This window comes from Panthera uncia (assembly GCF_023721935.1).
Source record: "Panthera uncia isolate 11264 chromosome B3 unlocalized genomic scaffold, Puncia_PCG_1.0 HiC_scaffold_1, whole genome shotgun sequence".
Classification (NCBI taxonomy): Eukaryota; Metazoa; Chordata; class Mammalia; order Carnivora; family Felidae; genus Panthera; species Panthera uncia.
In genome coordinates this window covers 60,355,525-60,427,613 of record NW_026057582.1, presented here as the reverse complement: position 1 = coordinate 60,427,613, position 72,089 = coordinate 60,355,525, and the positions used below count along the sequence as shown (strand labels likewise).

Genomic DNA, 72,089 nt, shown 5'->3' with positions numbered 1-72,089 from the left:
TAAACAATTAATTAATGTTTGTCATGAATTATCATTTTTACTTCCTTCTCAAGAGGCTCAAAGGGAATAAAAAGGCATTTTTGCAGGTGGTGGCATTCAAAGTAAGGGCAATCAAAGGTTTGAGAGCTGAGGCACAGCACTCTGAGTCTCTAAGGGTGAATGGTGCCAGGATTAGAGCACAGCGGGGGGCTGAGGGCTTCAGGTGTGAAGCTTAATGTTTGTGATCAGCAAAAAAAGTCTTGAATTTATCTAAACTGCTCTTCTGCTAACAGTACTTCTAGCACATAAATGTTCTGAAACTGACAAGTGTTCTCATTGCTCTTCTAATGCAAACATGATCTGCATTTGAAAGATTCATCCCTTTTGCCTAATTTAGAATGTGCATCACAAAGAGCGTTAGATGATGACCCCACAAAGAGATAACACGCACGCGCGCGCGCGCACACACACGTACACTTCAGACGTGCATGCCTCATGCGTATACACACATGCAAACCGCTTCTTTCTTGCCTGGATCTTCTCTGAAGCTCCCAGCAAGGATCTTGCAGGATTTTCGGTAGATTCCCAAACCAGAGTTTGAAAACTAAGAGACTCAGTACCCACCTGACCAGTGAGTTTCTCTGAATACTCTACAGGAATAAGTTCTTTTCATTTGGTTTGGATAATTGCCTAGAATTTATCATGCTGTATTTTAATTTGCAGTCCTTCTCCTGCCTTCCTCCCCACTCTTTCTGTCAGTAGGAAGACATACAAAGGTATCCAGTATGTAAACATTTTAAACACACAAACCACAGTAATATAAAAATCTGCTAAAGAATTGTAAGTAATATTTGCAACCCCTAGAACCAGTAACCAAGGCAGGCATCCTTGATGGTTAGAAGGTTGCTAATGTCCATGCAAGTGCATCTGATTGCTTAAGGAATCCTCTCTGTAACTGCTGCTGAACTAATTAAATACCCATTTTCTCTCTATGTGTCATTGATAGATGCCACCTACTTGAAGAGCTCCAAAAAGAAATACTAAGTTGAAGGTTGATAAGACATGACTTAGTGAAAATCAGTCATAGGCAAAACTTGGAAGGACTAAGATGAATTTGAGATTCTTGAGTTAATTTTAGCCAACCTTTCAAACTTCACTATCCCATGTACCCACCCATTTTCTCTTCTGCATTTATACTTGGTGCTGCTTACCATCATCCAGTAAACACAGGCTCTTCAGTCATCAAGTCTCCTCTTTCTTCCTGGGGGAAGACTGAGGTGTCTAAGATAACAAAGGAAATGTGTGCACATTCTTGCTTTGGTTCCTCTGGAGCTAACGAAGCCTAGTGCCACTCTGAGCCATGTGGCCACCACCCTAGACTGTGTCATGGTGTTTTGCCTTGAATTCAAGCATTTGATACAAACCTGTGGGCTTAAATTTAGGAAAGGTCCCAAGAAACTGTAGTAGAGTTTGGGCAGAAAGGGTCAGTCTGGAATATCATCAGGGAAGGGACATGAAAGGAGTTTAAGAAGGTTTAGAAGAGAAAGAGACCTAGAAGAAAAGAAAACCAGAACAAGCTCTGAGACAGAATGAAAGTGAAGGAGCCCTTTTCCCGAAATTTCTGGGAATTTCTGCTTTAACTTTGAAGGGTGGATAAAATGACTTACCAGAAAAGGTAAATTAATTTATCGTAATTATCACAGTTCTTCAAACCTAGAAGTCTACCAAAGTATTTAGTTTGGTTCTACACTTTTTGTAAAGACATTAAAATATCATTAAAAGCCTAACACTAGGGGTGCCTGGGTGGCTCAGTTGGTTAAGCATCCAAGACTTTTGATTTTGGCTTGGGTCATGATCTCATGGTTTCATGAGTTCAAGACCTGCATCTGGCTCTGTGCTGACAGTGCTGAGCTTGCTTGGGATTCTCTCTCACTCACTATTCCTCCCCCACTAGCTTGCACATTCATGCACACTCTTTCTCTCTCTCAAATAAATGAACTTAAAAAAAAAAGCCTAATGCCAACTACTTTAGAATCACCTATAAAAATAGTGCAAATAGGAGTACCTGGCTGGTTCAGTCAGTGCAACTCTTGAGTTGTCATGTGACTCTTGATCTCAGGGTCGTGACATTGATCCCCACATTGGGTGTGGAGTTTACTTTCAAAAAAGTAGTGCAAATAAACTAGGAATGATTATGCTTAAACTGAAGGAAGAGAGTTCATGACACCCGGTACCCGGTATGGAAAGGAACACCTCAGACTGTCAGGTACATTGGGGTTGTTCCAAAGTCCCAGGATCCTGGACCTTCATCAGGGTTTGTGGCTCTGCCTAGTGGCCTGCCTCATGCCCACATATTCTCTCTGAACCTATCTAATCTCCCCTAACTCCTTGCTGAACAATGCTCTACATGTGGCACTATCTCCAAGACAGACCATTTGTTTGAGGAGAGGAAGCCCACCTTTATTCCATGCCTGCCTCACGTGAGGCTCGATATCACATGCTACCATTATTTCTGACTATTTTGTATGGTTGAGGTGGCACTCACAAGGGCTTGGTTGGAGAGGGTGGTGCGGCTGAAAAGAGTGAAAAATTTAAAGTCTGTGTGGCTTTTCTTGGTTTTGGATCAAGTAGTCTAGATCTAACTGGAAACTGTTTTACTGCAGGATGTTTTCACAAAATTAAGAACATCCAGCTTTATAATAAATAGCATTGACTAATCCAGCCATTAAAAAAATGTGTAAAGAAGTATCAGTCTGAAGCCCTCTCCCTACCAGGAATGATACAGACTGAAAAATAGATAGCAGTGGGTTTTTTTATATTTTTTTTCTCCAAAGTAAACAAATAGGTTCCCCCAGGTGTTTAGCTGCAAGTTGCATTAACCCAAAGCAACATAGTTTGAAGGAGTATTACTAGGAGTATATCTGCTTCCCTCTATAGCAGAAAAACAGGGTTTTTGAAATAAAGCCTTCCTTTAAATTGCTAATAAATGCCACCCCCAATCACCCAAGAATAGGTTGATGGTGAAAGAATTAAAAATTATCACTTGAACAGCTCTCCTGGTTGGATCTGTCCTTTTCAAAGGGATTGACCTTTCTAGGACTACTGCCTTCCTGAGAGGTCCCACCTACCCTGTTACTATTTTAAGGGGATCTGTGAAAGCCTCCTTCTTTTGCTTCCCTACCCCCACCCCCATTATGCCACCACTGTGTGCTAGTGCTTGAAATTAATCAAGGGCCCCTTCTGGGAAAGAGATTCCTCTTTGAGAGAAACAGAACTGGACACTTCTCTGCCTTCTCGCGTCCCCTCGCCTTGCCAGTTCCTGCTCCCCAAAGCTCCCCAGACAAAGCCCCAGAATTCTGGGGGAAGCTGCTAGAAGCACAGACCTGTCTTTGCCAGACAGCTGCTGTTTGAACCCAGCTCTGACCGTAAAATCAAAAGTGGGTCCGAGGGAAGCGGTAAACACTGTGCAATGAGCCTTTTGAAGGCAGCTGATGCCTCATTTGGGGTGACATGTTGTGGCTGATGAGTGTGGATGATGTGGGGTTTTCGATAAGTGCCTCATCAGTATCCTCATCATGCTCGTGTTGCTCCGCCGCGGCGTGTGCCCTGACTTGATTGTAATTGCCCGAATCTGCTCCCGCTGCTCAGGCGCGCACAGTAATATGCAATAAAACAGCAAGAAGTGAATGTTAACCATCTGAGTTCTGACACGGCGGCTCTGCAGTTCAAGATCTCCATTAAGGACCAAAAAAAAAAAAAAAAGCCTGCAAGAAAAGATGGAATGGAGACATTCCCAGAGTCTGCTTCTGTGATCAAAGGGAAAGTACAGAAATTGAGGTGTTTAGCTTTCCTAGTCCTCACAGGTAGAGACTAACAAATAGCTTGCTGGTATTTATAATTTAATTATTTTTACATCCCAGCTGCCTCTGCTTTGGCACATTAGCTCTAAGAGCATTCAGTGCTGTTGCCTTTCCTGAGTATGGACATGGTCTACTTTCTTCAGGGCAGGGGAGCCCTAGTCTGTCAGTGCCTGGGTGTGCAGTGGGTTGTTTCAGCTGCTGAATTCCTAAGACCCAATTTTCACCCACTAGGAAAGACAGACACCTGAAACAGTGCTTAATCAAATCACCTGTGGCTGACCAGCTTGGTTGTCAACGTCACTGAGATGTAGACTCTGACCTGAGTTGTCCTTTCCATTCTTGCTAGCATCTCCATACACCAATGGAGGCCTCGTTCAGTATTTTGAAATTAAACCTTGATAGTGTCCCAGGCACTTGGAAAACCCAAGTCTTAGAGTTTTCGATGGTCCCCAGGGCTGTGCATTTAGTCTCCACTTGTAAGAAAGCCTCTGTCTGGGAAAGGAGACATTGGTCAAGTGTGTGCAGAGGGAGAGCCTATCCTTTCTCCAGTGAAAGGGGTGGTGGTTGTATTTATTTTTAAAGAAAGAAGTAATTCTCATAGCTAAGAAAGGTTACACTTTGGCCAAACATACCATTTTCAGTCTGAATTTTAGCATAGGTCTAATGATATATATTCTCACTTGAAAATGTAATTGTCATAATTATAAACCTACTCTTCTTAGCCTTTTCTTCTACCCTGGAATGAACTACAATTGCTTATCATTTGGACAGAAAAGCTACTATCTACCCTCTTGCCTACTTAGGAGTATTTCTTAAAGCATCTCAAAGAAGATATCATATTCTTCTCAGTTTCCCCTTAATTGAGTCCTTTGGGAGCCAGTGGCAGTGGTAACTTCAGAATGAGATTTTAATTACATATGGAAACCTTTACCATTGTTTTTCATTTTAAACACAGTAGGGTTTTCTCGAAAGCATTTTTTTTCCTCCGCATTTCCAGCGGCAAGGTCTTTTCAGAACTTTACGAATATGTTTGTTCGAATTGTGGGTTTTCTCCTTGCTTAAAAAAAGAAAGAAAAAAAACCCCTCACATCTGAGATTAATGAATTCAGCCTGCACTCTCCCTTGCAAGCTCCTGTACAGATGGAGTTTCATTAACTGTTTGAATATCTGTATCAGTAATCGCTCAAGAGAAACAATTTCTGCCCACATGGATAATTAACAGAGCACTTCACAGAAAAAGACCATCCCTTACTGAAACTACCTGGCCCTTGCTTAGCAAACCTGTCAGCTTTCACTTCTTTCTGCCTATGCCAATCCTTCCTAAAAGCAGCCAGAAAGCTCCTCTTCATTTGGAGTGACTAACCGACTCCCTAGAACTGCTGCAGCCTGCCAGGTCTTGCCTCTGTTTCTGGTAGCTTCTGTATGGTCTGCACAGGGAGAACGCAATTACCTTTCAGCTGGTACCCTCAGTAATGCTGTAGGAGGCAGGCTTTTCTCCACCGGAAGAACATGCCTTGGTCTAGTGCTTGGCAGACCCTCTCTCTGATAAGGGCCTTATCCATCTTTTATTATAGGGCAAGATTTAATCCTGAGTTTTTGGTTCATATTCTCACGTAGGGTCATTGCATTCCAGCTTTAAACATCCCCTTTCCCCAATCCTGCCCTTCACATTCAGGTAGAGAATTTCCATTTATTTCCTGCTTTACCCAGGTATACAGTGTTAGCAGCGCTAAACTTCCTCACAGCTACTGCTCTTCATCCAAGGAGGGCTGAACTTCAGAGGTGGGTGATTCACAGATAGAGTTTGGCTTTTCTGACTAACTTGGCATTCTGTTGCAGTTTATAAAAGATACTCCCTTAACAGGTGACATACAAATATAGGAGCTTTAGGATTTTTAAACTATTAAAGACAGACACATTAAATGAATACAGTTTTGGGGCGCCTGGGTGGCTCAGTCGGTTAAGCGTCTGACTTCAGCTCAGGTCACGATCTCGCAGTCCGTGAGTTCAAGCCCCGCGTTGGGCTCTGCACTGATGGCTCAGAGCCTGGAGCCTGCTTCCGATTCTGTGTCTCCTTCTCTCTCTGCCCCTCCCCCATTCATGCTGTGTCTCTGTCTCAAAAATAAATAAAGGTTAAAAAAAATTTTTTTAAAAATGAATACAGTTTTAAAACAAGGCTTTTAAAAGCTAAAAGGAAAAAAAAGCTAAAAGAATAATAATTGTATTAGAGAAGCAAGAATGGATAAATGGAGTAAATATATAATTTCCAGTGAGAGTAAGAGTACCCCTAAAGCAGGGTGCTACGGAGAGGAAAGAAGTTAAAGCAGGAAACGTTGTCAAATATTCAAGTATATCAGATGTTACTTGAACATTAGCAAATTTCCTTAAAGAAACTGATGTTTGTGTCATTTTTTTCAGAAACTGATAATAATTTGCAAATAAGCAATTTATTAAATATTTTGATGCAAAGGGGGGTTTAATAAGGTTCTGTCCTTAACCAATATCAATTGGTTAATATGATAGTGCAAAGAAATGGTAAATTGAAAAGAAACTACATGGAACTTTCTAGATATAGAATACATGTGACCTTTAAAGTGCTGATTCCTTCAAGTATTGCATGTATGTGTGCATGCATGCACGTGCACACAGACTACACACACAGACACACACACACACACACACACACACACACATTTACTATGGGTGTGGTTCGCATAAATCTAAAGTAAGGCTGTGCAAGAGAGTTTGCTCCCAAGAGTAGTTTTCTACTATAACAATTAAGAAAAAATAGTGAAAGGAAGAAAATGAATTTTGAAATGCAAAAACGTTTTGTTAAATGGCAGGTTTAATCAGTAAGAATGCATAAGTCAGCTTTTAGATGGTGTGTCTTAGAGAACTTGATTGGATTCAGGCTAGTAAGTTCCGGCTGTGAATTCTGCATAAGTTGAAGGATGTGCAAAAACTGCAGCATCAACAGTTCATTTCAAAACTGTTCTAGGAAAAAAAAAAACCTGCGGTAACATTTCAGCATTAATAGATGGGGTTGCCATGGGCACCAGAGAGAAGCTCAGGATCAGGACTGCTGCCTGAGGTTACTTGTGGGGGATGGGCATAAGCAGGAGACACAATATATGGGGTCTGGCATCATCAGCTGAGTGGTTTGTTCATTCCATGGGGCCTCAACAAATGCTGTGTACTGTTGGTCAGTGGGAGAGAATAGGTCTGTATACTTGTGATATGCTTGTAAAGTGAGAAATAACCTTGAATTTATAAGGAGATAAACTGAAGTTCCTTGCCCCAAGTAATATGAGAGTCAGTTGGTGACCTGATCCTGTTGTCCAGGCCTGAGTTCTTCTCCCAATTGCTATAGGTTAGGGAAGTGACTGGCCAGGTGTTCTTCCTGCTTGCAGGTCAACTCAGGTCAGAATTAACCCCAAACTGTAAATATGGGCAGAATTTAATAAGCTTATGTGGCCCTGGGCCAAAACCAGCAAAAGAGGGAAGCATTTAGATTCTTCCAGAGTCAAATCTGGAATTTGAGTTTATTCGAGAAGAGGCTCAAGGTAGCCTGAATAAATCACCCTTCCTGATGGTTGGGACTTCCCACAGCAGCCTTGACCGACCCCAAAAGGCCAGGCATGTAATGTATCCTCAGATTAGAACCACAACACTGGGGTTGAAAAGAGCAGTTCAACTTATTCTATTCTATCCCATGAATATACAGAAGGAGCTTTATTGATTAATGGTAAATTCGTAATATAGAGTCTGCTAGTATTAGCATGATAAGGAGAGTGTCTTAAAGATAATGAAAATGGTGACTGTTATGTGTACAGCAGAGAAAATGAGCAAATATTGAAATGTTGATGACTAAGGCATTCCCATCTTTGGGTCAAAAGAAACTAGGGAAGGATCTGATTTTTATTCCTTTCTTTTAGCCAGTAAGGAGAATTTTTAAAGAAAAAGAAATCCATGGAATAAACTAGAAATGTGCCTCTAGACAGACAAAGGGGATGCAAAATTAAATTCTTGATGTGAAAGGAAAGGCACAATGAAGCCTTCTAGATGAGATACCTTTGTAGGAAATTTCAATTTCACTGTTTCTTTTCTTGTTTGCTTGCTTGATTTTTTTCACAGATATGCTCTGTGGAACTCCTGAAAGCCTTTTTATTATTTCTTATTTTCTTTTTCTTTTACTGTGTGGTATACATTCATTTTTAAAATCTCCCTTCCAATGTTGAAGCAGTTCCCATTTTTCTAGTTTTGTTTCTGACACCTAGCTGTGACCAAGAATACCTCCCATTGAATCTTTCTTTCACCTGCTCAGTTTTTCTTATTTCTTTCATCTCTCCTTCCCCTTCACCTCCTCCTTACTTCTTATTAACCCTTGAAGTTCCAGGTATAGTGCAACTCTAGTAAAGATACACTCCTCTTTTTTTCCCAAGACCAACCTCTTTTTCTACATAAACTCAAGTTTCTATCCATGATTCTAATTAACTAGATTCATGGACTCAGTCTTACTAGGAAATGGAATTCTTATATTAATTTGTTATATATTATATACTTTTGTATTTGTTTTGAGGGTGTTTGTAAGATATTATTTTCCTTAGGAAAATAGAGCATATTGTAGTCTGGGCATAGAACAGCTTCACAAAATATTGTCTAACCTTGCTAAGCCACTGACTTCCAGTTATACTGACTTCTAATAACACTGGATTATGACATGATTTGACCATGACATGATGGCCTCTGTCATTTTTTCATGTGGTTTTTCTTATGGAAGGGTGATGAATATCTCATTGAGTGTCACTTATGTCAGGAAAACAGATCTTTAGGAAGCTAAACTTATAAGAGATGAACTGAAATTTTAAATTGCCAAATAATTTTAATATCTTAAGCTCTTCTTCCAGACACATACATGGCCATGACATATGTGTGCATGTATAATTTCTCATCTCTGAAATCCCAAATTTATGAAGGAGAGTTATTTGTGAATACTTGCTGTTTGTTGTATTCTTCCACAAGTTTATATTTTGATATTTATTTCTCTACACAAGACTCTGAAGTGTAAGGGAAAAAATAATGTTCTTAAAAGCCAGGGATTATGTTTGCTTGTGGGTATGGAAGATGTAAGTTTTTCTTTAAATAATATGATATAAAATAAAAAATATTAACATAAATAAAAATAAAAGTCAGAGAAGATATAAAATCCCAGTGTGATTATTTATCAGAAAAAAAGTTTTCCTTTAAATCTACCCCAAGAGGAATTTTTTTTTTAACTTACACTTTGAGTAAATATTCTGAGTTTGGATCACAGAAGAGTCTCCATAAGTTGAGGAACTTATTGTAGCATTGGTTAATGTGGCAATATATTTTGTATGAATCAACAATGAGGGGTGCCTGGGTGGCTCAGTCGGTTAAGCATTCGACTTTGGCTCAGGTCATGATCTCACGGTTTGTGAGTTTGAGCCCCACATCAGGCTCTATACTGACAGCTCAGAGTCTGGAGCCTGCTTCAGATTCTGTGTCTCCCTTTCTCTCTGCCCCTCCCCTGCTCACGTTCTCTCTCTCTCTCTCTCTCTCTCTCTCTTTCAAAAATAAATAAACATTAAACAAAAATTTAAAAAAAAACAATGAAATTTTTTATAAACTTAACTTGGAAATTTCTTTTTTGGTGGTCCTTTCCACTTGGAAATAAGGCTTAAGGAAAGCACTTTTATTTTTTTCTCTTCCAAGGCAAGATTTGCTTCTAATACAACATAGAAGTGAATCTTTATTTTTTAAAACACTTTTAGAATTAAAGCCTTCAGTGAATGGAGTCTTAGAAAAACTTGGGGAAAAACTCTTTGGATGGATCTCCGTGACAAAGGAATGTTATTTTTGTGACAATACAATCATTAATTCCACCCAACTTATTTTAGGTCATTAAATACAGCAAATTTAACATAAATGAAATAATTCATCTTGAGGAAGACAGTATAATCAGAATTAAGTTGAAATGTGAAATATTTAGGAAATCCTAGAAACTATTTAATGTGATATTTTAAAAAACATTTTGAAAGCTATATTTACGAAATTCGGAAAATGCATTTGCTCTGCAGGCTCATGTACCCCAAAAACTCATGGAATACAGAACCGATCTTCAGCACACTATTACAAAGTACTCACAGAGCTGAAAATAGAGCCATCCCCCCAAACCATTTGTTTATGCACCTCATATGATTTTTTTGATACAAGTGTCGTATTTAGTGTCAAAATATGTATTTTTTTAAAACCTATTGGAAAGTTACAACAAATTATCCTTTTTTCCTAGGAACAGTTTCTTTTTTCATTTTCATTTCATTTTAGTATTCTCTTCCTGTATTTTCTTAGTTGTCCTTTACAGCATAAACTTTCATTTTCATCAATTGGACCTCAACAATAATGTTTTTATTTCCACCACGTTCTAGGAGGGATTTTTAGCATAAATGAATTGCAAGCCTGTGAGTTTGGGACATGGCTTTTCTTTTATTCATGCATTCGGAGGTATTGTTCCAATAAAATATGCTTTCAGGATTGCTGAGGATATCATATTCTCTTAATAGGCAGCAGTCATTTTCTCCATCTACATTATGTCTCTCTGTGTCAGTCTAATAATTATATGCTATCAGTTTTGTGTCATTTCCTCCGGGATTCCCTGTCTACTCTGTACCACTTTTGACTGTTTCACTTCATTCAGCACACTCTCTAATTGCCATATCAAAGGTTTACTTGAACTCATTTTTAAGTATAATGCATCTGACCATAAAATCATGCGTTTGCAGTTGAGTATGCATTTATATCAAACTTATAGTTTAAATTTCACTTAGGAGAAAAGCCTCATATTTTAATGCAGGTTTTGAATGCAGATTTACTATAAAATAAGTGAATAATAATGCCAGGTTATTTTGGAAAGTGTTCTTTTATGCAATCACTGCATTTAATACAATCACAAAATGGCTGCCCAACAGGTGGTCTTTTCAGAATGTTAAGCCACAACAATCAGAACAAAAAGGACACCAGAATCTAATGTTCTTCAGAATTTAAAAAGCTGTTCACTTTCTTTTGTTAATTTTCAGATTTAGCCATGTTCATTATTGTTGAGCTCCAAATGCAGGACATTCTTTTTTGACATTTTGCCCTAAATAGACACTGACCGAGGCTGACTCTCCAACTAGCTGTTTTGTCACAAGCAAGCGGAAACTAGTTGTGAACAATGAGTGTGCATTCTTGGTACTTAAATGGCTAAGGAAAGGACCAGTTTTGACATGCTGCAAATCTGGCAAAGTCTGGGTTAACAAAAGTGTGTTTGACAAAAGATAAAGTTTCTTTTCCTATATTTTCCCCAGAAGTAAGTATTTAATTATGTCCTAACACATTTTCTTCTTCTTTGCCTGGAGGATTATATGCCCTAGTGACAAGCTCATTCACTCTCTGAGGTTACCGTGTGGCATTATGGACCATACCATTCAAAAACCTTCTTAGGAAGAAACTATTCTTTAACCAGTAATTATTCACTTAAGAGAAAAGGATTGCAAAAATATATGATTTCATTGTAGAGTTACCATTACACGGTGGTTTTAGCATTTTATAAGCTAAAGTTGTTGGAACTTTTCAGAAAATTGATAAATATTGAATTTATTTTTCTAAGTAAAAGATGAAGCTATATTAAATACAAGAAGAAGAACATTTCACAGGTTTTGAATTTGTAAATACTCAAGTGAATAAAAGAAAATAATCTTTATACTTCAATCCAAGACTTAAAGTACACCTTAGAGTAAGTTGTTGAACATCTTATCTTTCACTGTAAAATCTGTAGCCTTTTAAATTGAGGTTTTAAATATTAATATGTACAAAACATGGCATTGTGTATATTTCCATAAAGCTAAATAACCCTTCACTTAGAGAAAGAGGCTAGTGTCAGGTGTTTGTGAGAAGGATATAAATATAGATTTTATGATATGAATAAATTGAATTAATGTATGTTTAATAAATCCCCATTCATTTGCAATAAATACATAAGTTAAAATCACTGGAGTGTTTTTGTCTTGGTAGTGGCATGGAAAGAAAGAAGCATTAAAAAATCTTGCCTTTCAAGGTGTTGTTTAAAAATACAACCTATTCACTCTTATGTGGATCCTGAGAAACATAACAGAAACCCATGGGGGAGGGGAAGGAAAGAAAAAAAAAAAAAAAAAAAAAAAAGAGGTTAGAGTGGGAGAGAGCCAAAGCATAAGAGACTGTTAAAAACTGAGAACAAACTGAGGGGTGATGGGGGGTGGGAGGGAGGGCAGGGTGGGAGGGAGGGCAGGGTGGGTGATGGGTATTGAGGAGGGCACCTTTTGGGATGAGCACTGGGTGTTGTATGGAAACCAATTTGACAGTAAATTTCATATATTAAAAAATAAAAAAAATAAAAAAAAATAAATGCAAAAAAAAAAATAATAAACTAAAATAAAATAAAAATACAACCTAGAAAATATCATGGGCTTCTCCAGAGTCAGCCAAGTCACCCTTACCTTCTCAATCGATCATACTTTTCACAGAACACTGATGTTCAGAATGGTGAACAGCATTTAGAATTCTGACTTGTCTTCACAGTCATCAAAAAAAGATTTCATTACATCTGGTAGAGTTTTTAAAAACCTCTTTACATTATTGTATATTAATCCGTGACACTCAGTAATGCATTATAAGTAGAACTTTCAATTTTCAAGACATGCGGTCTTTAAAAAACAAGTTTATTGTGATGCTCGTAGCTTTTATTAGACTGGCCCAAATAACTTTAACTCTTGAAGGATTCCATAGCTTTCTGGGTTAGGGAAATTTTAGCCTAAAATTCTATCTGATTTTTAAAGTAGACCTAAGTTAGGGGAAGAAAACAAAACAAAACAGAAGAGGTTAGAGAGGGAGAGAGCCAAAGCATAAGAGACTCTCAAAAACTGAGAACAAACTGAGGGTTGATGGGGGGGTAGGAGGGAGAGGAGGGTGGGTAATGGGTATTGAGGAGGGCACCTTTTGGGATGAGCACTGGGTGTTGTATGGAAACCAATTTGACAATAAATTTCATATTAAAAAAATAATAAATAAATAAATAAAAGAAAAAAATTGTAAAAATAAAATAAAATAAAGTAGACCTAAGTTTCCCCAGAGGAACTGACCTCAGAGACAATCTGGTAAGAGGGTTATGCCAGCACAGAAAATGACTCACATCACATCCATGGCTTATGTCACTTCTACCCACATTTCATTACCCAGAATTTATTTGCATGGTCCCTATCTAACTGCAAGGAATCTGAAAAGTGTAGTCTTCCCTTATGCCCAGAGAAATAAAATAGTATTGGTGAATCTCTAACAGATCTCAGACACAATGATCTTTACCAAAAGATTAGAGGTCATTTACTTTTTCTCCCAGTCTCTTAGCTTGGCCTTTTTATGCACACATCTTAAGTGTCTTGACATCTCTGGTCTCTTTCATAGACTGAGTTATTACCACTTGAGGTGAAAAATTAAAACACTCTTCCAGTTCTTCCAAAGCATTTTTTTTAATGTTTATTTACTTTTGAGACAGAGCAAGAGACAGAGTGCAAGAGGGGAGGGGCAGACAGAGGGAGACACAGAATCCAAAGCAGGCTCCAGGCTCTGAGCTGTCAGCACAGAGCCTGACGTGGGGCTCGAACCCACAAACCGTGAGATCATGACCTGAGTCAAAGTCAGACACTCAACTGACTGAGCCACACAGGCACCCCTTAAATTTGTTTAAATGTATCCAGATGTCATAGAAAAATATCTATATAAATTTATATAGTTTATTTCCAGAAAAAAAAAAACAACACAGTGAAATGTTCTGAATAGACATTGTGGTATTTCAGTGGTACTAATTATAATGCAAAGCAGGACTATAAAGTTGCGAGGTTCAACATTACTAAAGTAAGGAAAAATCCATTCATTGAAAAAAATTGGAATCAGTACTATCTGTGAATTACTTAAGTAGACTATGGCTCTCTGGATTAACAAGCATGTATCTATTTACTTGTTTGTAACAGATGATTATAATTTTTTATCTTCTGGTTCGAAGGTGTGAGGAGAAATGTAAGTCTTCAGTGTGAAATTTAATATCATGTAGCATTGGTAATGACCTTTTATTATGCTCTTGGAAAGTTTGAAGTATATTATAGAACTAGAGAACTGTGCCACAATTAATTTGGGGAGCTAGTCCAGGAACACAGACGGAAGTAATTCACTTGCACTTATGAAACTGATTGGTAGAATCTATTTTACTGCTGAGACCAAATAGATTTTTCATGATATTGTTATGCTAAGTTGAACATCACACCTTTTATGTTCTCTCCATTTGGCCTTGAATAAACATCAGTACAAAATTAATCTAAATGGTTTGCAAGTGGTCATGAGCAGTTGCCCATCTGCTTTGGACAGAATTATACAAATCAATTACATGGACATAAAAGCCAAACAACTGTAGGTGAATCAACAACAAAAATAAAATGGATGAACTCTTAAGTTTTGTTCATCATATATGGCCCCTTTAGTAACCAAAGATGGGTAAATTACTCTCCTTAACCTTGAAAAATTACGTGATTTGTACATAATAGATTTGAAACAATACCTTTCTATTTCCGGTTATGAGTATTTTGTCTGTGACACGGCATAGTTTAATAGGAGGTCTACAAAGGGGATTGTTCTGATATGGTTTGTTCCTTCCCAGAAAGGTTGTTCCATAAAATTAGCTTGTATTTGTTTTTCACTTTATAACTCAAACTAAAAATCCAGTTGCTTAGATGAAAGTGAACATTGGCTATCAAGAGTAAAGTATGTATTTCACTTAAAGAAGTCAGCACTGAACCTTTGGGCAGGGGCTTACCTTGAAAGAGGTCAAAGGAAACACCGTGTAACCTTTCTATTGGTTATTTGTCAAGAAAGTCTTAAATTATATATCGTTGCTATGAAAAACCCATCGATGAAGAACATTTGCATGTTGGGCTAAAGTTAGGCAAAATCTGAAACATTTAGCTTTCTTGAGGCGTTCTTCTCCCATAAAAGTAAAATTTACTGAGAGTACTTTTCTAGCCACGAGACTGTTCAGGAGATCATTACCAGGAAGCCCTGAGGGACAGATTTTGTGTCCTGGCTCTCTGTTTATGGAAAGATGAGACACTTCAATATCACTACATGTTGCTTGCCCCCTCCCCTGTCAGGGAAGCCTCCAGTTTACTGGATCTGGACTGAAAATTCCAGTGGCCATCCTTTCAGAATTCTTTTGGAGGAAGCTGTTGGCTACAAGTTCTCCAAACTGAGAAAAGCCTATACACGAAGAAGCAGGGCTGTATTACAGAAAGAGAAGATTACGTTGGCATGAAAATGATTTGATTGCTTGACTGATTAAACTGAAATTGGCGATGTAAGTTGATAGTTATACTGTGATGGTTAATTCTGTGTCAACTTGACTGGGCTAAGGTATGCCCAGATAACTGGTAAATCATTTCTTTTTTTCTTTTTTTTTTTTAATGTTTATTTTTATTTTTGACAGAGAGAGAGAGACAGAGCATGAGCGGGGGAGGGGCAGAGAGAGAGGGAGACACAGAATCAGAAGTAGGCTCCAGGCTCTGAGCTGTCAGCACAGAGCCCAACGCGGGGCTTGAACTCACAGACTGCGAGATCATGATCTGAGCCGGAAGTCGGACTGAGCCACCCAGGCACCCCAGTGGTAAATCATTTCTGGGTGTATCTGTGAGGGTGTTTCTCAAAGAGATTAGCATTTAAATTGGTAGACAGTAGAGATCATCTTTATCATTGCACGGTGGCCTCATCCTTTCTATTGAGTTAAATATAATAAAAGATAGAGGAAAGGCAAATTTATTTTTTTTGGGGCTGGGAAATCCATCTTCTGCCATTGGACTTCACAGCTCGTGAGTTTCAGTGTTTTAGGTTTGGAATGGAACTATACCACCGACTTTCCTAAGTCTCTAGCTTGCAGATGTCAGATCACTGGACTTCTGTCTCCATAATCATGTGAGCCAGTCCCTCATAATAAGTCCCTACCTGTCTGTCTATTTATCCTATTGGCTCTGTTTCTCTGGAGAACCCTGACTAATACACATGCCTAAGATACCTCATCAGATGTCACCGGCTTGGACAAAAAAAAAAAAAAAAAAAAAAAAAAGCCTTTTTGTGCTGCAAACCTACTTAAAATCACTACAGAAATATTATTCTCTTTCCATCCCTATCTTTGGGCACTATTTTTCATTTGTTTCATGGTAACTTGTTTTGAGTATTTACTCTATCTTAAAAGCTTTGCATCCTTCATATTTTTCATACCCTTCTCCCTTTCACACTTTCTTCTAAAGTGAGATGTGATATAAATCTAGCATATTCAAAGCCTTAAATTTTTAGTATGTTCTCACAATATGTCTGGCAATCTTTCTAATTTCCATTTGCCATCTTTCTGTATTCTTTTTTACCAGCATCTGCACACATCTTGATTTCCTAAGCACCCTGGGTTATTGCTTACCATTGTTATGTTTTCAAAACTCTTCATACATCAGGAATAATCCGGAGGGCTTAAACTTGGCACTGGGGGAGTTAAAACACTTGAGTAGTGTACGTTCTTAATTAATACAGAAAGAAGAATCACTTATAATTTATTAAAAAATATCCAGTGCTGATCCAAATAATATTTTGGAGTAAATGGGTATGAAGTGAACAGTCTTCCATGGTTCCTCATTCACTGATTCTTCCTGCTGGTGTGAGGGCTGTTCAAAATAGCACTTCACTTTTTGGTTTATTTATTAAGATCCTGCACTCAACTGTAAGAAATTAGCCTCCTAGAGGTGAATCACTTCCTACACAGCAAAAAAGAAATCTGTTCCTATAGCAAAGAAGAAAATCCTGCATCTATTCCTAAGACAGACAATAAAGAAAAGATCAAATAGATTTATTGCATAGCCTATTCTAGGTGTGAAATAGGGCAGCCTAATGTTTAAGTAATGTGGACTATAGTATCTGAAAAGGGTGATCTCGTTACTACCCATTAGACAAGGGGTATGTCCGAGATGGGAACATGATGGGTTTTTTGGTGAACTTTTAAACTCGAAGCTCTTTAGTAATTGAAAAATGGAATAGCTCAAGGAAAAGTGTTTTCCCCACATATGATATTCTCAAAGCTAATAGCATAACTGCACTGGAAGAGACACTGAGAGAGCTCTAGTCAAGCCCTGTGTCAGGTATGTTAAAATCATCCTGCTGCGATTCAGTCTTTGCTTTAATTATCTGCAAAATACTCTGGCAGTGGGAATGTTTCTCTTCCCTCCTGTTCTTATTCAGGGTACTGGCTGTTGGTTTATTGAATCAGAATTTTCAAAGACTTTCCACTTCCATTTTCAGGTGACTAATGCCAGTTAGACTTCAAGTTTCTCAGGAAAAAAAAAGAATATATTCCTCAATAAAGTCCACCCCAGGGACAAAGGCCAGACAGGGGCTAAGAGAATTACTAAATTTCGTCTTGTCTTTCTCCCCCTCCTTCTTTTCCATCTTTTTTCTTTGCTTCTTTGTTAGTAAGAAGTAGGAAGGCACAAACATATCTAGGAGTATTTAGAAGAGTATTAAAAAATTTCAAATGAGTAAAGTTGAAGATCTAATTGGCTTTATTCAATGACTCATGAATTGGGCAGCATATCATCTGGCAAAGAGAAAGGAGCCTGAGGAACTGCACAAAATGGAAGCCTTTTATAGGCAGAAGTGAGGAAAGAGTGGCTTATTTCAGACAAGTTCATTCACTTTTAGGAGGTGAAAGGGGTCTATCAGACAAATTACCTTACTAGTGCTGACCAGGAAATCCAGTCTGACCAGTTAAGATTTCATTCCTGGGAAGGACTGATACTGCAATTAAGTTAGGTATTAAGTCTTGGTTTGCTGATGTGGAGCTTAGCACAATTCATTCCATTTTGGACCTGTTGTTTCTTTTTAACAAGAGAAAAGCTCACACATCGTTCACACCATGCCCCATGGAGAGGGTATACACACATAAATACATATACTATATGTATATATGTATACATACATATGTATATGTAACTTTCACTGTACCATCACTTTATTCAACTAAGCAGTGTTCTGCCTGTTCAGATATAGGCAGTGGAAAACTTGTTAAATAGGTATTAGTGTGAGGGCTGACCCCTCATCCCTACTTCCCATAACACTGTAACAATTATTCAAGAACCAATGAATAGTGACTGTGGACACTGATGTGGGGAACAAAGGCAAATGGAAAAAAAAATTCCTTACAACTTACAGACTATTGACAAGTCCTTGAAACAGGCAGAGTGACCTTCCTCTGGGAGCTCAGCTGCCTCCATGTTGACACTTTGCCAAGGGCAAAAGGCAATTGTAGCTTAACATTATCCTGAACCCCCCAGGATCCTGTGAGTCTACTTTTAACATAGAAATTCCTTTGGAAACTTCCTTTATCTCTATCCTCCCAAGATATGTGTTAGCAATCATCCTCCAAGCTTATGGCCCACTGATATACATGTGAAGGGTCTCATGACTGTTTAAGCAGTAATAAATGACCTATTCCTAACAACAGCTAGCCCCCTCAGGGTTCTGGAAACCTGTTTCTAAAATATCTTGGGTTGTGCTGTCCCCAACTCCCTTCCAACTTGAAAGTGTAGAATTAGTCACCTGTCAACCCCAGTATAGCTCTTTCTGCCCACGGATCCTGTCCCCCTGCTTTAATAAAACCACCCTTTGCACCAAAGACCTCTCAAGAATTCATTCTTGACCATTTTCTCTGAACCCCAATATTTCCACATCAGACATAACAACCCACTATATGTCAGATATACAGATCCTGTCCTCCTTACCTCAACAGATTCATCTGTTTCCTGGCTAGCTAGCCTTCTCTTTGAGATATATTACCTGGGCCAACATTCTCTCCTTGTATCCTGCCTGTCGAATTGTGCCAAATCTGTGTTCCACTCCCTGTAGTTTTTGGTAGGTGTTTGGCTGATTAATCCAATGACCATGCACATTAATCCGAGATCTCTACCGGTAGAGAGGCTAGTTTCAGAAAGGAGACATTGCTCGTGTCCCTCAAATCTCACTATGTGAGTGACCATTGACTGTCCAACTGGCCCTGGATAGCCCTGTGTCTTTGAAAAGGCATGAAGCGATGCTTCAGAGTGACTGGATCTCTCTCCAAAAACAGTTTGTATTCTAGAATTTTTGGCACAGACCTGGATGAAAGTTTCTTTTGGGGACAGGAGACCCCCTGTTCCCTTCAGCAAGGAACGTTACTCTGCCAGAGGACCAAATCTACTGAAAGTAGCTGGCTTTCATGGGTCTGCATGCTGATCAAGCCTGCTTGGCCAATGACAAATACCAGGCTCGATGAGAGTGGTTAAATTACATAAGTTAATAAGTGGATTTCTTTTCTATAGCATTTTATCTTTAATATTGGCACCTCAGCAAAAAGGCCATCTCTTGAATTTTGTAGTTCAGTAGAAAGTGTGTTTGTGGTTGTACTTGTGGTATTCCAAACTATGCAAAGTTGATCATCTTTATAGCTCTATATCTCTCCATTTGAGAAGCAAATTGCCTTTTTTGCTCTTACCAAAAAAGGGTAATTACTCATAATTTTATTTTTTCAGTTATTTTTTTGCCTTTGCTCTAGCTGACCATTTTCTGTCTTTATTCTATTTTTATTTAAGGTTGCCTCAGCCTTTCCCCTACCCATCTGCTGCCTAACTTAGCTGTACTGTAAATAAATTTGCACTCTTGTTAGGGGCAAGAATGTGGGCTTGAGAAAGCATGAGGGCAGGTTAACCAACCCTGCCTTTTACAGAGGGCAGGACTCACCTTTTTGAGTCTCAAATCCCTTATCTGCAAATAGGGATAATAACACAATAACCTCTCAGCATATTGTAAAGATTAAATGAAATAATGCACGAGAAGGCCTTCATCCTTTGTGTGTTTTGAGGAAGTACTCACAATTGTTAGTTCATACCAGCTCTTCCTTTTTCTCCATTCATTAGTAGAAATTCACAGAATTGAATGAAATTGCAGATGTTTGCTATACATATAGTAATTTTAAAAACTACATTTAAACAGAACATAATAAGATACTTAAAACAGATCTGTGGTTTCTTCAAAGGGGGCCCTTTTCTGAAATTTTTACTTTGAGGCCCAGAGGTTAAGGTTAAGACCCTGTTTATAATAATAAGTTCTTAATCAAGTGTAATGTACCTAAGCATAGTAATCTCTTCTCCACAGTGCAGCCAGAAGCTGGAATAATTTTTCTAATGTGCACGTCTGATGGGGCCATCCCCCTGATCCTCCCACTGGCTCTTTAAGCTGATTTACCAGGCCCTTTGGACTTGGGTGCTTCTTCCCTCTCAAGGATATCACTTCCACTCTCCCCCCGCCCCATGCCAGACACAGTGCTCTGCACAAGGTGGCTAAACAAGGACAGTGTGTTGAATGAATACATAAATGAATGGATCAACAAAGTGGTTACATATTCTATACCTTTTGTCGAACTATAGAATTCAACAGATGGTCTTCTGTTAAAGGTAATCCCCCCCCCAACATGGTAATTTTTTATTTTGTCTCGTGTTATGTATCTCGTGTATTTTTTGGAGGGCAAAGTTCTACAGTTGTAGCAAATGGTTAGTTTTAAATGGAAATCAGTTACATTAACATGTGCATATGTATTAGATATGTAAGAATAGTAAGAGTGGAGAGAGAGAAGTGCCTAGTTTCCCTGTTTTCATGAAAAACTTTCAACTCTTCAAAACAGTGGAAAAGAAATATGCTGAAAAATGAAATTCTTTAACCACAAGTTAAATTTTCCTTTTATCTTGGAATTTCTTACATGGAAAAGTTTTCCAGAGGAGGGATACAGACAGTAAATGTGCTATTTAACTAAATTATGTGCTTGGTTAGAGGAAACTGAGTGCTGTGAAGAAAGAAAAAAAAATAAAGCAGGTGAGATGGTATCTGAAGTCTGGGGGTAGAGGGAAGACATGATATATTTAGATCAGGGTAGAACCCATGGTAGGATTGCCAGTTTTAGAAAACAAAAACAAAAAACAGGATGTCCAATTAAATGCAAATTTGAGATAAACGATGAATAATTTTTAAAATATACATGTGTCCCATTCAGTATTTGGGACATACTTAAACTAAGATGCTATTCATTGCTTATCTGAAATTCAAATTTTACTTGTACCTTATAGTTTTTCTGGCACACATATCCCCTCCAGTCCTACCCCCACATTAAGAGTGAGATTTGAGCAAAGATCTGAAGGGGATGTGAGACAGCAGTCTAGGGGAAGAGTGTACCATGCCGAGAGGTGGGAGTATGGCAGGTGCATTCCCAGCAGCAAGAGGCTGAGGAGTAATGAGGAGATGAGAAAGAAGGGGCCAGGCAGAACATGGAGGGCTTGTAGGCCTTTGGACAGATTTTGTTACCTCTCTTGAGTGAACTATGTAAAGATCCACATCAGCAAAGAAGGGACATGAACTGACTTCTTATTTCTCTCTCTCTCTCCTCTCTCTCGTTTTTAGATGTTTATTTATTTTGAGAGACAGAGAGTGTGAGTGTGGGAGGGGTAGAGAGAGAATCCCAAGCAGGCTCTACACCATCAACTCAGAGCCCATGTGGGACTCAAACCCACGAACTGTGAGATCATGACATTAGCCAAAATCAAGAGTATGACGCTTAGCCAACTGAGCCCCCCAGGCACACTGACTTATGACTTATTATTTTAAAGGATTACTCTGGCTGCTGTGCTGAAAATAGAGAACAGAGGGACAAGGGCAGAAGCAGGGAGACCCCAGGAGGATTTTGCAGTAATCTAGGAGAATACTACAATGGTGGCTCAAACTGAGGTGATAGGAAGTAGTAAAGAGAAATCGTCGGATTTTGAATATATTTTGAAGAGACAACAGAATTTCCTAACAAACCGAATATTTGAAAGATAGGAGTTAAAGGATGAAAGGTAGTTTTCTTTTATTTTAATTTTTTGGTAACATTTATTTATTTTTGAGAGACAGTGGTAGGGGAGGAGCAGAGAGGAGACACAATCCCAAGCAGGCTCCGGGCTCTGAGCTGTCAGCACAGGGCCAGATGCAGGGCTGAGACTCACCACCTGTGAGATCATGACCTGAGCCACCCAGGCACCCCGGAAAGGTAGGTTTCAGTCTGAGGGCCTGAAAAGAAGGGAGCTGCTATCCACTGAGATTGGAAAGATAGAAGTAGAGCAGGCCAGAGGACAGTATCAGGAGTCTACTTTAGGAAGTGATAAGTTTGATAAAACTCAAGACATCTGAGCAGTGACTTCAAGTGGACCACTGGATATAGAAATGTGGTCAGGAGAGGAGATAAATATTTTGTGCACTCCACAATCTCCATTTAGATCAACATTCCCAAAGAGAAATGGCTTGTCACAGTCCTTTTGGGGAAATTTTTGCTCCTTCTAGTTTTAGTGAGAAAATACCTTTCTTTAAGCCTGTTGCTTTGTTTGGTTCCCTATCACCTGCCACTTTTCAAAGATTGAGGTAAGAGTGACAGATTTAAAATATTTCTTCGTTTTTTAATTCTCCTGAAATTCAGGAAAGTAAGAAGAATTATTTTTCCTACACAAGTTCCCTTTTAAGGTCCCTTCTAGTGAGATTTTTCTCAAGTTTGTCATTGAGGGTCTCATTCTGGGTAATCTTATTCTTTCTTTCTGTCTTTTTTTTTTTTTTTTTCTCTTTGTAAACTCATTTGTTTTGAGTTTGACTTTGGCTCTTTCAGAATCAGGGTATAAATAGAATTTAAAGTCACACAAGTGTCCAGGCTTCTTGGATTTTCAGTTTATATGAAATATGTGGCAGTTTCTAATAGGAGAGGTGATAGGAACATTTGAAAAAAGGAACATACATCTAAGAGCCTTAGATTTCAGGGATCTAACAACTGGGTCTGGGTTGGAGAAGATAAGATCTAAAAGAAGATGTTATAATGTACTCACAAGAGAGATTCTAACTTTTTAAACAGTTTTTAAAATAGGTTTTTACAGCATCAAATAATTTTAAGTTACCTAAGAGTTTGTTAAATAGCTCCAAAAGCATTGGATTAGGAATGAAGTAATTTGGTTTTAATCCTGATTATTTAACTACTTAGCTGTGAAGTCTTTGGGCAAATCTTTTAACTTTTGACATGTCCCAGTTCTCACATTTAAAAAATGAGGATTCAGTGCAGCTGTTTACCCCTTCCTAGAGTAAGAATGAGATATAATTCAGATTAACATATGAGAAAGCACTTTGAAAGCATAAAGTACTCTACAAATTCAAGGGATTATTTCCCTATTGTCACCAGTATTATTTAATCCAAGAAGAATTCCTCCTAATCATCAACACAAAACATTAAATTTGACTATTGGCAAAATATAAAACAGTCAGGGATGTACTTGTGTTTCTTGAAAGAAGATAGTGTTCTTTCAGTAATGGTATTTCATTGAGATGAGCACGAGTTTGAATATTGAGTGATGACTAATTTCTATTATATTTCCCATTTGAAATTTCAGATTGGTAGTTATTTTGCTGAGAGCCAGGAATCATCAGAAGACTTTTATTGGGGGAATAGGCACCTCCCAACATTGATTTTGTCTCCCAGTAGCAGATAGCTAGTGTAGTCAGATGGAAACATTAGAAACAAATTAGTCGATCAATTTATTAACACAGAGATTTAAATTTCACATCTGTTTCACTGTCTGCATATTCCTGAGCTATGCACAATACTTGTCCTCTATTTGGTTTGTTTGTATTTGTTTTTTCAGTTAAAAGGAGAAAACATTTGGCATGTGGGTGCTCAATATTTTTAATTGAACTAAGGTAGTCTAAGCCAGGTATGGAAATGTAATTCCTCTTGCCAGTGATTGGTTTAGGAAGGCACATGTAATACAGTTCTGGCCAATGAGATGTAAGAGGATGTCTCATAAGAAAAGAGACACCTGGAAGAAATGCTGACATTGTCCCACATTGCTGCTTCTGCTGTCCTATAGCAGATGTGACACTTGGAAGTGTGGCAGCCATCTTGCCATCATGAAAGCTTGGAGGTGATAACAGAAAGATGGGAAAAATCTGGGTCTTCAGTGACAGTTACTGAACTAGTGAATTAACCAGCCTTGGACTTTTTTTTTATGTGTGATAATAAACCCTCTTATTGTTCAAGCCAGTTAAGTAGAAGTTTTCTGTAATTTGTATACAAAAGTAGTATAGTGGATACACAAACTCTAATAGCTTGTTTATTAGCTTTTCTGGTTATTTTCATTCATACATTCTCTTGATTATGTTAGTTGTGCTTCTTGGGCATTTCCAGTTGTTCCTGGTTTTGTTGAAAAGGAGCGACTGGGGCTGTTGTCACTGCTGTGGATAAGGGCATACACTGGTTAAGGCTTGAGGGCAGATTCCATCTGTTTTATGTATCAACATATACCCAGCCCCATTATAGTACTTGTTATTCAATAGATTTTAAATGAATAAATAAATTTTCCATAATTCTTTTTTTGTTGTGGTTTTTACCATGATGGTACATTGAACTGATAGTTTCAGGCAACAGACTAAGGTTAACAGAATGCCCTTTCAATTCCCTTTTTCTAACTTTACCTTATAAAGGCAAATAAAGGTCAGAGACCAGAACTTTTCAAGCATCAGTCATATTTTTTTCTCCAGATTTGTTAGTTGGCATGAGAGTTCATCTATGCTTGTCTTTCTATTGAGATCAGAATTCCAAGAGCAAGGAAAAAAGAAAAAGGCAGTGAATAGCAGCTATTTAATAGGCTGCCACACGAAGGCTAAAGTTCTTTAGCAATAGTGAATTTCAAAGCATACTTCCCATGCTATTAAGCCCTAAATGTTTAAATCAGCTGAGATACAGGAAAGAAACAGAATTGTCACAGTTAAAAATGAACATACGTTTTATGCTTGGTTATACTTTTCCACCTACCACTAGGTATATATCTAGCTCTGTCAGTAAGATTTTTATTTATAAGTAATTTGCATCCTTTTTTTTAAATTTTATTTTTTATTTTTTAAAAATTTACATCCAAATTAGTTAGCATATAGTGAAACAATGATTTCAGGAGTAGATTCCTTAATGCCCCTTACCCATTTAGCCTATCCCCCCCCCCCCAACATCCCTTTTTCAAAATAACATTCTAGTAAATCTCTGGGGTGGCTTGTTTTCCAAGGTTGGAAGCTATGTGCCTGGAAAACCTACCAATCCAGAGTCTGCCTCGCATAGTTCAGGGTACCATGCAAGAAATAAAAAGAGTAGAAACAATTTTAGGTGTCCCTCGTGAGGTCCCTCAAATGAAGGACATGATTTATTTATACATTTGAAATGTTAAATAGCAGTTAAAATAGATAAAGCATAGCTATAAAGATCAATGTGGTAAAACTCAAAAACAATGTTCAGTGAAAAGTAGCGAGTACCAAGCATGATACGATTAATGTTAATATATTAAAAAAATAGTAAAAAAATGCAAAGGAATGATTCATAGGAACTTTAGGATATAGGTTCCCTCTGAGGAAAGAGACAGAGAGGGGTGGGGAGGGAGGAGGAAAGGGAGGGAGGAGCAACTGGGTTTTGCTATATCTGTACTTGGTCTTTTCCTTTAAAAATAAAAACTTGAAATATATATGGCAAGTGTTAACATCTATTAACAGTTGTCTGATATATTATTGTCTGTACTCTTATATGTTTGAAATAGTTCATACTTTTATTTTTATTTATTTATTTTTAAAGAGAGCAAGCAGGAGAGGGGCAGAGAGAGAGAGAGATTGAGAATCTCAAGCGGGCTCCACACCCAGCGCAGAGCCTGACTCAGGGACCAATCCCACATCCGCCATGAAATCATGACCTGAGCTCAACCGATTGAGGCACCCAGGTGTCCTAATAGTTCATACTTTTAAGAAACTAATTTCACATGGCAAAATCTATTATTAACCCTGTTTGATAATCTAAAGTTATATCAGTATTCAAGCTTTTAATTTTGAGATAACTTGGAAAAAATTTGTATTCTATTTCATAGTAGTGTAGAAAAAGGTCATCCTAGAAAGGCCATTTAAAGACTATGAAAATAGTCTAAATGGGCTAAAGAAAATAGTAGTCATGGTAATAAATTCCTCAGACAGTTTTGTGCTTACCAAGAGCTACAAGTTATAAGAGGCAAGTAAGAACATTTGAAGCATTTTGTCCTATAAGGATGGTTTGTTTTTGAAACGATCCCAACTTTTTACACAGGGAAAGCAGTTTGCCAGCTACTTAAATTTTTACTTTCTTAAAAAGCAGAAGCATGTGAACATTTTGTAATCCAGGGATTTTTCTCACATTTTTATTCATTCCTTTTGACTAAAGTTTCCTAGAGGAAGTGTGTAGGGAGATGACCTCACATGTCTTTAAATTTCTTAGAACCATTTTTAAAAATTAAATATTTGAAACTAATTTTAGCTTGCTTATGTATATGATTTTTTTTTACTTTGGTATTGTTATAAAAAATTAATATTAGGCATATGTGAATTTTACAAAGATCTTCAGATTTTAAAACTGCATCTTAACTTTTAATATACCAGGAAAAATAGTCATTGCCATTTACCATCTGGGTCCAGTGAATCTTTAAGATAAAATAATTATAATATGTATTTAAGTCATTTTATTAATAATTTATGAAGTATAAAGGGGTAGTTCAATTAGAAACTTTAATAAGAATTTAAGCATGATAAACACAATTTTTATTCCATATATTTTGGCTTTGAAGATGTATACACACACACACACACACACATATTTTAAAGGTAGATAGATATAGATCAGTTGAATGTGACCACCTGCTCATCACTTGCCAGGCACAAACCTGGAACATATCCATCTTGTAAATAGTAACTCTAGATTTCAAATACAGTTCTATTAGGTTCTAGTTTATCATTACTTATGGTTCTTTTGCACTTGCATTGTGAAAATACAAAACTTAAAAAAAAACTTTGATGATATGATTTTATTGAAGGATGGCAATTATTGGAAAACATTTAAAATTTTTTTAGATTTATAAGCATCAATTAGAATGAACAGTCCAGTAATTTTTTCATTTCCACATTGTTTATATCCTTTCAATTACCTTTGTATATACAAAAATGCTGTCTTCAGCACTTTACAACTTAGGAAATTTTGTTTACTTTACAACAAGTAAATTTTGGTGAATAAACACCATAAAAAGTGAAAAAATACAACACCACCACCCATTTAGCAAAATTAGATGGTCCAGGTCCTTATAAAATTTGCATGATGACTATTGAATAAGTGGATGAAAATACTTGATATTCTAATTGTGCTTAGAAATATATGGTTCACTCATTCATTCTTGAGTTTGAGAAAACAGACCTTAAATACACAGTCTGAAGACTCATGATCTGAGATTTTGCTTATGTGGTCAATTTCATCAACATCATTAGGATCCAGAGCACTGCCCTCTGTCTCTTTGCATTTATCTTCTGATTACTTTAATAATTGTGGAAATTCTGTTAATTTCCTTCTACTTGCCATTATAGTAAAAACAAAGAAATCTAAACTATTAACTGTAATCATCATTGAAAGCCTTAAAAAAAAAAACTCTAAAGATGGTGTCTCTCTAGACCCTTATATCTTCTTAAAAGATAATGCAATACTTTGGGCAATGTTATGTGAAAACAGAAGGATCCTCACTTATTTTATTGTTACATATACTATTACATTCTTCTAGGTGTTTCCATCATCATTCCATTTCCTTACTATTTTAGTCTTTTAAAGCACAGTTGCAAATAGTTGATTAGTAATAATTAAATAGTTGCTGGGATGATGAAATAAAATATTTCAAAAGATGTAGGAAAAATTAAATCAGAGATCCCATAATGTATCTTAGAGTTATAGAAGGGTCCAGTGGACCTCTATGGGAACTGAAAAATATGAGTTTTATTCTATTTTGAAAAAGTAAATTTTCTTTTTATCCCTTGGAGAATATTAAGAGACTAAAAGTCATGAAATATCAATCTTTATAAAGTTAGCACTGCTCAAAAAAGAAACCCAAAGCTAAAATTTTGTTTAATGGACTCATGTGATATCTCTAGGGTTAAAAGATCATAAAACATTTTCAGATAAACTCATGGGGGAGAAAAGTATTTCTTAGAGAACTAAAAACTTTGTAAAGGCCAACTGTTCCATCAATCTAGATCACAGGGGCAGAGTTTTGGCCCATGCTTTCTTTGGTGGAAGTGCCACTTATTCCCCCAAAGGGCTAGGTCATGTGGCTTTTTTTGTTCTTGAATATCCTCTCAGGCCACAGATAATTGGTCCAGGGGTAGACAGTTTTGAATACAAATTATTCCTTTTTCATATTTTGAATTGTAATAAACACGGGACACTGGAGCCAAAGAGATAGGTGAGAGCTAGCAGCACACAGACCCCAAAGTCTTACACAAAACTAAATTGCAAAGAAGGAGAAAAGAAGACATTTTCAGAGAAGTCAAGCTATGAGCAGAATGAGGCGTATATTCAGAATCCAGATGACATGGCTCAGTGTGACAGAGTGACAAAACCTGGCTGAACTTCCTGCAATTTGAATTACATTATTTTTTTTAATGTTTATTTATTTTTGAGAGAGACAGAGACAGAATGCTAGTGGGTTAGGGGCAGAGAGAGAGGGAGACACAGAATCCAAAGCAGGCTCCAGGCCCTGAGCTGTCAGCACAGAGCCTGACGTGGGGCTCGAACTCATAAACTGTGAGATCATGACCTGAGCCCGAAGTCGGACGCTCAACCGACTGAGCCACCCAGGTGCCCTGAATTACATTCTTTTATTTTCTTTTTTGAAAATTTTATTTATTTGGGGGGGGGTAGGGGGCAGAGAGAGAATCCCAGGAAGGCTCCATGTGGAGCCCTATAAAGGAGCTCAAACTCATGAACTATGAGATCATGACCTGAGCAGAAATCAAGAGTCAGGTGCTTAACCAACTGAGCCATCAGGCACCCCTGAATTATATTCTTTATAACAACCTTTATGTAAGTTAGAGTTGGGTTTCTGTTTCTTGAAAGCAACAAATCCCTAAAACAGAAATTAGTGCCAGCAATGGGGTTGCAAGTCACAGACTCTGAGTGAAAATGAAGAACTAGCTGTGGAGTCAAGGCAGAGGGATAAAGGCAGGAGTGACAGAAAGGATTCCTTATTCCATGGAAAACTGGGTAGTATGGAGGTAAGAGTTGGCAAAATAGCTAAACAATTGTCTAAAATTTCTTGGGACCCAAACCACATGTCACTAAAGGACAAGCTTAGATTTAAAAGTTGTCACATGTCAAAATGTAGGATTAATTCCCTATGGACATGATTAAAATGCAGTGGCAAAAAGTTTTCTATACCCGGTTGGCTAAAAGCAGATAGGGAAAAGCAGAAATTACTTATCTGTTTCATAAAGGTAAGACTTTTCTAATGAGATTGTTGAAGATGATGTCCAGATACCATTCATGAATTTGGAAAAGCTCAGGGCTCAGGAGCCTAGCAATTGAAAGGCTATCCAGTAGTAGCTGGAAACCCAGCCCTTTTCCTCAGGATAAACATATTGATTACTATCACCCCTGCTAGCTCCCAACCCTTAGTAAATCACTTCCTTAGACTGGAGGGGAGGGATTTTTAGGGGTAGACTGAGGTGGAAGTGCTTCCTGTTTTGCAAAACCTTTTCCACTTTTCCTCCTTTATTCTCTTGAGGACCGGGCCATTAAGAACAATGGGTCTAAGAGGAGCCAAACAAAAATCCTGAGGAAATGGTCATTAGGTAGCCTGGTAATTAAAGAAGCAAACTTACCCACACAGAAATTCCTAGCATTGACTTTCAGTCAAGGATGTACTCAAGAAAGATGGTGATTGAAAACTCTCTAAAATTCTGGGGTAGTTATCATCAGAACCTTAGTCTTGAATAAGCACCTATGCCAACTCAAATCAACATGGTGTTTAGTCCTGGTCTTTTTTGGAGGCTTGAACTCAAGTAGAAAGGATGCTGGCACCGGACAACACTTACTGAAGTGGAGAGAGGAGGCCTGAAGGGGACAATGGTAAAAGGAAATCCTTCTAGTGGACAGATCCTAGGACTGTTAGGCATGATTTGGGAACTTATTCTACTGTCAAGAAGGTCAAGAAACAGACTCAAGACATTTATTTCGGGGCAGACTAGTGACCAGTATGTGATCCTGTTTTCTAGGTTTCTTCTCTACCTCTAAGTTAACCTCATTTTTACTTTTATTGACTTTTTTCCTGTTGTTACTGGCATGATGGTAGTAAATGTGCCAGTAAACCCAGAGGAGGTCATTCTGGCAGGATGATTACAATGACCAGACTGTAATGGAGACTGAGCATTACATATACTGGATTACGCTGGGCAAGACGATCTTGAAGGATGAGTTGCTCCACAGAGAAGAAATATAGTGGTTAAAATGTTAGTAGAATCAACCTAGTCCACAGCTACTTCTTGGGAATGATTTCAAAGCCCCTATTTTTTACCAGGTGCCCCCATTCTCAAAGCTTCCACAAATGGTTGTGCAAGGTTGTGTGCATACTGTGTATTTCTGTGAGGTCCTGCCCCATCATCCTGGCCACAACTGATAGAGACCCCTGATCACACTGAGTGAGATCTAAGAGGAGTTGTGAGGTTCTGCAGAGTTGGGTTCGAGTTTGCACCATGTCAACTCAAAGGCATGAATGCCAAGGCTATGGAGACAGGGCTAACATGTCACCCTGTATGGAGTAATGAAGTTACTATCAAGTAGTAATGAAGAGGCCTTCAGAGAAATCAGTTCACAGAGAATAAGGCAGTCACATAGATGATTAGGGGTAAGAGAAAAAGAACGAAGAAGAGAGACAGAGGGAAAGAGAGGAAGAGGGAGAGCAGAAAAGAAGGAAGGTAGGGCACAGAGAACTAGACATAGAAACAGTCAGAGGCAGCTAGAGACAGAGAGAGATGAACTGTTGGTGACCTCCTAGGTACCACAATGTCCAGCTATACTTCTTATAATTAAATTCCAGATTTTTTGATTCAACAAGTTCCTATTTACAAGCTATTTTAGGTAGATTTGATTCTTGCAACCAAAACAATTCTTGACCTAAACATCTGCTCCTTGACTGTAGCTGCATCTTTTCAATGATTAATTTGCAACTATAGAAATACATATGCTGCCTAACATAACTGGGACACTGTAAAAAAGTGAGGCTGTCAAGAGAGAGGGACTATTTGTAACGTCTAAACACTTTCAAAGACAGACTTGGTTTTATACTGGAATAATAGCTAACATTTACTGAGCACTGCCCTTGGGCCAGTTTCAAAAGCTGTATATGCATGATCTCACCTATTCATGACAACCGTAGGTTTTATTATTATCAATGCCATTTTACCGATAAAGAAATTAAGATACAAAGAGAGATTAATTTGCTAAAGGTCACACAGTAAGGGGATAAAGGTAGAGTCTACTGTTTATTTACATTAAAGTTAGCATTTGGAAAAAAAAGTATGCATTCATTTAAAATTCATTTCAGTTGGTAAATTCTTCTTGCCTATTACGTATAAAGTACTGATTTAAACAAAAAAACTGGTTGACACTGATGTTACAAATATAAAGTCCTTTTAAATATCACTATTCAAAATAAATCGTCCTTTCTGTGGCATGTACACACACACAAAAAGATGTGCTTTGAAATTAAGTTTTTCGGTTTCCAAAATACCTCCTTTAGAACAGAAGGGGACACTTTCCAACAATGCTGTTTTCCACACCTTATAGCCATTTCAAACTTCACTGGAATATCTGCAGATGACCTGCTGCAGGCCAGACTCTCATGAAAAGAACCTTGATTTCAGAGAAGGTAAGTTACATTGATAAACACATATCCACTTAATTAACTGCACTGTAAGTATATAAAAAAAGTAAAATGACAAGAATGAGAGGAGTTTTTCATGGAAGGTGGTGGGTAGCCATGGAGTCTGCTTCTCTTGATTTTCTGAGCAGGGCTTGTCTGAGGGCACTAATTTTTTCATCAAGTTCAGCCAGTGAATAATTCTGCTGTAAACAAGAATAGAAATTGCTGAATAAGACTCTGAAGTATCTTAATGCAGATAAAGGGCTAAATGAACTAGAAATACTGACAATACAGTAAATGTCTTTTTTTTCCTTCATAAGAGTAATTTTTAAATGTTTTTATTATTATTATTATTATTATTATTATTATTATTTTGAGAGAGAGAGAAAGAGAGCGTAGACACATGAGTGAGGGCAGAGACAGGAGGAGCAAGCTCTGTGCTATCAGAGCAAAGCCTGACAAGGGCCTCGAATTCTTGAACCATGAGATCATGACCTCACTCAAAACCAAGAGTCAGATGCTTAACCGACTGCACGACCCAGGTGCCCCCATAAGAATAATTCTTAAATTGAACTATTTATGTTGGCTATATCAGATAGGCAGAAAATAACAAGGCTTAAAATATTTCATACTTTTTTTCTCTTTCCTAATGAGGAAGCTCTCCTGGATACTTCGAAAGGATTGTAAAAACTTTTCTTTAACTGACTACTCTCACTTTGAAAGGATTGTAAAAACTTTTCTTTAACTGACTACTCTCACTTTGAAAGGATTGTAAAAACTTTTCCTTTAATTGACTATTCTCACAGTAAAAAAAATTAAACTTTAGGATTAGCTTAACTGCTAGAAATTCTCTTTTGATGGATCAACTGCAAGCAACTACCTCTCCTGGAAAACACGGATGCTCTCAGAAATTTCTTCAAAATTTTACAAAAAAAAAATAAGTAGAAAACTATTCTTCAAAAATAAACCAAAAACTTTTTTTTAAGTTTTCTCCAACTTTATTTTTTTTAATTTTTTTTTTTTAACGTTTATTTATTTTTGAGACAGAGAGAGACAGAGCATGAACGGGGGAGGGGCAGAGAGAGAGGGAGACACAGAATCGGAAGCAGGCTCCAGGCTCTGAGCCATCAGCCCAGAGCCCGATGCGGGGCTCAAACTCACGGTCCGCGAGATCGTGACCTGAGCTGAAGTCGGACGCTTCAACCAACTGAGCCACCCAGGCGCCCCAAGTTTTCTCCAACTTTAAATTTACATTACTACCATTAACAGCTATGAGAACCTCACTAATTAAGATTCAACTAATTAATATAGTAGGACTGTGGACAGTGGTAGGCTGAAGTCAACCTCTGCCAAACATCCTTTTTTGATTTAGATGCTGCTAATTAGTAGGGTCAGCAAAAGGGGGAGGGGCGGGTGGGGTGCCTGGCTGTCTCAGTCTGTAGAGCATAGGGCTCTTAATCTTGGGGTTCCTGAGATGGGGGGGATTTAAATTACCTAGCATTTATTATTTTTCTGCATTTGGTAATTGATACATTCTGCCACAATTAACAGCTAGATACTTTCACATTTATATGACTCATATGAATCATTCCTTACCCTTGAAATAAAATTATTTAATTCAAGTTCATTAATTTATGCTGCACTTTTTTTTTTTTTCAATCTTGAATCCCAGGGTATGATCTAAAAACAACCAGTGTAGAAACTTTACTGATGAGAGGCATAAAATTTATCCAACTATTTCAGAAGCCACAATGAGAATTCAGTAACTTACTTGAGGTGGTTGTACTTTTCTTCTTTTTCCAGAAAAGCTCTAGATAAAAAGAAAGTAAGTAATCAATGCTTAGAAAATATAAACAATTTTCCTTTATAGAATACTGAACACAACACAGAGAACCCTGGCAGAAACAAAGCCCACAGAACTCATCAAGCACTATCTGCCACTGATATCTGTGTCCTTGTATCTTGGAAGATAGTCTCTAAAAGATGATCTTAAAAGTATATAGTAATAGGGTGCCTGGGTGGCTCAGTCGGTTAAGCATCTGACTCTTGATTTCTGCTCAGGTCATGATCTCAATGCTCAGGAGATCAAGCCCCGAGTTGGGCTCTGTGCTGACAGCAAGGAGCCTGCCTGGGATTCTCTCTCTCCCTCTCTCTTTCTGCTCCTCCTCTGCTAGCACTCTCTCTGTTCTCAAAATAAGTAAATAAACTTAAAAAAAAAAAAAGTATATAGTAGTGACATCAAAGCAACATGCTCCTCCCTGGCTACACACACATTCCCATTAATTCCCAGCTTCTAATGAGGGGGAATAATTATGGAAGGAGATGCTGTGGGGACTTTCTCTACTTAGTTTCCTTTCTTATAGCCTTTCAGGATACTGAACAAGTGAAGCAATAGAGGAAAACAGAATTTGGAGTACCAGGTGAAAACACACACATGTACACACATCCTTGGTTGACTCTGATGATCACTGTGGTTGTCTGTACAAGCAGCTACCCACTGCTCCTCTATAGGACTCAGGGGAATGCTGATCGTATCCCACTGGTCTTGTCAGCGACTAGAATGGACATGGGCCCAGTTCTGGCCAATGAGTAAGAAGAGGTTTGCTGGAGACTCGGGAGAGAGCTTCTGGAAAAAGCTTTCTCACTTCTAAGAGAAAGCCTTCAGAAGAGGCAGTTCCTCTGGACACTGCTGTGTCTGAATAGGACACCTGAAAGTAGCTGTCTTGCAATCTGCCACTGGGGGAAAAGCCAATACCAAGCAGAGCTGAGGGGGAAAGAGCCCAATTCTTTGACAACCATGATTTAGCCCAAGAACCAATTAACCCTGAAGAGTGTACTACCATTGAACTTCCTACTTTGTAAGATAATTTCCATGCTGTTCAAGCCAATTTAAGTTTAAATCTCTATTACTTAAGCTGACAACATTCTCACTGACATGCTGCTGAGCCTTTTAAACCTTGACCAAATTAATTTCTAGATTTTCTTAGTTTCACAGAATCATAAGCTTCTGAATGGCAAATTAGTATATCGGTATATTTGACAAAGAAATTGTCAATGTAGGTGGCAAAAATTTCTCATGAATATTTCTGACCACTAAGATTTAGAATAAAAGGTAAAAACTTTCATTTTCCTTTGTGTCAAAAGCTGTTTCAAAGAATACTGAGGTATGCTTCTTTATCAGTAGTTACAGTAAGTGGGAAATCATGAAGTGTTGTAATTGTTTTTTTTTTTAATGTTTATTTATTTTTTAGTGAGATACAGAGTATGAGCAGGAGAGGGGCATAGAGAGAAGGAGACACAGAATCTGAAGCTGTCAGCACAGAGCCCGACTTGGGGCTCAAACCCATGAACTGTGAGATCAAGACCTGAGCTAAAATCGGACACTTAACCAACTAAGCTATCCAAGTGCCCCAAAGTACTATAATTATTAAATATGGGGGGAAAGGTGTTTATATAAACAGGTTCCTTCCTTTGCCAAACTAAGCTGGATACCTGTGATGGGCCCATAGGCAGGTAAGGGCTTAAGGTTTAATTTTGGTCAGATGACTCCTCAGTCTTCTACCTTCCCAAGGGGTGCCTTTTTACACACCTGATTAAAATATACTTCCCCTTGTTTTCCTAACAGTTTAGTCTATTAAAATATTGACAGTTTCCATGTCATTGAGCAATCAGATTATTATTATATCACAAAACCAAAGTGAGAAGTATCAGAATGAGGAGAATAAGGACATCAGATTCAGTAACTTAAAAACAGTAAAATGTGGTTTTGGGGGGCTTAGTTTAGGTGTAGGGTCTTAAGTATTTCTTCCATTGTGGTCCCATCCCACTACTGTGATTCAGATTTCTTCTTGGTGTGGACAATGATCTATTTCCTAAACTATCTTTCTGGACTCTAATCTCTAACTCAAACTTCATAATGCCACCAGACAGGAACAAGTTTCTCTTTCTCAAAAACTTAATTGTGCACCAGTGACACCAGAATTGCAAACTGGTTAGTGTGACCTTCAAGGCCCTCCAAAATGTGTTTGCAGTTTTATATTCTAGCCAGATCCAGTTACTACCTCACGCTTCAGGCCCATGACACACTTTCACACGTACATGGCCTGTGCACATGAAGTTGACTCCCTTCTTCCTATACTTACCTTCAGAACCAGGAGTTGCCATTACAGACATGGTTAAGGATCCACCTAGTCAGTGCTTTGGAACAAAGGTAACACACCTTCAAAAGTCCAGTAATGAACTAGCAGCCAAACCCTATCCATTCACACATTTATTCAATGCCTACTATGGTCTATGTGTTCAAAGATGAACAAGACACAGTTCCTGCCCTTCAGAGGTTCAAAATATAGTGTAAAAAACAGATGTGTAAACATGTAAGTGGTAAGTGCTATAAAATGAACAATGCTATAAAAATGTATTTGTGAAGCATGTTATATTTACGGTTTCAAGGGTCAAAATTTAAAATCAGTAATAATTCTTTGGAAATACTAATAAGGATTTTATCTTTTAAATGTCTATTAAGGGATGCCCTTAAAAATTTTAAAACATTATCCCATTCAAATCTTATCATGTTGAATGTGAAGAATGAAGACCTTTAGAACTATTACTTTAAAAGGTACAACAAAACACTAATCTCTGTTGTAATTCCTGCTTTATATACATTGTTTTGGAGTTTTATGTGTTTCATAACTGAAAAGAACTTTACGTAACTTACTTTTGTTCCTGAACCAAATGCAATTTATATCTTTTTTCCGTTAGCTTTTCCCTTTTCATATGCTGTGCTTCAATGTTACCCATGATAACCAATCTCTGTTCAACTATGAGTCTTCCCTGTGTTTAGAATTCATCTACATGTAAGTCTGGAATAAACACAGATAAATATTCTCAGAGTTCAGAATTCAGTTTCTATAAAAATTCAATCCATAAGAAATATAATGGGCTCAATTTTCCCTTACTAAGTTTATTTTATGTTTATTTATTTTTGAGAGAGAATGCACATGAGCAGAAGAGGGGCAGAAAGAGACAGGGAGACATTCCAAAGCAGGCTCCTCGCTGTCAGTGCAGAGACCTACATGGGGCTCAGACTCACGAACTATGAGAACATGACCCAAGCAGAAGTCAGTCACTCAACTGACTAAGCCACAGGCACCCCTCCCTTACTAACTTTAGAAGCTAGAAGACTGTACAGTGTATGTACTCTTTTCTATACACTTTTGAAAGATATGTAGAAATATGTGATTTCCATACGTGTACTCCCAGCATGAGGATGGTGAGAGTGATGAGTATATGTCCTCTACAGGGTATGTGTTTTAACTCTGCCCATGTCCACAGATGTTCCTAGAGCCGGACCTACCTTAAGCGAAGAGTGTGGCTCCCAGAGATGGCACATTCATTCTGTTTAGGAGGGGTGAGTGCCTGTGCCATTGGGCCTGTGCCATGTTTATTTATAGGCCTTAAGGATAGAGTTAATCTGAATGTTTAAACCTTTTCAGTGTTTTGTCCTTCCTTGTAGCTCACTATTAATTTGGACTTGTCATTTGTAATACTAATCCAGAAGTGTTCCTTCTAATCAAATATATATTGTTTAACATATCTGGAAATATATTTTTAGAGTACTAGTTTTATCACAAGTATGGCAACCTAACACATACAGGCCAATCCTGTTTGCATGTATAATGCTTCCTGCTCCTAAAGTTGTCACCAAGTTTCAGACTTCAGGCCTCTGACAATCCCAGTGTTCTTTTACCCATTCTGTGTTTTAATTATCACCTCTACAGACTTTCCCAATTATTTGAAGTATAAGTCCTACTCTTGAAAAGTTTACCTGATGTTTCTATCTGCATATCCTGATATGACTTTAAATTCACATTTCCTCCCAAAATAACTCCCCCTCCAGATTTTCTTATTTCTGTCAATGATAGTATAATTTTTCCAACCAGAAAATTGACTCACCCTTGCTCTATGCCTCTTGCATTAATCTTTTCTATTCTCACTCTCTTGTCCTTAGTTCAGAATCTCACTTCATATCTAAGCTAGTATAATAATGTCTCCTTATTCTTGGTCTCTCCCTTTTCATTTATCTCGCAGAGTATTAGATAAATCTTCTGAGTAACTTGCACAAGTCTCTTCCCTGCTCAAATGCTTTCAATAGCATTTAAACTTTAAATGCTTTAAACTTCTGGGTATGGTATTTAAGGTCTTCTACAATCTGACTAGTCTACCTCTTTAACCAAAATAGTCTAAACATTCTATCTTGTGTATAAGACATCCCCAAAACAAGATTATGATTTGAAGGGCTTGTTCTTTTGTTAATCAAGTTCAGTAACAGGTGGATGTTAAGCTTTATAAATCAAAAACAAAGAGAATAATGATGGAGCAAGGTCTCTCTGGAGGCATCCAATACTACGATATTCTCTGTTAAGATCAGTTCTGTTGTTAACAAGAGCTATATTAACAAAGTATGAAATTGAACTAGAAAAATAATCTGCCTAGGAATTACTTAATGAAGGCAACTTGAATGGAGAAAAAAAACTTATGGCAGACTGTTTTAGGAAAAAGCATAAAATCTTTATCAAGTTTTCTAGGAAGATACATTCAAAGAACAACCCTAAAAGTGGAAAAACCTTTGCAATTATGTAATATAACCAAGAAATTTTCTAAATTAGACAACTGAAGGCTAAAGGAATTATATGACTTATCCACATTTTACATATGACACAGTGTATTCATAGCTGGTTTCTGAAACTAAGTAAATGCAGAGTTACTGAGGTTTTTACTACGTGCTAGACAGTGTGCTAAGTGCTTGACTGGTATTACCTCATTTAATCCTTGCTTCAGCCTTTAGAACTTCAATAAACCTTATTTTACATTTGAAGGAAATAAATCACTAAAACTCTTTCTCTAAATTCTTGATCTTTAAGCTTCATTGCTCACTTTTGTTATATAAACCTGCCTTCTTCATCTGGAAATACTTCTTTACCTTACTCGAATACCTAATTCACCACTTTGGAAAAATTGCTGGTTTACCTAAAATAATTTTAAATATATTTTCACCAGTGACTTATAAATGATTCATGCTAATATGAGTTACTTTACATAGTTTTTCTGACCCAGGAGTTTTAGTAAAATTTTCACTAAAAATTTAGTAAATTAAAACATTTTGTTCACTTTTAGATGACATTTTGTTCACTTTTAGGTGAAAAGTTCTAATATGACACTGCTTTAAAAAAGAAAAAAAGAAAAAAAAAAAAAACAAAATAAAACCTCAGAAAAGGCAGGTGTATGTATAATCACCCCAGAAGACTGAGTAAAATAACACAGTGAACGCAGGGTCACTTGTCTGAAACCTGCTGATGTGACAAAAAGAGACTTATTAGTACAACGCCGTTTCTTAAAGTCCTTGGAAAAAAGGGTAAAAATGAATGAATGAATAAATAAGTGCCAGAGTTGAGGAATTAGACAAGCATTGACTAGTCTTTCAAACAGTTTGGTGGTTAAGCTAAAGAAAAAGGGTGGCAGATTGAGGTGTTTGTTTGTTTAGTATGGAGGAGAAATGTAAACATGTATGAGCTGAGGGAAGGAGTCTGGACAGTGAGGGATTAAACAGACAGAAAGGATAACTGACAGAGCAGGGTCCCAGAGGAAGCCTTTGTTCCATAAGATAGCATTTTCGTAAGTGACAGGATTGACAACTACCTAGGCTGATATACTATGCCATGAAAATGGCTGAAATTTGAGAATTTGGGTAATGTTTAATAAAACTACCCCTTTAAAAAAAATTATGAGTCTAAATACAAAATTCAGAATCATAATTTTTTAAAAAGTAGGTAATTCCCTACATATGACTATGTTTATCTTTGAATTATTATTATTTTTTTTACGTTTATTTATTTTTTGAGAGACATAGAGAGACAGAGCACAAGTTGGGGAGGGGCAGAGAGAGAAGGAGATACAGAATCCGAAGCAGGCTCCAGGCTCCGAGCTGTCAGCACAGAGCCCGATGTGGGGCTCAAAGTCACAAACTGTTGAGATCATGACCTGAGCCGAAGTTGGACACTTAACTGACTGAGACACCCAGGCACCTCTATCTTTGAATTACTAAAACAGTGTTTCACATGGGGCACCTGGGTGGCCCAGCTGGTTAAGTGTCAGACTTCGGCTCAGGTCATGATCACGGTTCATGAGTTCAAGCTCTGCGTCGGGCTCTGTGCTGACAATGTGGATGGAGCCTGCTTTGGATTTGGTGTCACCCCTGCTCTCTGCCCCTCCCCTCTCACGCGCTCGCACGTGCTCTCTTTCTCAACATTAAAAAAAACAACAACCCACCAGTGTTTCACATATAGCAGATAAATGAGTGAATTGTTATATGATGAAGCATCATAAAATAAAATATTTATTTTTTTAAAGACACTTATACTTACTACAGAATGAAAATATTCAGGAGAGATGCCTTCCAATTCAAGGATTTTATCCTCAAGTTTTTTAATTCTCTGATAAATGTCTCTTGGCACTGGACCACCTAAATACATTTAAAAAAATTCTGAGATTCTATTGAATAATTCTTCTTACAATATTTATTCTTAAAATACTATGCAGAGAAACTTGTGCAGAGGAATGGGAAATATTTAAGCCTCAGAAGATAACGAACAAGAGTAAAATAAAATGAAATCCTTAGCTCATATTTTTGTGTTATACACTGTGGGATATATTATATTACACCTCTCCCCAAGCCCCATTTATGCTTCCTATATTTCTAGAAGATTTGTTATATGTTAAATTTATTACATGCTACTGAATAGTTCCTGTATCGGACAATTTGTACTTCTGATAGATTTTGATAGTTACTTGTGAGGAGAAAAATGCATGGGGACAACAGACCAATTTGGTGATTGCAATGTCTTTATCACTTTCAATTTATATTTCTCCCTACATGCCACATTTTCCCCTTTAACCTAAAAGAATGTTTAGGAGCTTCATCATAATTCCTAACAAACTTTCTGTGGAGGGGGAAGATAAGTTAAAGTTATTCAAATTTTAATGTTATGATTATATCCCAAATCCTTTTATTTCTCAGTACATCAATATGACCATTTTGTCTAGACCCCCACCATCTCTGTCTGGATTACCACAACCTCCAAACTGGACTTCTTGTTTCTGCCTTGCTCCCAGTCTGTTCTCAACACAGCAATGATCTTTTTAAAATGTAAGTCAGATAGTGTCATTTGTCTGCTCAAAACCTTCCAATACCTTTGCATCTCACTCAGACTAAAAACCAGAGCCTCTACAGTAGTATATAAGGTCCTAAACAATTTGGACATTCTCCCCACACCTTTATCATTCTAGCCATTTGGTTCCTTTTTTTCTGTTATTTGAGTAGGCCAAATACTCTCACAGCTTTAGCACCTGTGGTTCCCTACACAAAGCTTTCTTTCACCAACTTTAGGTCTGGGCTGAAAAGTTACCTTATCAGGAAGGACTTCTCTGACCACCCTTTAAAAAATACCAACGCTAAACCTCGCCACAGACACACTCCCTATTCTTTCCCTTATTTTATTCCAAACCATTACTACCACCTCCATATATTACTACTACAGTCCATATATTTTGTTTTATTGCCTGTTTCTCCACTTTTATGTGAGCTCCAGGAGGGCAAAATGTTGTTGTGTTTATTGGTGTGGCTGTGCAGCTTGTGCACTGCACAAACCTAGGAATCATCAGTTCACAAACAGGTGCTCAGTATTTACAGACTGAACGAATATATAATTAGATAATCATTATGCAATTAAAGCATACAGGCAAATTTTCTATCAAAGGTATCAACTTTTGTTGATGTTAAGTATGAAAACTCTAGAAATGGGTTTCTTTTTTCAGAATTTTTTTATCTTAGGATCTTGGTTGTTCTTGCTCTTGAGTACAGCAAAATGAGTAACTTATTCAACTTTGCTCTTGCTGCCCCCTTTACCTAGAATGTCCTCTGCCTCACCTCTGTATCTTTCAAGAGTCAGTTCAAACTTCACTGAATCAGTGAAGCACTGCCTGAATCTCTTCATACGGAGGCTCCTTGTGCCCCACCATGTCCTTCCTTCATAGCCCCCATAACATTCCACTTCAGCATTATTCTTTCTCCCAGACTGTGAAGTTCTTGAAGCTAAGGACCGCAGCTATATCATTTCAGTCCCCCTTGTGTCTAAAATAGTACTTGGCACATAGTAGACATTCAACAGATACTTTTCATAATTAACTACTGGATACTATTAGACTTAATAAGCCAATCAATCCTTTTATCTAGTTGTTTTTTTAAATGAATTTACTTCTGGGGGAGGGGTTAACATTTAATGCTAATCTCTTATTACCCTCAAAGATTTACTCCTTCTCATCTTCTATCTTCTACTTCTATCCGGCAAATACTCCAGCTAGACTGGACTCAGAAATTCCCTAACCATATTTTTGTGCCTCAGTACTTTTTGCACACGGTGTTCCCTCTTTTTGGAATAATTTGCTCCTGCCTGCTGACAAATTCCTACTAATCCTTCAAGGATGCAAATAACACTTCACCAGGGATACCATCTCTCGATTTCTCCTGAGAGTTCTGAACACTAACTTTGTGCCCACTGTACTTTGCATACATCTGAAAAGGGAAATGAGCAATCGTTCATTTAAAAACCTCTTGAATACCCGTTTTTTGCCAGACACTGCGCTAAGCACAAAGTAATGAACATGGCAGACAGTTTGCTCTCACAGACCTTACTATCTAGCAAGGGACATAGATATTAAACAAACACAACTGTGCTAACTGCTGTAAAGGAGGGCAGGGAGTACCACGTGCTACTGAGACTACACGAAAGGGCAATCCATAACAGTCTGGGATCAGGAGGGGAAAGCATGGGCATAAGAAAAAGCCTTGGTAAAGGCCCTAAGGACAGCAAAATGAGTAGGAGCTGGGAAGCCCAGAGGGGGCTGGAACTGTAGGAGTACATCGTGCTATTTAAAATTATAATCCCCTCCCATCCTAAGCTCCTTTCTCTTCTCTTGGTCAACCTGCTTTTCTCTGTAGCTCTTCTTGTGTAGCATATATTACTAGAATTTTTGTTTACATGTATTCTCAGTGCCTAGAACAGTACCTGGCTTACAGTAGGAACTTAATACCTATTTGTGGAATGAACATATAAGTACTAAGTTTGGTATGCATGTAAGGGCAACAGGAAACCATTAAAGAATTTTTAACTGGGGAGCAGCAAGATCAGATTTGAGCTTCAGAAAAAGCAGTTTGGCCATTGGTACAGATTTGGTCTTGAGGAAGAAGAGAAAGAAGACTAGTGGCAAAGCAACCATCAAATATCCTTCCATCAGTCTGAGGCAGAGAACAGTGACTTCAACTAGAGAAGCAGCTGTGGAAGTAGACAGAAGTGGGTAGGTTTGAGAGATATTTAGAAGACAGAATCAACAGTTATCTGGTGACTAAATGAGAAGGGAGACCAGCTTTACAGCCAGTTGAGACTGAGGTTTGATTTCGAGTTGTCATTACTACCTTGGGCCTGTTGCTTGAGCTCTCTGAACTCAGTTTCTTCATCTGACAATAACAGCACCAACACCTCACAAAGGTACTGTTAAATATTAGGTGACTTGACATGTATAATACTTTGAGTGACTGGCACTTAGTATTATTCAATAAATGTTAGTTCATTTCCCCTATGGTATTTACTTAGTTATATGCTTCTCCTCACTGAAAGATCTTTGGGGAATAGGATCACATTTATCAATACTTGGTACCTAGCACAGTGGGTGATAGTCATGGTTAAGTTATGACACTGGTGGCAGGAAAAAGACTACATTAATTTTCAGCCATGACTTTAATAAACTGAGAGTGTCAGGATCTATTTGGAATCTGTTCCCTTTCTACTAACAGTCTCAAATTGGTGAGAAGTGCAAGAGGAGGAAGAACCTGAACACATGAACTGTAGATTCCTTGAGAGTAGAGACTATGCTTTGTTCATTTTCATACCAACCAGAAGCATGTTTTGTACGTGGCAAGTGCTCAATGAAAATTCTGTGACTCAACAAATTGTGTAGTTTAACTACTTGCAAAGGTACCTTGTTAGGGCACTGCCCAGCACTCTGCTTACCCGTCTGCAATCGCAAGTGAGCCTCAATATTTTGTAGTCGTTCTTCTACAGCCTGATTACCACAATCTCGGAGCATGCTGTTAGGTTTATGACCTGACCCTTGAATTCCTTCAGGTCTAGTCTGTGGTCCATATGTATTCACAACTCTAGAAACTAAATTAAGAAACTTTGAAATGTAAATTTAATACGCTCCAAAGTCAGAAATTCTATCTCCCTAACAGTACTTTATAAAGACCATCTAACCAACCCAAGTATGAAGGCAAGACTTTTTTTGTGTTTTAAAATAAACAAAATTTAGATAGGAAGGTGATTTCTATTCCATTTTGTTTATAATTGAGAATAAACTTCTGTCAGTGATGAAGATATGTAGTGGATACTTACCTTTTACATGACTTTTAAATCCCGGGTAAGGAGTAAAAATGGCATCAGTTCTTGCACAACTGTTTTCTAAGGAGAATTTAGATGAGTATAAGTTTAAATATTTTCCTTGCTAAGTGAAATAAGCCATACAGAGAAAGACAGATACCGTATGTTTTCACCCTTATGTGGATACTGAGAAACTTAACAGAAACCCATGGGGGAGGGGAAGGAAAAAAAAAAAAAAAGAGGTTAGAGTGGGAGAGAGCCAAAGCATAACGGACTCTTAAAAACTGAGAACAAACTGAGGGTTGATGGGGGGTGGGAGGGAGGAGAGGGTGGGTGATGAGTATTGAGGAGGGCACCTTTTGGGATGAGCACTGGGTGTTGTATGGAAACCAAGTTGACAATAAATTTCATATATTGAAAAAAAAAAGTTTAAATATATTCTTAACTTCAACTATATGAGATTTTGAGAAACTTCCAATAATTCATATTAACATGCTACTAATAAAAGAATTATCATTTCAAATAACAGTAATTAAATTACCATCTTATTCAGGATAAAATTTAGTGACCTTTACCCTCTAAAATTTATAAGCTTTAATTGTACCTAATTTTTACATTCACAGAAAGAAAAGTCCTCAGCATTCAGTGGCATAATTTAATATAATTTTTTAACAAATACCAATATCTACCCAAACCATCTGGACCTTTGGAGAAAATACTTTATATATTATAGAAAGCATTTTAATTTTAAGCCAAAGAGACTTTATTCCCTTTATTTCATCACAGAAATAAATAGAACTCATTATTTTTACCGAAATGCCTTTTAAAAAAATACAGCATTTTGATATTACTTATTGGTCAAATTAGCAATCATCTAATAAAAAGGATTAATTATACATTTAACACATTTTAATTTCAGAATCCCAAAAGCTATCTATCTCTTTCCAGACTGTTCCTGTCTAAAGGTACAATTTTAGGAAAAATAAATTGTAAAAATTTGTTCCAATTTTTTTCTAAGCTGAAAGGCATAGCTTTTTTTTTTTTTTTTTTTCCTCAAATTAGGTATCAAAAAATTAATTACAAACCCAGGGGAAAACTGGAATAATGTTAACCTAACATGAATAAATTTGAAACATAAGTGTGTCAAATATTATGAAATTACACTTAAAATGACATTAAGCCATGCACTGCAGTAAATTTCCTGAAAATTTCCCCTTATTTTATAATAAAAAATAGATGGTAAAAGAGATACTGAGGGAAACTTCTTTTTTTCCCTATGGAAACTGATTTTCAAAAAAAATATGTTTTGTTTCAGTCAGATTGACAGGTATCAAAGGAATACACGAACACATTATAATACATTCATATTTTTTCAGAGTTTCCTTAACAGTTCCGCTGACAAATTAAATTATGTGAATATTCTAAATTTATCTTTTATATAGATAGTAAACAGAATCATTTTCTTTTTCTTTCCTTTTTTTTTTTTTTTTTTGAGATACCTCAATATACGTTCAAAGGGCCATCACTTCTCCATTCTTTTTCTAACATTTCATGGGGCTAAGGGTTAAAAAAAGAAGCTATCATCCATTCCAGAGTTATATTCCATGTATATAGATTAACTGACCCATCAGTGAGAAATTCAGCATGGTGTGAAGATAGTGAATGTATGAGTGCTAGCCACTCTCCACAGCAATTCTTGCTAGCACTGTTTTGAGCCAGCAAGGGATTGAATGGGCCAAGGAATCCTGCTGAGCATTTCAATTCTTGTCAATTTCTATCCCCTGGTGGTTTATAATAATAGAGTTAGCAGGGAGAACAGAGGAATAACATTAGTGACACATGTGCTTGTTCCCTCAACAAACCCTTTCTCATGGGTTGCTTGCCGTTGGATGGATTGCAATACCTGAGATTTTGCCACTATTGCACCTGTTCTGAAAAGCTAACAGGAAAATTTACTAAGCCTAGAGATATGCATGTATAATGTTAATAGCAGAAAAGGCTGAATTCAGGACCCACTTGAGCCTGTATTATTTCATTATTAAGAGAATCAGTATACCAATGTAAGTGTCAATTCTAGGTTCATCTCACAATTCTGTATTCATAATAATTAGCTAAGAGATGGTAGAGGCAACAAGAAAAATGTTCCTTCCAATTAGGAACTCTTCTCCATAATTTTTTCTAAGAACTACTTGTTCTGATTATTACTATGATGCCTGAGTAAGATCTATGCCAGTGCTTTGCAATATTTTGTATACTGCAGCATACCTGCAGATTTGTAAATATACTATAGCACCAAGTGGAAAGGAAAAGGAGAATCTGATAAAAAGAACAGCAAATGCATGCACTGTGAGAGAAAGGAAGAAAGCATAAGACACCACAGTCTTCATGACAATTTTTTTTATCGTGACAGAAAACATTTCAAACAGCTCATGAGTAGTGAGAAAACTGCTCCCTCTTGAGGAGTATTAACTTTACTAAGTTCACTTTATGTATTAACATCATAATTTCAAAAGTACATTTACAGGCTTGAAATTTATATAGCTTAGTTCCTTCTTGGGAGACTAAGCAACACTGCCACCCACACTTCATCTTCATTTCTAAAGGAAATTTAAAAGAATCTTCACCTGTGGTAGCCCTTGTGTGTAGCATTTGATCTTTGCATAACTAAAATGAAACCTGTTTTTGCAATGTAGTGTATTATTAAACAGAAAGAAATTCTGCTGCCTTAGCTTCTAAATAAACCTGTGAAATAAACTGGTTTAATGTTATTCATTTTTAAAAACAAATGAAAAATCAGAGCAACTGTAAAAACTGTGCTTAAAATCCTATGAAAATTAACTTCTTCGAGGTAGTTACCTTGATTACAATCAATAACATTGCAAAATTCCCTCACGTTGTTTTCATTGATTTCAGCTTGCTTTCTTTCAATAAATGCAGATATTCGTCTGTCAATCTACAAACAATAAGTACGCATGTTTTAACAATTCAAGCATAAGATTTTAAAAAATAATACCCCCCCCCAAAAAAAACAAAACTTCTTACTTCTGCTTTTCCAGCCTTTATTTGAACTACTTCTGGATCAACATGGATCTGTGTCTTTTTCACATCTCCTAAATCACAATCTTTGTGCTTTTCTTCCTCTTGTAGGTCACTAATGGGAAATTTGGCATTTACTTCATTCTTATTCCCCATTTCTGTTTTTTCTGTCCCTCCAACAACAGTTGTATTCTCCTCTTTAATCAGAGGCTGAAGTTTTGCTAAAAAAGGCTGAGAAAAACACAATTCCATCTGCAGAGGTTCAAACTAATCAAAATTAATTACACATTTAATATATTTATATAAATTTCTGCTAAGTAAATGCAATATTTAATATCAAACAAAATATAAAAAGTTGGCATATCAGGATACATAGATCTGATCACATGTGTTTGCTGTTCTCTGCTATTGTGACCATTATCATTTGCTATAAATCTGTTTGAAAGAAAGAAAGAAAGAAAACCTGAGGAAATTTAAAATTTTCTTTGAGGGAATCATTCTGTCACTCATCTTTTATTTTGTGCCAAATCAAAGCCTCAGCCTCTGGCACCAATGCCACTTAATTAACATGTCATTCAAATGCCTCCTCAGAACACTAAGGCTTAGTATTTTTCCTCCTTAACATGAGAGCCAGTGCTCTCACTCAGCAAAGCCCTGCATTATCACTGTATCACTGGAGATTCTCCACTTGAAACTGCAGTTGGCCAAAGTGAATGAGACAGCATAGATATGAAATATATAGGTGTTATGCTGAGTGAACACTCAGGCTTTTCCTGACATGGCAAGATACCTTCTTGGGTCACGAAATTAAATTTTTAAAAAGAAAATAAAAACTCCCAAGTTCCATAGCTGAAAAGAGATATATCCCTATCATTCACTATACTGGAGGGAATTAAAAACAAAACAAAACAAAAAAACCCTATTGTATAACGTAAATTATCCCACAATTCCCCCCCCCCCCCCCCCAACAATCAGGCCTCAGTTGAGTTCTACAACTCATTATTTCTGTCCTTTAATCTTAGGGTTAACTATTTCAATATGAAACAGAGTTAAAATTTCCCATAAAGTCACTGAACAGAGGGTTGAAAATCAATGTTTACTCCATTAATCAAAACACACCAGTACTGGTCAATGTTCCAGTTATTTTTTCATACCTATAATTTTGCTTCTGTTGTTTACTATATACCAACTATTCTTCTGAAACCTTATAACATCCTAATAGCAATAAAATGACCAATCCAAACAGTTCTTCCACTTACCTTTTGACACTTCATATTATATACTTTGATTAGAGATAAACTGCAAACTTAACATCAGTTATAACTGCAGAGACGGAAACTGGCAAATAACTAGTTCAGTTATTAAACTGAAATATTATAAAATATAGCAATACTATTATAAATAATTCAATGTTGACTTCTAATATAAGGGATGAATTATTTCAAACTGTTAAGAAAAAGAAAAGATAAAATAGTGACTGGCTACTTACTAAGATGAGACATTAATGTCACAGAAATTACTTTCTTTTTAAAAAGTATGCTGAAACTGTTTAATTGCAATAGACACTCCAGGATGTGTCATGCTGGGATAATGCCACTTCTTGAACCACTGAAAGCACTCCATGAGCCTCCAAACTCACCCAAGGCATGGAATCATTATCATAGCATGACACACACCTGCCGTGTCTTATTGCTTAATTATAACCCACCATAGATGCTACTGTATTGAATTTTCGGCACAAGTCTAGAATTGAATAGAATTGCATTCATTCAGTCTTCATAGCCACATTGGCCTATTGGACTATATTCCTGAGACTGTCCAGATCACTATGGAAATGAACAGATTTAGATCTAACCTGGCTGAAGTAACCTTTTATTGATAACACTATTAATACAGTGTTAAGACGGACCTGACAAATACTCTAGTTTATAATTTAACTGCAATTAATTTCTATTCTCAATACTGAATTAACATTTTTAACAAGAAATTTACCTGTAAATATAAAACATGTTGTTCAAGTGCACTAAAGAGCAAAGTGGGCTGGAATGCCGAGAGGCTCTGGAGCTTGTTCCAATCGATTGTAATTTTCACCACATCATCTCTGAGGTTAAGCTTCAAAGGGGCAAACCAGCGACATCACAAAAATTACACGATTAAGCTGAATATATGGGATGTCACAAAAATAATATTTCTTTAGAGTAACATGCCTATTTAGCTCAAAGTTATCAGGTTTTTAATGATACATTAAAATGCTCTACCTAGTTACCATTTTAAAAGGCCAAGAAAGGTGCAATTTTTATAGAAAAAAATCACAATGACATCTCATTCTAATTTTATTCTTGGGTCTGTGTAATGGGACCATCTCACAGGTGAAACTGTCCAGGAAAGATGGAAAGATAAGGCTTTTTTTGATACTTCATTATCTAAAACCTTTGGATGAGAGGCAAGAAAGCCTTGCCCTTTTCAGTACTTCTAGCTCAGAGCATTAAACAGAAGGGGCAGGTACATTTATGCAAGTTCTGATATAAACATTTCTTTTTGTTAAATATGTACATAAAAACATAACTGACATACATCATTACTCTGATGTTTTCTGAATCACATTTTTATCATTTTCAACTTTAACCAATTTTTAAAATAATTTGGAACTCAAGATTATTCATACATATTATAAAATCTAGGGATAAACTGCAGCATGTTTATTTACTTCAAATAAAAAAACAATTACTTAGCTGTGGAATCTGAAGTGAAAAACAAAAACTTTTCCACAACACTGGCCAAATCTTTGGTTAAATAGTATTTTCTAGTATTGTGTGAGGGCTTATCATATAAAACTTCTTATAAGTTGGCTATGTGTGACCTGTTAGAATAAAATTATATACAGAAAACTACCAAGAACCCAAATATAAAATTAGTATCAAAATTAGTGAAAATTTTAGAAGGAAAGCTTCCATATTTAGGCTCTTAAGTAAATAAAAGTGAACCATAATAAACTTTTCTAGGGACATGTGTTTATAGCATACTATAAAGATATGCTGCATCATAGAATTATTTTTTCAGAAATCATTTATTAAAAGTTAGTCCTATTTTGTACAAAATAAAGGCAAGTGTTACATTAGTTCAAATACAGATGTTATGAGTTGTGATTATAATAAAACAAAAAGACGAATCACTGAATAAAGAACCAGAGACCCAAAGTTACCAAAAAGGCACTATACTCAATGAATACTATATGACAAAAATTTACCACCCCCACCCTTTGCATGAGACAAGAAACATTTAAGGTCCATATTAGATACGTATAAAGAAATAGAAGTTTTGTATAGACTGCACTGGCAAAGGTTAGTTTATGTTAACTAAGGTTTTACATTAAGATTACTGCATTAATCTTAGTTTATATTATTTAATGCCTGTAAAAATTTCATTAGACAACAACTTACGTATGGAAGTAAACTATTACTATACTTCTACAGTCCTGTAAGAGATCTATAGTTGATAATAAATTTATGTGTTATTCATAAGAGAGTTATCCCTAAACACTAGTCATAATAGAGTTTAGGGATAACACAGATAAATCCTCAACCAAAGCAAAACATCAAATTTTCTAGAGAAAATAACTTACAGAAAATAAATCTTAATGTTGGGATCATATTCTTTCAATTCAGCATGATTATGTAAGCCTTCCAAGCACAATTAAAAATATTTGGTCTTTCAAGAAAACCACATGATACAAATTAACTTTAAAATTATCCCAATAAAAATAAATAAATAAATAAAATTATCCCAATATATCCAACTATTTACTCAACAATTTCCCTATTAGTAATATGAGTTCTATGCATTTTTATCCTACAGAACTTGTTATTGTAAACCATTCACTCAAAAATGTATTAGTTCGATATTAATATGGCCTATACAAATATGCATTTTCAGTAAAAACTTAAATTAATATGATACTCCAAGCTAACAATAAATAATGCTTCAGCTTGGTAAAATGGACCATGGAGAGGCAAGCAAGAAGGTTAAAATCAGTAAATCTGAAATCTGGGATAGAAAATACTTTTTAACATTCAATTTCGTTTCTTACTGAGGAGAGCCAACAATATAATGATACTATGCAGAATGAAATTAGGCATATTGACATTTTTTTTGAAACTTATAATTAAAAATACAGCCTGCAAACTTGTTGCAAAAGTAAATAGTGATTTCCTCCGGGAGCAATTTGATAAGTATTGTGGCTTTCATGCTTATCTTTAAAGAATACATCTCAAAATATAAAGAGTAATATCAAAATGGTTAGCATTGTAAAAAATGGTTAGCATTTAATTGATGAGACAAGGATTTAATTTTTGACACTTGTATAGATGGTCCCTTCACTGTGTCATGTAAACTCGCCAAATATTTACTCCTAACATTTTTGACAAGTGACATAAGTAAACTTTAATCACATCTCTATTTGTACCTTCAGAATATCTGAATGTTTAAAATTTTTAAATGAGTTGTAAAAATTCAGTATGCAAAACATTTCAAAAGAAATGTTTAAATTATTTCTTAATGTTACTTTAAAAAATATCTCATCACTAAAAAAAAACCTTATGTAAATTATAGATGAGCAAAAACTTTTTTCATCCTGACATTTAAATATAAATAAACCTTACAATTCCAATGTCATAAAACATTCTTAAAATGTTAAACCAGTACAGGTCTTCGGTGATAAGACTAAAATATTTATGTCCCCCAGTCTTTAAAATTTTTTTAGTAAGTCCGTGGCAAACAATTGAGTTCAAAAGTTATAACTTTTATCAGATTCTATTAATAACTTCCATTACACCAAACTAATGTTCAACTTGGAGTAGTACTTTTTGCAAGTCGCGACATATTAGAATTTCTTTTAAATACTGAAATAACTTAAAAAAATGTATTCTCTATCTACCCACGGCTTTTAAAAATAATGTTTTACCAATCAGACAAATGATCTATTTTTATAAAGGAAGATAACATTATCTTCGACACAAAAGTCTGCTACCCGCGCTAGTACCAACCCCATAACAAACATTTAGAACTAGAAAATATTCCATCTAAAATATGAGAGAAGATTTCCTTTTTAAAAGCAAACAAACGTATTTTCAAGTTGTTTCTCATTTAAAATATGCTTTGCATTTTACTTCATGAAACGTTAATAGTCACTTAATTGTAATAGAGTGTAGGGAGTACTTTTATTTAAGCCCAATTTATTATGATATATCTGCAGAGGTTATTAGCCAGTTAAATTAGTTAATAATTAAATGACGATTAAACAACAGTTCCCGATGCAAACTGTTGTCAACCGTGGCTAACTCATCCAACTTTATGCAAGAAGTATTTAGATTAATTCCTTTTATTTTCCTCCTTGTATGAAAGGGTAAGAGATGCACACAACGACCAGAAGGAAAAAAAGAAAGAAAACCAAGTGACTCATTACAGCAAATCACTCAAAAAAGGCTGAGAGCTCTTTTCCAAAACTCTCAGGCCGCGCTAGCCTATCAATTTCTCTAATGAATGGACTGAAGGAAAGAGAGTCCTACGCGCCAGGCGCCTTCCCAACCTACACAGCTTTGTACACATTCATTCTCTCCAAACATGTTCTCGGAGCCGGGTTTTCCACTTACACTCTCCTCTCTCACTCTTGGGGAGAAGAGCTGCAAGGAAATCTAGTCTGCAACCCATCCTGAACTAAGTCCGTACGGCCATCCTCGCTCCGACCGACGGCTGCTGGGCTCGGGCTCCTCCTCCGGCCTCAGTTACTCAGGCCGGATCCCGGCCGGCGTCCTCGGCCCCCCGCCTCCGCTAGAGGAAAAAAGGGGGGAGGGGCCGGATAGTTCCCATACCCCTACTCCCACAGACCACCACTCACTTGTCCCACCAGGCTATGCAGAGAGCGAAAGATTTCGCAGAGCACCTCTTGGGAGAGATTAGGGCTGCAGCTCCGTTCCAAACTCCTGTCACCACTGCTGGAGCGACTAAGCTCAGCTACAGCAGCCATGACACCTTCACAGGCTACCCCCGCCACCACCGAGTTGTGCTCACAAACCCACCCCCTCCCGCTTTCGTCTCTGGGAGATGACGTAAAAACACAGCGTCTCATTTAGACTCGGCTTTCGAGGACCCACTCTCTCGTTGTGACTGACAAGCCCGTGCACCAATCAGGTGCAGCTATAGCGTCACACAGAGGACTGGGAGCGGGGAATTGTAGACCTGAACGAGGTTGCAGAAGGTATTTGGGTTGGTGATTGGAACTGTGGTCCACTGAGTGTTAGCATCTGAAGACTGTCTTGGTTCTTAGATGTTGCTTATCAGTGATGGTAAGAGGAAACATAGTTAAATGTTAGAGTTTTAGAAGTTAAATTTTTAAATTAAAAGTTAAAATTTTAACATGGCGCTGTGAAATGGTCTGCAGAAAGGTCGGGGATACAGCAGTGCCCACACCTGCTTCTAAACATTGGAAAACTGTTTCACATAGAATTGTCATACTTAGAACATTACAACCTTGTAGAATCTACAGGGTTGTTTAAAACTTACACAAATTAGCGTCACTAATATTTCATGCGAGGGAGCGGAGGATAGAAAAGAACAGTAAGATGCTTTACTATGCCTCATTTACTATCAAGGGAATGACGTTAATTACTTTAAATCTGCAAAATAATTATGTCAAATTTTAAAACGCGCATCAGCTGCTATTCTCTGGGTGATACTGTAGAGACGCTCACCCTAAAACTTTCAAAGTGAGACACTGTCAATACAATTCTAACCCTTTAACCCAAGTAATTGCCTGCAACACAATCTTTGGAATTAGAAGGAAGGCACAAATCCGAATTGAAATTTGACAGAGTATTATTCATCAGATTTATTAAAACATATTTGAAGGACTTTCAATCTTATAGTCAGAGTCTAACATTAAAAAGTTTTGTTGTCCAGTTGAAGAACACAAATTTTAGAAGAATTTTTAATGTTAAGCTCTATTCAAAAACAAAACACATCAGTGTAGAGATAAGGGATAAGGGATTTAAAATTCTTAATTCTAATAGTCTAATGCATCTACAGTAGAAAAAGCAAAGGTGGAAACTTGCACAATATGTATTCTTCAGTTTTAGAGTAGGCTGAATGAAAAGAGCAGAATAGGCATCAAGAAAGTGGAATAGGGGCAGTAGGGATAAAAGAATGCCTTTGACCTGTCCCTTGGGAGCCTCTTAATTAGGCTTTCATTTCCAAAGATCAGGAGGCTTGACAGGATCTTGAGAAATCCTGTCTGTTTCCTTGTTCACAGCAAGATATACAATTTATAATCCAGCCTGTGTCTAGAAACATCCAGAGAAAGATTTCACAATGTGTAATCCCAAATTGAGCAACCTTCCCATTCAAGGCACTCATCTCCATACCTAACCTAAACTCACGATTCTTTGCAATGCTAGCATTTTTTGCCTTTGGTCTCTTTTCAAGGAGAATATAAGAGGGTAACTAGAAATTTTTGTTTTGTAACAAATTAGCAACCAGTTTCAGATCATTTATTTTCATCTAGGTGTGAACATTTTGTTGTTGTTTTTTTTTGTTGTTGTTGTTGTTTCCCCAATATTCAGGACACTGGTAGGAAACACAGTTGGGACCACGTTTTGTATATTCTAAGAATAGCATCTTTAATTAGGTACTGCTCATTCCTGTCCATGCCATCACTGATTTTGAAATTTCAAGTTTTACTTGTTCCCTTATTCCTCTATTATAGAATTTATAGCCATTTGATTTTTATGTAAGTTGTCTATTTAACTCTGTTTCAATATCCACACTTACACTTATATCTTAGTACTGCTTAATGAGATAATAGTTGGAATTTAACTCTTTTGTGCGTTATTCCTACTTTCCAGGGATCTTTCTTACTCCTTCCTGATGCTTATTACCTTCAGTTTGGAAATTTCTTATTTTCTTCTATTTATTTTAAATAGGCTGAAAAGATGTGGATTTCCTTGGGCTAACTTTAAATAGAAATATGTAGATAGTGATGTATAACAAAAAATATGATGAAAGCTATGACATTTAGAAAGGGAATAAAGAAAATAATTTTCTCATTATAGAAGGCTAATTATAGTTTATAAAGTGGGATGCTGCAAAATCTGCTGCCTGACAGAAATGATTCAAAGTGTTGGTCTTTGTGTTACCAACAGAATTAGAAATACTGTCCTGCAAGTTTATGCTGAGAATCAGTTGAGAGGATAGAAAGTATAAATGAAATCTGGACTATCCATCTTATCAACAAAAATATGCTTTATGTAGAGCCTTAAAGGCACAACTCCATTAAATAATCCAGTGCACAGCAAAATGCCTGTAGTATTATACATGCTCAACAGATGTTTGTTCAATGTACATAGTACAAATTTTAACTAATGCAGCGAAAGAAAAATAAACGTTATTTATCTTCTCTGCTTCCCCATCACCTGATGGATAAGTGCAAGTTCCTTAGAATGGCATCTTAGTCTCTTCTCATGATCTGGCCTTTGCCTAAATTCGCAGCCTCATTTTCTATCACAAACCATCTGGTGCTAATGCTCCTGAAACTGCTTTTAGTTCTTTAGAACTTTACTATTTTTGTCTCCATGTTTTTTATTTATGCCCCTGCCTCAGTTTATAAAACTCTTATTCCTCTTTCAAACTATGGCTCAGAAATCTCTGATAAGTCTTCCCTCAATTCTCATGAAGAGTTTATCTTTTCTGCTAAACTGCTCCTGCAACTTGTATATACTTTTGATTATGGTATTTATCATATTGATATTGAAATTTCCTTGACTATGAGCCTGTCTCCCCATTGAGCCATGACCATTTATCATGTTTATGTATTTAAGGTTCAGTATAGTACCTGTATGTCAGGTACTATACTAATTAATCAGTATATGCTTGTTAAGCTGAATTTATTTGCCTATCTAGGGTGAACAGATATGTAAATGGGAAAAAAAAACCCACAAGCTTCTATACTTGAGGGGAAATTGTAACTCATAGTAAGAATGATATACAAATTCATTTCAAATAACAAAGCATGTCTGTTTATCCTCTTCTAGAATAATGCCAATTTCAAAGTGCTCAAATTTTTCTTAATGAATAAATATAGCTAGCCTCCATAAACATTCTCATGAATGTTAGCCATACCAATTAATTGTACATTCTATGTGCCAGACACTATGATCAGCATAGGCAATATAAAGATGAATCAGGCAAAGACTCTCAAAGAGCTCCAATTGTAGTGGGCTAGGTATATATGTAAGCAAACAACTATGGTATAGTGTGACAATGATCATTTTAGAAGTATGTATAAGATAATACAACCAGTTAATTCCTTTGAGGAAATGTTTGGGTTCAGTGTCAGGAGAAGCTCTAAACTGATATAGAACATGGATTGAGGCTCAAATGATGAGTATAAATTCTCAATTTAGATAAAGCATAAGCAGCAACTTGAACATGCTTGGTGTGTTTCGGGAGGATATACTGAATAGAGAAGGATGGCTAAGCCAGCATTTCCCAGAGTTTGTTCTGCTGAATACTAGTTCTGTAAGATGCTTCTTTCAACAGAAGTTTCCATGGCCAAACAAGTTGGAGTAATGTTGACTAATTGTGTTGCCATGTCATGAAATGGGTCACAGTATTCCACTTCCTATTAGCAAGGAGTTCACACTATGATCAAGTCGAGGCACAACTAAACAAATTCCAGAATCCTACCTTTGAGGATTTGTTTCCTGGGACTCTCCATAACAATTTCTGAATCAGTCAAGATTTAGTTAGAAAACAGAAACCATACCTGTTACGTGAACAGAGAAAATGTTAGTAAAAATGTTATTAGGGTACATTGTTAACTCAAAAGATACCAAGAAACAATAATATATCACAATTAGCAAATTCAGGAAAAGCAACTAACCCCTCTAGGGCTGGGGAAACAAAGTGAAGAGTTTGGAATTATTAAGATTTAGAGCTTAGGGGAGCATTCCTGTGGAGTTCCTCAGAGAAGGAGATGGTGCTCAGCTGGGACTGGTGTCTTAAGAGGCAGGGATGTGATTAGGCTGATTTGGCAAGTGTTTAAAACTGCAAACAGAGCATCAAAGCACTGTAGTACAGCATCTTGCAGTCTAATACACATGTAATTGGGATCCCTAAAGGAGAATAGAGAGAGATTGGGGCCGAAGAAACATTTCAAGAGATAATGACTGAGAAAGTTCCAAAAAATAATGAAAGCATCAAACGACAGATCCAAGAAACCAGGCAACTCCAGTATTGATTGTATACTGCTATATAACAAATTACCCCCAAATTTAGTGGCTTACAACAACAAAAAATTCTTGTCTCCTAGTTTCTTTGGGTCAGAAATTCAGGAGTGGCTTTGGTGGTTCTTTCACTCACTGGGGAGAAAGCAGAAGTCATAGTGCCTTTTAGGACCTAGTCTCTCAAGTCACACAGTGCCACTTCCATCTGATTCTATTTGTTATAGCAAGTTATGATGTTTGGCTCATACTCAAGAGGAGAGAAATTAGGTTCCACATCTCTATTTCAAATATGAAGGAGGGGCACCTGGGTGGTTCAGTCGGTTAAGCGTCTGACTTTGACTCAGGTCATGATCTCTCTATCTGTGAGTTCGAGCCCCATGCTGGGCTCTGTGCCGACAGCTCAGAGTCTGGCTCCTGCTTCAGATTCTGTGTCTCCCTCTCTCTCTGCCCCTCCCCTGCTTGTGCTCCGTCTCTCTTTCTCTCAAAAATAAACACTAAAAAAAATATGAAGGGTAAATAAAGATTGTTTTTATGTAAACAAAATATAGTTCCTATAGTACAGCAGACCTACATTATAAGAAATGTTAAAAAACTCTTTAAGGCAAAAATACCACAATACCAGAAAGAAATTTGTGTCTACACAATGAAATGAAGACCTTAACCAATAGTTAAAATAAAGTAACATATAAAAGACATCTTTTCCTTATTTTTATTTGTTATAAAGATAACTATCCAAAACAAAAATAATGGCAAATTTATTGTGGATATAGCATATATAAAAGGAATGTATAACAAAAATTGGGAGGGAGCAATTGTAAGTGTACACTTGTAAGGTTTCTCCATTGTACATGGTGCAATATAATATTATATGAAAGTAGACTGTGATAAATTAAAGATGTAAATTTTAAGCCCTAAGGTAACCACTAAAATATTTTTAAAAGAAATATAATTAATAAGCTAATAATGGAAATATGAAAGAATTATAAAATAATTAATTTTAAAATGTCAGAAAAAAAGAAACAAAAAAGATGGAGCAAATAGAAAATAACTAACACGGTAATAGTTTTTAATTCAACCATATTAATAGTTACATTAAATGTAAATGATATAAACTCAAATTTACAGGCTAATTAAAAATTAAGTTCTAATTATATTCTGACTGAAAGAAACTCACTTTAAATATAAGACAGAGATAGCTTAAAGGTTAAAAGATGAAAAAAATACCATGCAAGTATCCATAAAAATAAATCTTGAAATATTAAAATGACTATTTTAATATCAGACAATGTAGGTATCCTAAGAGCAATATGTAATGTTAGAGGGTCAATTTACCAAGAAGCTTTAACAATATTGTTTGTGCAGCAACAACAGTTCTTCAAAAGTGTTTCATATTATCAGAAAAAACTAATAGAACTGAAAGGAGAAAGATATAAATCCACAATTATATTTGGAGTCTTCAACACTCTTCTCTTAATAATTGGTAAAAAAAATAAAATAAAAAACCAGTATGTGGGTTGGTACATTCGGTAGAGATACACTAAGTAAAAGAAAATGACTCATTCAAGAGAGGAAAGACACATTTTACATTTCTTCTTTTATTTTATTATAGTTATGAATCACCTTATTTTTTTATAAATACTTTACATTAAAAATATTTTTTTCTTTGAAAAAGTCCTATAAATCAAGCTTTACAAATTCAATCCCACTTTCTCCCCCTTTGACTTGTAATTTAATTTCAGAGGTAGTTAGTCTTCATTTCTAATTCATTTTTACAAGTCAGTAGTTCCAAATGTTTAAGATTTTTGTTTCTCAGTAAATGTACAAAATCTATATAAAGAAAATTGTAAAACACTTATGAGAAACACTGAATAGACTTGAACAAATTAAAAGACCTACATTCTTGGCTAAGTATTAAACATTATGAGCTTGACAGTTCTTTCCATATGAATGTATAAAGTTGATACAATCCCAATACAAATATCGAACAAAAATTTTTCTGGACCTGGAAGGTTCATTTTAAAGTCAATATGGGGGCACCGGGGTGGCTCAGTCACTTAAGCATCCAATTCTTGATCTTGGCTCAGGTCATGATCCTGCAGTTCATGAGTTTGAATGGCCCTTATGGAGCGCTTTTCTGGCAGTGCAGAGACTGCTTGGGATTCTCCTTTTCCCTCTCTCTCTCTGCCCCTCCCCTGCTTGCTAGCTCTCTCTCTCAAAATAAATAAACATAAAAAAAATCTTTAAAAAAGTAAAGTTAATGTGGAAAAATAAACAGACAAGAATAGTCAGGAAAATCTACACACACACAAAATTATTATTGAGCTTTCAGCTTTTAATATATTTGCTGGACAAAAAAATCTTGAGTATTTTTGTCTTTCAGTACTTTAAAGATGTGTCTCCATTATTTTTTGGCTTGCATGGTTTATTGAGAAGTTTGCTGTGTATATCTCTTTCTTCCTTTGGCTACTTTTAACATTTTTCTTTTTATAGCTGGTTTTCAGCAACTTTGTTTATGCTGTGCCTTGTTTTTATTCTACTTGGAGTTCATTGAACTTCCTGGGTCTGTGGGTTTGTAGTTTTTAATCAATTGGGGAAATTTTAAATTTTATTTCTTCAAATATTTTTTTTTCTATTACCTCTTCTCTCTATTTTCCTTTTGGGATTCTAGCTATATATCTGTTAGGCCACCTAGTATTATCTCAGAAGTCTATTCATTTCTTTTCTAGTCTTTTTCTCTTGGTGCTTCAGTTTGGATAATTGCTGTTGTTGTGTCTTCAAGTTCGCTGGCATTATCTCTGAAGTGTTTAATTTGTTCTAAATCCCATGCATTGTATTTTTCATTTCTTATATTGTACTTCTCTAGAAGTTCCATTTGAGTCACTGTTATATCCTCCATATCTCTCCTCATCATGTCATGTTTCCTCATATTTTCTTAAATATACAGAGTATATTAGCTATGTCACATATCATTGTTAGTTACATCATCTCTTAATTTTGTGTCTGTTTCTACTGATTTTCTTATGGTTATCAGTCACATTTTCCTGATTTTTTGGTTACCAGACATTTTACATAAATATTACATAAATTTTACATTGTTGGTTTATGGAATTTGAAGCATTCACTTAAATAGTGTTTTATTTTGAAATGCAGTTAAATTACATGTAATAAGCTGCTTTTGAGGTTTGGTTTTAAGTTTTGTCTTGGCAAGTTTGGAATAGCCGTAGGTCAGGGCTAATTTAGCCCCACAACGAAGGTAGTACCTATTCTGAGTGTTCTAGTTAATGTTCCTTGCATTGCAAGAGCTTTTCACTCTTGTTGGTGAAAACAAACTATTCTTATCCCCAGCCCTCTAATGAGCACTGGGAATTGTTCTACCTATTAGTTTCAAGTCTTGAGTACTTTCCTCTCACATGTACCTGGATCAATACTCAAAGATTCTAGGATACCCCTCTATAGATCTCCAGAACTCTCTCTGCAGAGCTCCCTTTTCTCTGATACTCTGTCCCACAGACTCTTAACTGCCTTGACTCTGCAAACTGATTGCTGTCTCTTCAACCCAGTGAGACCAAGACTTTACTTGCATTCCATCTCCCTGACCTGCAGACTGGAAACTGTCTATAGGCAGCAAACTTGTACAATTACTGGGCTCAACTTGTTTGTTTCCTTTTCCTCAGGGATGACAGTTCTATACTTTCTATTATCCAATATCCAAAAAACGGTTGCTTCTTTTTTGTGTTTTTGCTTCCCACCCCCCACCCCCCACCTAGTCATTTAAGTGGGAGGATAAATCTTGCCCCTTGGTCAGATGTAGCGGTCTGCCACTGCTATAATTAGGCCTTTTGATTCCCTTATAGTTCATGCAGTGGTTGTGACACTCGGCACAGGTAACATCCTCCAGAACTGGGAAAGCCAAATTTATGCTAAGCCATTAGTGCTATCAGGGCTACATTTTCATAAGGGAGGAGAAGGTGTTGGTCAAAGCACAGATAATTCCCAGATGTCCCTGACAATGACTCGACCTCTAATATTCTACTGTTCTTAGAAGTTCATTCTCTGACTCTGATTTAACACCACTTAAAAAAGTGGTTCTGCTACTAAGTTTGCTTCAAGAACTACAATTACAAGTCCACTTCTCCAAACATCTTAAAGCAAAGATCTGTGAGCGTTAAACTTTCTGTATGCCTGAAAAGTCTTTATTTTGTCATCATTCTTGAGTGATAGTTTGACTTGTCAAAGGTTTCTAGGTTCCAAGTTTTGTTTTCTTTTTCCTCAATACCTTGAAAGTATTTTTCTGGTCTTGTATTTGTTTGTTTTCCTAGTACCAGTGTTACTAATGAGCAATCTAATGACAGTATTTTCTCATTTTTTACAGTATTCTGTGTTTTCTCTGTGGAAGCTTGTCAATATCCTTTACTTGTCACAAGCTTCACCATGGGTTCAGATATGAGTTTTTTTTTAACTTAATTTTGATCAGCATTTGACAAAATTTTAAAATTCTGCCAAATTGCTACTCATTTTACTTTAACGTATTGCCCGCCTACCATTCTATTTTTTCCTCCTGAAAATATGTAATATGAATGTCATTTTTTTATATTTTGTTTTTCTTTTTTAAATTTTTTTAATTAAAAAAATTTTTTAATGTTTATTTTTGAGAGAAAGAGACAGAGAGCAAGCAGGGGAGGGGCAGAGAGAGAGGGAGACACAGAATTTGAAGCAGGCTCCAGGCTCTGAGCTGTCAGCACAGAGCCCGACACAGGGCTCAGACTCACGAACTGGGAGATCATGACCTGAGCTGAAGTCGGACACTTAACCGTCTGAACCACCCAGGCACCCCATCTTTTATATTTTTTCTTATATCTTGGTGATAGGGGCTTTCCTCAGTTCCATCTTCCTTCATTAATTTACTTTTCATTTATATTTGGTCTGCTATTTAGCCCATCTTCTGAGTTTTTTTAATATAAGATATAGTTTTTATTTCTAAAATGTCTGGTTATTTTTCTTAACTACTAAGTAATTGTGTGTTTTATCATCTGTTTTTATTTGTTTGTTGATCTCTTTTATCTCTTTGAACATATTAAATATATTCATTTAATATCTTATTGTACTAAGATAGCAACTAGCTGTTTTCTATCTTCACCAGAGAACGTAGTGAGATGAGAAAATGAAAACACATTTGAGGGCTTCTGTCTTTAACATTTAAGGGGGATGCAAGGAAAACTTTTTATAGATTTTTTTAGGATTGTAAAAATAGGATTGTTCTCAAAGGCAAGAACATTGACTACATAAAATCAAATCCCTTCTAATCCTGTGGCTGCTTCTAGTATTTGGTAAATGTAATCTTGCCATCTATTCTAAGAAATTATTCTAAAACACACAGAGTTTTGGGGTGCCTGAGTGTCTCCAACTCTTGGTTAAGCATCTAACTCTTGGTTTTGTCTCAGGTGATAATCTTGCCACTTGTGAGTTCAAGCTCTGTGTCGGGCTCTATGCTAGCAATGCAGAGGCTGCTTGGGATTCTCTCTCTCCCCTCTCCCTGTCTCCCTCTCTCTGCCCCTCCCTTGCTTGTGCTCTCTCTCTCAAAATAAATAAATAAACTTAAAAAAAATAAAAAAGTTTTGAGCATAAAGATACCCAAGTACCCTTCTATTTATACATGTTTAAAAACTAGAAGTATCTTGTGCATTTAGTCAAATGATACTTAAAGACTCAAACAAAATGGGAACATGGTTGTTATAATGTCAAAAGAAAAAGATAGGATAATAAACTGTATAGATTGTTAACTCGAATACTGGAATAATGCATAAAAAAAAGACTGAAAGGAAATTCACCAAAATATTAACTGTGATTGGTTTAGAGTAGGTTTTTTTGGTATACTTTCCTGACAATTTTTCCTATAATTTTCTGTGATGACTGAATTGCTTGAAAAATCAAGGAAATAGGGGGAAAAAAATCAATGGTCTAGTATTCACTGCATGACTTAACTTATAAGTTGTTCAAATCAATTGAGACAGAGTAAGTGAAAGCATGTTGTAAACTATAAAATGAAGTAGTAAGCTAAATTATTGTTATTAGCAATAACTGAAGGGTAATATAATTCATCTTTTGAACTCTTCCTATAGAGAGCTCTCTTTTTGGTCAATTTCATCTAATTTATTTTTGTCAATACAAATGGGGTAGCAGAACACTTCGAAAATCTCCCTGAGGATAATAAACTATATTACCTTTTTTGTTATTGCTTTGAACTCTTACCATGATGATAATAAACAAAGCCCCTTAAGCTGGTTTTACCTCCTGCTCTTGTACCCAGGCAACAGCAGTATCCCCTTCAAAAAAAAAAAAAAAAAGATAAAACTATTGAGATTTAAAATACAGTTTTACAACTTTCTCTAAAAGGTGAGTTAGTTAAATCACGGGGGAAGAAAATACCAAATTTACAGGAACAAACGTGTGTTTATTTTTTTTTAATGTTTTTATTTATTTCTGAGACAGAGAGAGACAGAGCATGAGCGGGGGAGGGGCAGAGAGAGAGGGAGACACAGAATCTGAAGCAGGCTCCAGGCTCTGAGCTGTCAGCACAGAGTCCGACGCAGGGCTCGAACTCACACACCGTGAGATCATGACCTGAGCTGAAATTGGTCGTTGAACCGACTGAGCCACCCAGGCACCCCACAAACGTGTGTTTATTAAGCAACACATTAACTGCAAGGGATTTCATATGTAGATTATCTATAATTTGAATGCAATTTTCTAAATTTTTTTTTATGTGAGTAGTTTCAAAGTCTTTTGGTATTTAATAACATGTGCTATTATTAACACAGTTGTTAAAGTGCAGATGTTTTCTTCAGTGCCTGACCCTTTCAAAATATTGCCCAAGAGAATGTTATTACTTACAATTGAACTACTTCTGGACCTCATGGCTTCCTTCCTCCTCAGTACCAATTATGTATCTGACGCTTTGGTAGGCAATGGAGATCCAGCTATGAACAGGAGATACAGATCCATCCTTGGGTGTTATGGAGTCTAGTCACACAAGTATTTGAGTGTCTGGTGTGTACCTAGCTCTATCCTGAGAATTTCAGGGTTCCCAAAGGAAAAATACTCCATATACTGAAGAGCCTTTTAGTTCTTGAATGATGTTTTTCTGACCACTGCATAATAGCTTATTTGGACTACCTACCTGGCTTCTGAACGAGAGGAATTGAAAATAGCCAGAATCAGTCAGCTTCTGTCCATCTTAGACTAGGAACCCCTCTACACTGAAGAAAATCCAGGTGTCAGAAAATTGATTTAAAATAAAAGATACTAATTCTGCCATAGAGTTTTAGAATTGTGATGTATTCAATCCTATCACTTTTTAATAAGCTAATGCAGTTTTGCCATATTTTCTTATGGTCATTTCAGATATGCAGACACATGGGATATATAAATTCTGACTAGACAATGAGCAGCATAAATGAATGTGCTAATAGCTAAACCAGTAGAGGCTGTTCTTTACTTTGTGTAGATTTAATGTCCTCTGGAAGGACCTCCAATTTATTTTTAAAAAATGATTTCTAAGGCTTATAGTATGGGATTGCCAAAATCTCACAATGGTAAAGTAAATGTTATTTATTTAATATTAATTTTATTACATCTTGCATTTAATACTTGTATATTTTATGAAAGTTTAGTATAGAAGTTTATCATAAGAGGACACTTCTGTGGACATTCATATATAAATAAAACAATTCTAAGACTAGTTTACTAATCAGCTATTTCAGAAGTCATGTTAAAATGTGATTTTAGTTTACAATATAATTCTAATTCATTTTTTATGGGTTAATAATATGAGAGAAATATCATGTAACACCATGTTATTTGGAGGAGACAGGGCTTGCTTATAGGGAAATGAGAAGCTGCATTTTGCATTTATTAAACCCCTATCTTTCTGCCATGCCCTCATCTTTAGTCACTACCCTACCCTACCCTATGTGTTTCCCTGATCCTTTTCCTGTCCAATAGAGAATTTTGTTCAAATAGTATTCTTGGATAACGTCATAATACTATGTGTACCCCTGGCCCACTGCAAAATCAATCTAACCTACTCCAACTGGGTTCTCATTGCTGCTTAACAATCTTGATATTGATCTCCCATTTATTCCCCAGCACACTTCCCTTAGAAGGTGCTTCAGATCTTTCTGCTCACACATCTAATTCACTACTTACCTTTTCCATTCTCACCAGATAATATCCATCCAACTTTACTGAGAAATTTACAGGTAACTAGTGCTGTTTAATTTTTCCTTATCTCTACCTTCAAGCAGCAAACTTTTATTATCAACCATGTGCCGGGCTCTATGCTTGTTCCTGGCACATAGTAGGTGCTCAATAACTGTTGAAATGAATCTATGTGTTGATGAAAAGATAGGTCTAGGGCCTGAGATACTTCACATAGAGGAGGAGTACAGAAAGGAAGGGCACAATAGATAATTTTGACCTTGGATGTTCTTAGTAAAGAAGGATGGTTTCCTATTGCAAAGAAAGAGGAGTTTTGTTTTGGTTTTGTTTTTTTATTTCCAGGGCTAAACTCTTCTTACCATTCCTTTCTTCTTCCTCTTTGAAAGTGATTCAGCTCTCTCAAAGAAGGACAACTTCATTATATCTAAACACACCTCTCTGAAACCCATCACCATCATCAACAACTAAAATTCTGACCCTGCTGACTATAACTATCCCATTTTCATACTTACCTTTTGTATAAGTGCTCTGCAATTACTATGGTATACTTATTTCCTTGTCACCCATATTGTCCTCTTGGATTCATTTTGTCTGTTTTTTTTTTAATGTTTATTCATTTTTGAGAGACAGAGACAGAGTGTGAGCAGAGGAGGGACAGAGAGAGGGGGACACAAACAGAATCTGAAGCAGGCTCCAGGCTCTGAGTTGTCAGCATAGAGCCTGATGTGGGGCTCAAACCCACAAACCATGAGGTTATGACCTGAGCTGAAGTCGGATGCTTAACCGACGGAGCCACCCAGGCGCCCCGTATTTTGTCGTTTTATTATTCCCATTTATACCAACTAAAATCTCGCCTACTTTTTTTTTTTAATCTCCCCTATTTTTTAAGACTCATCTCTCATACCAAACATTCTCTCGCCCCTGTAACTGGAAGCTCTCTTGAGAGAACCAGCACTGTCTGTGCTGCTCCTATGATACATATCTTAACCTGCCTTTTACTTCTGTGCAATGCCATGGGTTTCATTTCTATAACATAGGGTTCAATAAATATTGGTTGAATGAACATCGATAAATTGAATACCTTACATGGGGATGGCAAAAGAAAAAATATTTAATCTTTTTACAAAATAAACTTTTTTCTTTAATCACTCTAATAAACAATTCATTTTAAATGCTATTTCTATCCATGTCTCGCCACTCCAGTGAATGAAGATGAAATTGTCAGCAATTTGGCCAGCTTCAGTTTTAAGCTAGCAGGATGTTATTAGAAATGGTGATAGTGGTATAGCCATAGTTCCCTGTGTTTATTGTTGGAGGAAACTAATGCTTTATATCAAATATGTTACTAAAGTCTAGATTTCTCCAATGAAACTTAAAGGGAATTGTGAGGCACCTGTGAATGACAGGTTTCTGAACCAGTTCCAGGGTGGATTCTGAAGACTACAAATGGGAATTTTTGGTTTGCTTTCAAATAGTTCTGATATTCTTCATTTTGTCATGTTTTTCAGCTGCTACTGGTTATCACTGCACTTTATCAAATAGCATCCCCATTTCAATTGAGAATGAAGAGGTTCTTGGATAAAGAACTTATAAAAATCAGGTACAATAATAAAGTCATGGATGATTCTTGGAATTTGCTAAAATGAAATGCTGCATCTAAGTGCAATATAAGTGCAACATCTTAGCTATATAAGATCATTATCATAAAGTAATCATCATGATTAAAAAAAAAAAACCCTAATTGAATCATTATTCTTTCCAAAAGATCAGAATTCTGAGAATACTACTCAGAAGCTCTCAAACTGAATATGGAGCAGGAAATATTGCGATGAGTCCTCAAGAGTGAGAAATAAAAAACAGTTGTGCTGTTCTTTCATTGTGCTTTTTAAATTTCATTATTCCTAACTATATAGTACTTATGTATGGTGAAGAATGTAGTCAGAGGGGAATGCATCTGTCAGAATCTTAGTATATAAAAAAGAATAGAAGTAAAAACAAAATAAGCATACTCAGTAAGTTATCATATGTCATATTTGAAACTCGAGCTATATATTCTTTTTTGAAACAAGGATAATAAAACAATAAATAAAAATTTTAAAGTGTGTACTTATGCTATAACTAAATAAAAGAAACTTGTAAGTAGATGAATAAAGCTAGATCTATGATTTCTTATTTTGACACCCTGGACAATACCAACAGCAAAATAATGCCCAAAATATGCGTATCATTTTGTAGCTGTATCTACAAGGATACAAATGATATTTTAATATTCAATGAGAAATATTACATATATAAAAGTTATGGAAATCTAACACTAAATTTTGTGGTGGTTAACATTTAGTAGAGTCTGTGGTCAGTATAAAATTTTAAAATAATGTATAGAGTTTGAAAGTATGATGGATACCAAAGACGAGAAAGAAAAGAAATTGTAGACAATTCAGTAAGAAGACGTTTGAAGGATCTATTTAGCTTGATTTTTTACCCAGCAGATTAAAAAGTGAAATGCCTAATTTTATATATTTATGGATTATATTTTAAGATGCTTTAATTTAGTCATTCTGTTTTTCAGTCTTCTCATATCTTGACATTGATTCCCATATTGACCTAAGTAAGCTACTACATCAGGCATAGTCTGATGTAGTAAACCTTAGTGCCTTAAAACATGACAAGTTTTTGTTTCTTGCTCCTGTTACATGTACATCATTAGTTGGCTGGGGACTCTCCTGTACATTATCCTCATTTAGAGACTCTGGCTGAAGAGGGGGTCTACCTACACTGTTTCACAATTACTGTGGAAAAGAAAAAGTAAAATGGAAAATAAGCACAAAATATTAAAGCTTCTCCCTAAAAGTGATGTTTTATTACTTCTGATCACATTACTTGACTAATGCAAAGGATATGGCCATGCTAACTTCAAATGGGATCAAGAATGATAGTCCCCTCATGTGCTCAGAAGGAGAAAGGCCAGACTTACTTAGTATACTAATGAGTTCTATACTCATCTAGAAAGGACTGGAGATGGCAACTCTTTTAATTCATTCTCTGTTCAAGCCAGATTTGAGTGTTGCTTCCTTTTCTAGTTGTAGGACGAGAAGGATATTGATGGATGATAACTTTCTTCAAAGGAAGAAATGTAAGAGAATATTATATGGAGCATTAGGATAAACTTTTATTCTTCACTCATTTGTTTATGGACTTATTTCTTCTTTAGCCCCCAAGGAGGCTATAATTTGTCAGGAAACATAGGTCTGGGCTCCATGAAACAACTGGAGGATGAGGCAGACTATCATATCATTCCAGTGAATGGTTTATAGGCCACAAAATAAAATCAAAAAGGTAGGTGAAATTAAGGGAAAGATAAGTGTTAAGTGAGTTAAGAAAATTTCCTTGAAGAAGATATATCATTAGATGGACATGAAATACTAGGTTTAGTTTAATCGAAAGAAGGAAAGAAGTTATTTCTAATAAGAAACACAGCAAGTAAGAAGCCAGAAATGAGAATGAGCAAGGAAGAAGGAGAGATGAGATTTGCTCAACTGGAGTAAAGGGTGAGATTAAAAGTTGAAATAGTACATTAGGATTAGTTTTCTGTGAACTTGAACATGAGGCTATAACCTTTATATTTGACCTAATGGAAAGTAGTAAGAAACTGTGGATTCAGCTAAAGCCAGAATAAAAGAGTGTTTTAAATTGTAGGAGTTTTAAGGATACACCTGAAGAAAAAATTCCGAGGAAGTTATATTTTGTTACAAAAATATTTTGAGAAAGCTGAAGACTGGGTCCCTGTTAGACTTTAAGTGTTTCAATCTGGTTGGTGAGATAGACCATGCCTTTGAGATAAAAGTAGTCTTTGGTTAAAATTTTCAAGTATAAATTTGGTCACTGATGGAAACTCTCTACAAATAGTGAAGAAAAATTAATTCAGCTATCCAAAAAAGTTTTGGTTATTCCACCTGGAGATAAAAGGCTGATTTAACTTATGTTACAATTATTAAAAAGACCCATACATATATCATAAAATATAAATATGCTACCTAATACCCTGTACCCATGTGCTACCTCGTAAAAGAGCATACTGTGTTTTCAAGTCATGAAAAAATAAAAATTCATTGTGTCCTATTAATTAAAGCATGAACCATAGTTTTTTTTTTTTTAATTTTTTTTTTCAACGTTTTTTATTTATTTTTGGGACAGAGAGAGACAGAGCATGAACGGGGGAGGGCCAGAGAGAGAGGGAGACACAGAATCAGAAACAGGCTCCAGGCTCCGAGCCATCAGCCCAGAGCCTGACGCGGGGCTCGAACTCACGGACCGCGAGATCGCGACCTGGCTGAAGTCGGACGCTTAACCGACTGCGCCACCCAGGCGCCCCAATGAACCATAGTTTCATAGGAAAAGCATGGTTTTTAGAAGGAGACATATCTGGGTTCACATCCAAGGTGAGCTTGACAGAGAAGTAGAGAAGGCTAAACTACTCTAGCTTCTAGAGCCTCCAATTCCTCACCTATAAAATGGCAATAATAGGGGTACCTAGCTGGCTCAGCTGCTAGAGCATATGACTCTTGATCTTGGGGTCGTGAGTTTGAGCCCCATGTGTGGTTTTTTTTAATAAAGGTTTTTTTTTTAAATAAATAAGCAAATAAAATGTCAATAGTAATTGGATCTGCCTCAGAGTTGTCAATAAATGATGAAACATATATAAAGTAGCTAGATATAATAGCTTTGGTAGCAGTAATGGCAATGATTATATAGAAGCAATTACTAAATATTATTGAGTTGAGTTGAATTTAATGAAAATTTCCCGTCTTTATATTTGTAAAGATTATAAAATTAGTAAATCCTAATTATTAATGATTTATTCACTAAAATTTATTTCATAATTTTACTTATATTCTAGAAATAAGTAAAAAGAAGAAGAAAATAAATGTTAAGTCAGAGAATTCAGTGTTCTATTTCTTAAGTGTTCATGATCCCTGATAGGTTTTATTCCACTTAACAGATGGCCACCCCAAAGGCAGAAACTTTCATCAGTGACTACTCCCTAAAACTGTTTGTGGTGAATAGTACAATCCTATTTTTCAGATGAGGAAGCTATACAAAATAAGTAGAACTCAAGAAGTTAGTTGAAAAAGCAGTACTTTAACTCATGGCATTTGATTTATATCACTGTGTTGACTTTGTTGTTCCTCAGTAGTTTTATAGTACCTTGCCTTTTAGAGGAAAAGTTATGGTTATGAGTGTCAGTCTTCAAACTGTACCCCAAGGACCACATTTAGCCAATCTAAGGTCCCTGAGGATTTGATCGCTTCCCAAAATTGTACTCCTGGTTCTTTCCCATATCTGCTGCATACTCTGAGTATAGAAGATCTGAGAGTATGGTGATAAGTAAAATGAAAACAAAGAAATAAAATAGAAATTCATATTTAACAGCCTTGAGGTAGTAATCATGAAATTTTGATTTGAAATGGTCTTAAATTAAAATTACTAAATTTTAATTTGAAAATATTATACACACACACACACACACACACACACGCATGCATATGCTAATGGGGCCTTTGGCTTAATTGAGTATTAAGGTCTGATACTTCCTCTAACTGGGTAGAGCAGTGCGGTATGGTACTAATGTCCTTAGTCTAAGCAGTTACAAAAAAATGAACAATGGTAATCATTCTCAAGTATTTATTTTGGTGGTTCCTCAAGAGATAGTCCAGAGGTTCTGCCTTACTGGAGAATCATCTACCCCATTACCACTTTGACATCACTTAAAATGGAGTGTGTATGTATGTGTGTGTATAGAAAAAACTCACTTAAGGTGACAAAGTAAATTCAATTAGACCAGGTAAGTATTTTGGCCTGTATGTGAAGGGACTTTTGGACAAATGCATTTGACAAGCCACTGAGGAAAATAGACCTTTGTTATTAGACATGAGTGCTCTGTCTTACAAACAAACAAATCCATCCCTCCTAAAAATAAATAAATAGAAAAGGAAAGGGAAAAAACACCACAGCTTAAATGATAGGTTTTGTAAATGTTCTGCTATTTTACAGTTTTTCAATTGAAACCACAGTTTCCTTTTTCTTCTTTCTACTTTTATACACACAGCCTAGAAGATGGACGTTTGGCAAGCCATAATAGACTGCTCCTTTCCCAGGTATCTCCTGCTTGTTTCCTTTATCTGTGAATAGGAAATGGCTTAAAGGCACCTGTGTGATGAAGGTCCCAGGGGCAGCTGCCTGACTACTGAATGCCTGATTATGTGTTAACATGCTTTGTCAGATATTGGCAGAATC

The 72,089-nt window shown here is 36.4% G+C and overlaps 1 protein-coding gene across 8 annotated transcripts; it reads right to left on the bottom strand.

Moving 5' to 3' along the window:
- Window positions 1-27,196: 27,196 nt before the first annotated feature.
- MBIP (MAP3K12 binding inhibitory protein 1) lies at window positions 27,197-53,384 on the bottom strand. 8 transcript variants are annotated; one of them, XM_049612874.1, is made up of 9 exons: window positions 53,198-53,382; window positions 49,297-49,416; window positions 47,311-47,535; window positions 47,125-47,221; window positions 44,284-44,349; window positions 43,903-44,055; window positions 40,201-40,298; window positions 33,552-33,590; window positions 27,197-31,983 (listed from the first exon to the last, which is right to left on the bottom strand). In XM_049612874.1, the coding sequence occupies exons 1-9, from the start codon at window positions 53,324-53,326 to the stop codon at window positions 31,876-31,878; spliced, it is 1,035 nt and encodes a 344-aa protein (XP_049468831.1). In that variant the 5' UTR covers window positions 53,327-53,382; the 3' UTR covers window positions 27,197-31,875. The 8 variants fall into 8 exon arrangements, 7 of the variants coding, with proteins under 7 accessions (XP_049468831.1, XP_049468832.1, XP_049468833.1 ...); XM_049612875.1 differs by having other exon boundaries at window positions 27,197-31,980; XM_049612876.1 differs by having other exon boundaries at window positions 53,243-53,382.
- Between the last annotated feature and the right edge of the window lie 18,705 nt (window positions 53,385-72,089).

Excerpts from the sequence above, each read along its gene's own strand:
- MBIP (XM_049612874.1), bottom strand. The coding sequence starts at position 53,326 with ATGGCTGCTGTAGCTGAGCTTAGTCGCTCCAGCAGTGGTGACAGGAGT. Across the intron at positions 49,417-53,197 it reads TGCATAGCCTGGTGGGACAA|CTTAACCTCAGAGATGATGT; the intron begins GTGAGTGGTGGT and ends GCCCCTTTGAAG. Across the intron at positions 44,056-44,283 it reads ATTTAAAAGTCATGTAAAAG|TTTCTAGAGTTGTGAATACA; the intron begins GTAAGTATCCAC and ends TTCTTAATTTAG.